At 38.5% G+C, this 72,089-nt stretch overlaps 1 protein-coding gene, 1 long non-coding RNA gene and 1 pseudogene across 10 annotated transcripts; all 3 read left to right on the forward strand.

The window, feature by feature from the left end:
- The first annotated feature begins 16,697 nt into the window (after positions 1–16,697).
- On the forward strand, positions 16,698–24,377 carry LOC133800546 (uncharacterized). Of its 9 annotated transcripts, XR_009876524.1 has the most exons (11): positions 16,698–16,889; positions 16,982–17,179; positions 17,264–17,491; positions 17,590–17,765; positions 18,629–18,780; positions 19,228–19,583; positions 20,037–20,155; positions 20,249–20,269; positions 20,604–20,926; positions 21,834–23,324; positions 24,232–24,377. It is a non-coding gene; the product is annotated as an uncharacterized LOC133800546 (long non-coding RNA). The 9 variants fall into 9 exon arrangements; XR_009876519.1 differs by having other exon boundaries at positions 20,037–20,926; positions 21,834–22,202; positions 23,118–23,324; XR_009876517.1 differs by having other exon boundaries at positions 20,037–20,408.
- A 7,115-nt stretch (positions 24,378–31,492) lies between these two features.
- On the forward strand, positions 31,493–33,236 carry LOC133800548 (UDP-glycosyltransferase 79B6-like; annotated as a pseudogene).
- A 9,549-nt stretch (positions 33,237–42,785) lies between these two features.
- LOC133800152 (uncharacterized) lies at positions 42,786–46,469 on the forward strand. The gene is made up of 5 exons (XM_062238114.1): positions 42,786–43,086; positions 43,169–44,633; positions 44,838–45,465; positions 45,831–46,031; positions 46,158–46,469. Exons 1-5 carry the CDS (start codon positions 42,786–42,788, stop codon positions 46,467–46,469), a joined length of 2,907 nt encoding a protein of 968 aa, XP_062094098.1.
- The last annotated feature ends 25,620 nt before the right edge of the window (positions 46,470–72,089 follow it).

A 72,089-nucleotide genomic window follows, 5' to 3' on the forward strand; every position in this document is an offset into this window, starting at 1 on the left:
CGTTTTTCTTTCTTTTAGAAGGGTTATCCCTGAGGGGTTTTGAAGTCGATGGGATCGTCGAGGTCAAGGTAGAGTTTACATTTTTCGTTGTAGGTATGGGTTGAGAGGTCATGTTCCGTGCTAACCTTGCCTCTTCTACATTGACAAACCTCTGGGCCCTTCGATTGAACTCGGTTAGTGACCTAATAGGTTTCCTTTGTAGATCTTCCCAAAGAGGATTTCCTGGCAGAATACCCACTCTAACGGCCATCAGGTGACCACTGTCATCGACATCCCGAACTCGAGCCACTTCTAGGTTAAACCTCGTGAGGTAACTCTTTATTGACTCATTTTGCTGTTGTCGGACATTGGTTAAGGCCGAGGCCGAGGGCCTGATGTCAATCATAGCCTTAAATTGTTTCTTAAAGTCTCTAGATAATTGATCCTAGGATGAGATCGAATGTCTTTTAAACTTTTCAAACCAGTTTTTTTCTAGTGCTGTAAGTGTGGCTGGGAACAACATACATCTGAGTTCGTAATCAACATTGTTGGCTCGCATGATGGTGTTGAAGGTACTCAGATGACTATACGGGTCTGAGTTTCCATCGAATGGCGGGACATGGGGTATTCTGAATACCTAAGGAAATAGAGTGCTAGAGATATGCATGGCAAAAGGCTTGAGCTCCTCATCGGACTCTTCTACCATGTCCCTGTTACACTCATTTTATAGGAGCCTGAATGCTCTTTCTAACTGGTCAATCCTTTCCTGGACTAAATCCACTTTTGTCGAGCCTGGAACTAGGGGGATGGTTATCGTTAATAAAAACTCTAGCTCCCTGTCTCAGTATAGGGTTATATGCTGACTGTTTGCAGCCATTTAGATGGTCGCGCAGATCAGGGTTCGCGAGATTATCTCACCCTCGATTATGGTTTAGATGATCCCATAGATCAGGGTGATTCCCTCGATTCCCTGTATGCCTTGGGTCGGTGTTATAAATGCTTACAGACCGAGTGTAGTCCGAGCTTTCACTTATTTTACTTGTACCCTCTCTGGGTGTGTGGCTCGGTGATTACGAGGTGGGTCGCCTGCTGGTCTCCTTGTTCCAGTAGTTTGTGACCTTGATATTTAGCTTCTTGAGGGATGAGGAGCCCTGCGATCTCGGGTAGCCTCTCTTTCATTCCCCTGTCCATGCCTAGTCTATCGGTCTCCATCTTGACTGCCACTACGAGATGGCCTCCGTGGTGCAGATTGTGGAACCTCTCAGACTGGCGAGGGGTGTCTTATTGGTGATGGTGGATGCCTTATAGGTGACGGCGGCTGTCTCCCATTGTTGGGCTTGGATGGTCTAGAGTTTGCCTAGTCAAGCTCCGGGTTATTTCATGTAGTATCAGGATTTGGGTTCCGAGCCACTGGAGGGGCTCAGTTATTACCCGTTCCTGTTGGTACTTTTGTTGCCAAGTTGGTAGTAGCCTCAGCCCGGTTACTCCTCTGGGGCCTTGGCTGATTTGGCTGCGACGCCAGCTGCGGCGCTTGCTCCTCCCTCCTGGCGGTCGTGCTCCCACGGGGACGTCCCCTAGGCCTCCGGGGAGGTGCCTGGGCATCAACAACCTGTCTGGCTAATTCTTCGTTGTGTTTTATTGCCTCTGCCAACTGTTTGCGCAGTTGGTGATTTTCAAGTTCCACAATAGGAACATATCTTTAAAGATTGTAATACAAATCATCGTCAGGCCTTGGGGTAGGTTGCCCCCGAGAATTGGACGAGTCACTCCTTTCTTCAGGATTTGGATCCACCAAGGGCTTCTTTCCAAGCTTTCGGGGGTAGTCCTCAGCATGAGGAGTCTGCTTCTTAGGTATCTAGGGCAATGGTCACTCACCAGTACTGGGGTTACTTGCAGCGGCCATTGATGATTCAGGAGGGGTTTTCTGATTAAACAAGCTCACGTCTTGTTTAATGACTCTCAATGAAAGCACCAAAATGTTGACGTTGTTTTTTGTCAACTTAGAAATGAAGAGCAATTAAAAAAAATACCAGAGGAAAAAATGATAAAAGACACGATTTTTACGTGGTTCGACAATTAAAATTTGCATAGTTCACGAGTCTGTGTTATTCACTTTATGAAATTCTCTCAAAGCTTGCTGGAAGCAATTATATAGAGTCTTCCCAATACAAATTTCTCTCCACCTACAAATGAATGATTCCACTCTATTTATATAGTGGTTTACCGAATATCTCCCCTCAGATTTCGGGGAGATATGATACAAATCAATTAAATAAATGCAAATAAACACGTATGGTTATCATGTACGTGTATAAATCCCATGATTTTGGATTTAATAACAGATTACATCTGATCCCTTAAACATAGGGATTTTATAACAATAAACATGTTCACACACAGCTTACGAGCTTGAACATTAGACTCACACGCCTTCAAGACCGTTCAACCATCACGAGCTCGATACCTTGGTTCGCCTATGTTCTTAACAAGTAACATTGTCAAGATCATCCTTTTCGAGCTCACAATCCTCGAGCTCGAACCGTCTTGTCTGGTGGTAGGAAATAAAGATTTATACAAGTGTTGAACTATTTCCATTGTGGCTTCGAGCTTGACTTATAACCTCAGAACTCCTCCGAGACCACATAGTTTCCAAGCTCACCAATTCCGATGTTGTCGCATTTACTGCTTAGCCAATTACGATGAATTTGCTTATTTCAAGCTTGCACCTTACGAGCCTAACTTTCGAGATCAATAACTTCTATTCTCGAAATTTGGGTGTAACACTTTTCTCCATACTTCTTGCTTTTGAACGGCTTCAAACCTTTCTAGCTCCATAAGCATTAAGTTGCAAGTCTCTTAGATATCTACTAAGGGTCTCATTCGCCTTAGTGGTGATTCTGGAGGAGATTTCGTGTCTTGTACTGGTTCTTGCATAGTTGGTTGAGTTAAAGATCTAATTTGATCATGGTCTTCATTAATTTATTGTCTTGGCAGTAGAGGAATGTTGATAGTCTTCCTTTCTACTTCTTCTGTCTCCCAATTGTATGCAGCATCTTCGTCGAATCTTACGTCCCTACTGATTATGAGTTTCTTTGTTCCTAAGCTATAGACTCGATAACCTTTTGATTGGGTGCTATAGTCTAAGAAAATTCCTTTCTCAGTCTTCTCATCTAGTTTGCCTCTTTTCTCTTTTGGAATATGTGTGTAGCATATGCAGTCGAATACGTTGAGATGCTTTGCTGATGGCTTTCGTCCACTCCAAGCTTCAATAAGTGTCTTATCTTGCACAACTTTGGTTGGACATCTGTTGAGCAAATAGATTGCAGTGCTTACTGCCTCTGCCCAAAATTATTTTGGAAGACCCTTCTCCATGAGCATAGCTCTTGCTGTCTCCATAACAGTTCTATTTTTTTTTTCTCTTAGACACATAATTTTGTTTTGGTGCGTATCCAACTGTGAGTTGATGCTCCATGCCTTCATCTTCATAGAACTTAGTGAACTCGTTAGAAGTGTATTCTTTGCCTCTGTCACTTCTTATTGTCTTGATGTTGCAACCACTTTACTTTTCGACACAGGTTTTGAATTTCTTGAAAATATCAAAAACTTGCGATTTTTGTCGCAAAAAATAAACCCATGTCATTCTAGTAAAGTCGTCGATAATGAGAATGAAGTATCTGTTTTGATCATTTGACGGAGTATGCATAGGCCCGCAAACGCCTATGTGGATTAACTCGAGTGGCTCTTTGGCTCTCCAAGCTTTGTTGGATGGAAAAGGTTGTCGATGTTGCTTTCTGAGCATGCACGCTTCGCAGAGAGTGTTGAGCTCCTTGATTGTTGGGAGGTCTCGCATCATATTCTTTTGCTGAAGGATCTTTAGCCAGTGGAAATTGAACTGTCCGAACCTTCTATGCCATAGCCACAATTCATCTCCTTGCGCTTGCATTGCGACATTGCTTCCGTATCTCCATTGTAAAGGAAAGCATATGTATTCTTTCATTTTTAGTTTTGCAATTTCAAAGGATATGTCTTGCTTGTCATAGATTATGCAAGAATCTGTTGGGGTTTTATGCCCTAATTAAAACCCAAATTCTTTGTAATCTCATTTTATTATCAATAAAAGAATAGAAATCATTTTTTGACTTGGTCAATCACTTTGCTCACATGTTTTATTTTCATGATTTTTTTTTTAATATAAACTTCTATTAAATCCTGAGCATATAGCTAATCTTATTTATAGTGACGTAATCACAGTGGAATATAAATATGATTATATGTTCAAAATAAGTTAGTCCTAAGATTAGTCAGTGCACAGGATTTACTTTGACTTGCCAATCTACGATATGATATACTTGCACATTACAGTGTCATGTTCTTTCCAGAACATTCGTAAAGTAGATAAGATCGGATGTATTTGTTACATTGGACTGGACCGATATTGACAGTTGATAAGATAAGTAAACATACCATTATTATCTATTCTAGTCATATCATATAGTTGACCATAGGTCAATTCAATCTCAATGTTGAGTGGTTAGTATTCTAACTGATCGTATTATTTGAGTTCTTTGACTTATTCATTACCAGCTTACCCTACAGACTAGCCCATACTTACATCTTGGGAACTCGGTAGTATAATTGAGTGGGAGTGTTAATCATAGATATGAACATCTATAGCTTTTGATGAAGAAGTAAAACGATGGTTTCCTTTTAGTTTGGTTCAAGGTGTTAAATGATAGAGATCTCATTTCAGTAATTAAATTAGTTTACTAAAATATCATTTACAAGGAACTAAGTGTTTTAAGGATAAAATACAATGAGGGGTAAAACGATATTTTAGTCCTATCTCATTGTAGACTCAGTGACAATTATGGTTGTAACAATGGATAATTAATAGCGTATCTATATTTGTTATAGAGTGTTCTATGAATTCAAGAGTGCAATTCCGAGTCTATAGTGGAATCACGAGGAATTAATAAGTTAGTAGATTTATTTGTTAGATTTATGATAACTTATTGGAGCTTGATTTCATAGGCCCATGGTCCCCATTTACCTAAGATAAAATCATCTAGATAGTCTCAATTAATTGATTTAACTATCAATTAGAATTATCAAAGTTGACCAGGTCAATTTTGGATAGTTTCACAGAGTTGTGTAATTTTGAGAAGAAAAGATAAATTATGGCAGATTTATTAATTAAGATAAATTGGTATCTAAATTAATAAATAAGTTTAAATCAAGGTTCAAATTATAAATAACTAATTTGATAAAGGATTTAAATAATTATTTAATTAATTAAATCAATATAAAATAATGCAGGCCTTGATTTTAAGTCCAATGGGCTTATAATCAAATGAGAAATTTCACGGGCCTAAAGCCCATGATAATTTCGACCTAGGGCTTCAAATTGACTATTATTTTATTGATTTTTTAATTAAATTAAATGGCCTAATTGAGTCTATAAAAGGAGTGCTTAGAGTGAAGATTTCTGAGACGACAAATAAGTTTAATCACTGGTTATCTGATAGTTTTAGATTATCTCTAAACACAAGTCATTTTCTAAGCCTCTTTGTTATTTTCTCTTCTTCTCTCTGTATCTATCTCATGTGTTGAGAATCGCCCACACTAGTCTAGGTGATTCTAAGGATACATTGGAAGACTGTGAAGAAAATAAATGATCGGTTCAGTTTCTTGATAATACTCTGCGACAGAGAGGATACAAGAGTTAGAGAAACTGAAGGAATGACTATTTCATTCCGATGTGTATACTGTAAGTATTCTTGTCTTTGTTTCTCTTTTAATTCAATTTTAGAAACATGTTCTAGGATATCTCATATTAATTTGTTTAATATTAGATCTACATGAAAATAAATAAAGATCAAGATCTTGTATAAGTTTTCCCAACAACTGGCCTTAGAGCCTTTGGTAATCTTTGTTTTCATACATGAACATGTTTAAAATTGGATTATTTGATATGTTTGAAAAATTGGATGGTTTTCATGTTTTTATGAAGCATATTGATTTTATGTAAATTTTAGCAATTTTTCAGGTTATTTTGTTGTGTTTTCTATGCTATTAATTTTTATATATGCTTTATTTTGTGTAAAACATGTTAAAAATTAATTAGAAAATGGTTTTGGTTTAAAATATTGCTCAAAAATTTTTTTTGAAAAATGCGCACCAACTCACGCGCAGCCGCACGCCAGCCTAGCAAATTTTTTTTTTTTTAATTTTAAAGAAAAATAAAATTTGTGGAAATAATTCTTTATAATCAAAGCCAAAAATATCAGATTTTTTTTATATTTAAAAATATATTTTTTTAAATTAGATATTTTTGTTTGTTGAGATTTAAATAATTAGATATTTTTACAAAGATTCAAATTCAAATTTAAAAATAGACTAACAACTTAATTTTAAATCTTTTAATATATTAAAATATTATAATTAAGATATCAGATTAATATATTTTCTTTTAAATTCTTGATATTTTTATTAAATCTTTATTTGAAAATATAAATTTCTATTTATTCTATAATTTTTAATATTTACATTATTTGAAATTTGAATATTGTTTGTTAGATATTTTTATGGATATTTGAATTTGTTAACTATTTTGAGATATTTTAGGGTTGTTATAATTATTTATATATATATTTTTTTTAAATGGTTAAAATATTAGCTAATAGTTGTAACAACACAAGATATTTTTTAAAAACAGTTTGGATATTGATTTTAAAATTTAAAATTGGTTAAATTTTGAAAAATATCATTTTTTTTCAACCAATTAATAAAATATTTTTTAATAAATGGGATTTAAATTAACTTTGGTTAATGTTGATAAATCATATTTAAATTAAATTAATATTTTTTTCAAATTAACCTAAAACCAAGTTGAATGTTGATAAATGAAATTTAAATTAACTATCGTTAATTGTTGATAAATGAAATTTAAATTGACTTATTTTTTGTAAAAAATTAATTAATTTGAATTTTTTGAAAAATTCTAGATAATTAATTGTGGTATTTTTGCATAAATTCATAGAATTGCTCATATAGTAACATGATTAGGCCCATCCAATTATAACATATATGTTTGCACTATATGTGGCTTTTTTGCAATTAGGCTTAGATGCATATAGTGGCCCATATATTTGTTAGATATATGGTATTTTGCCAAATAAAATATTCATAAAATGATAGGTTTTATTTGGGCCCATTAGAAAATGTAAAGTTTAAATTCCTCTCTTGTGGGTGATTCCACTTGTGAAGGCTCATTTTCTTTGCATGACTATAATGGGCCTAATCAATTAATAACAATTAATAAAATGAATGTTTAAATTCCTGTCTTTTGGACTTTGTATGGAAGATACGGGGCCTTTGTAGTGGGAACGACATACTAGACCCAGCCCTCCTCCATACAAGCTCAATTGTTAAGACCCATTTACCTGCGTTGGACTTAACTGTATAGGTTCATTATATTAGTTAAACCTAAATATTGATTAGCAACAAATTAATTCTAAATTAATTGGATTTGTTTCAATGTGACACTTTAGAATTAATAGGAAATTATAGGACTTTGGTTTTAAAAAATTTAATCTGTTTAATTTTTTTTGGAAAAATCATAGTCATTAATTTTATAAAAAATAAATTATAAAAATACTATTTTTAATTTAATAATGAGCTTATTTTAAGAATTTTATTCGATCTCCACCGTTATTTTAACATAGTCAATAGCTTAATGGGGCCTCGAGGCGCTTTGATTCGCCCCCCTACGGAAGGTGTTCATTAGTTATTTTGACAATGTTAGATTTTGAAAGATAGATAATTATAGGTCAAATTCTACTAGACTCACCCCTACGGTGACTACTAGGACTAAATCTATGATTATTGAAACCGTGGGTCTAGCTCATAAAATAAGAGATTTTGTTTTCTTATTTTGATCGAATAGTAGGTTGGTAATAGTGGTGTCCATTATGAAATGAGTTTACAACTCTATTTAACTAGTGGTATTTTTTACTCTCGCCAACCGGGACAAGGATATCATAGATTAGTTAAAAATCTAAAGAAATAGAGATATGATTGTTTTTGGTATTTTTTTCTCATATCTTACATATTTTTGGTATATGTTGTGCTATTTCTATTGAGCAAATGTGATTGATTTCTATTTTATTGGTAATTTGTAGTTTTAAGTTATGGATGTGTCTACTCCCATCCTTTCTCAACTTTCGATGGAGAAACTCATTGGAGAAAACTTCCTTAAATGGAAGCAGAACATCAACATTGTGTTGATTGGTGACAACTCCAAGTTCGTCATGACTAAGGAATCCCCGGAAGTTCCAGCTAAAGGAGCTACCAAGTCTGTGAGGGACAAGTATGAGCATTGGCAGGCGGCTAACAACAAGGCGCGGTACTACATGCTGACTAGTATGGTCGACACTCTCAAGACAAAGATGGAGAATGTCGAGACAGCCTACGAAATCATGGATTAGCTCCAAGACATGTTTGGTGCCAAGTTAGCGCAGACTTGTTTTGAGCCCACCAAGAAATATGCCAATGCTCGAATGGCACCTTCTCAACATGTTCGTGATCACCTGATCAAGATGAAAAACTACTTTCAGGAAGCTTAACTGCATGGAGCCATAATAGATGAGGAAACTTAAGTTGGCTTAATCCTCAACAGTCTCTCTCCAGCTTTCCTACCATTCACCACCAACTATGTGTTGAATAAACTCAACTATGGTCTGATGCAGCTCATGAACGAGCTTCAGACTTTTGAGTCTATCATGGGTGGACCTAGTCAGGGAGGAGAAAAGAAGACAATTATTACTACTGATGATGATCCAGCTAAGGCTGAAGCTAACCAAGCTTCGTCTTCGAAAGCTGGAAATAAGAGGAAAGGTGGACAAAACAACAACCCCAAGCCTGCAAAGGTGAGTGCACAACCAAGTGCACAAACGCCTAAGGGGAAGAACAAGAAAAATAAGAAAGGTAAAGGTAAGTGTTTTCACTGCAAAGAGAAGGGGCATTGGAAACATGATTTCCCCAAGTTTCTAGCAGCTAAAAACAAAGGTAATTATTATAGTTCATTTATCTTGGAAACATGTGTTTTAGAGAATGATAACTCTGTTTGGATTATTGATTCTAGATCTACTAACCATGTTTGTAACTATTTACAGCTTCTTGAATCATGGGAGGAAGTGGACGAAGGCAGCTTAAAGCTTAGAGTTGGGAACGAAGCGTTCGTTACGGTCCAAGCTAGAGGAAGAGCTCGTCTAAAGTTCAGAAATAAATTTTTAATTTTAAAAGATGTATTTTTTATTCTGAATTTTAGTAGAAATTTAATTTCAGTTTCCATGTTGCAATTAGAATGATTTGTTATGACTTTCACAAGTTTTAATATATCTATTTTTTTCAATGGATCACAATTGTGTATTGCATGTTTGAAAACGGGCTTTATATTCTGCGACCAAATGAACCCCTAACTCTTAATAATGATTTATTCAAAGTAGTTAAACCTAGGACCAATAAATGTAAAAACACCAATAACGATAATATGACGTATTTATGGCACTTGAGACTAGGTCACATTTGCTATGATAGGATTCAAAGACTTACAAAGGACGGACCTTTGAGGGAACTCACCTTAGGTGAATTACCTGTCTGTGAATATTGTCTAGAAGGCAAACTAACCAAGCGCCCATTCTCTGCAAAGGGTGATAGGGCCAAAGAACCACTTGGTCTTGTGCATTCAGATGGTTGTGGACCTTTTAATATACAATTCAAGGGTATTTTTGAGTATTTTGTCACTTTCATTGACGATTACTCTAGATACTCATGTCTTTACCTAATGCATAGGAAATCAGAAACATTTTCAAAGTTTCAGGGATTCCTAGCAATGGCTCAGAACCAATTAGGTAAAACATTAAATATCTTGCGATCTGATAGGGGTGGAGAATATTTGGATATGCAATTCCAAGATCATTTAACTGAACTTGGGATTTTATGACAACTTATTTCCCCAAGTACTCCGCAACAAAATGGTATAGCCGAACGCCTTAACAGAACTTTATTGGAAATGGTTAGATGCATGCTTAGTTACTCAACTCTACCAACTTCGTTCTGGGGACATGCAATTGAAACCGCAAACGACATTCTCAATGCCGTGCCGTTTAAATCAATCCCCAAAACACCTTTAGAACGCTAGAATGGTCGTGAACCTAGTTTACGCCATTATAGAATCTGGGGGTGTCCCGCTCACGTCCTGGGGAAAAAGGAGGGAAGGCTAGAACCGCAAACTGAAGTTTGCATGTTTGTTGGCTATGCTAAAGGTACTCGGGTGGACTTTTCTATAGTCATTCAGAAAAGAAAGTGTTTACTTCTACAAATGCTACTTTTCTTGAAAATGACTATGTGCAGAACTTTAAACCTTGCGACAAAGTAGTTTTAGAGGAGATGGTTAAAGAATTGACTCCAACCAATGTTCCATCGTCATCAACCCAAGTTGATGGTGAAATTCCCACTCTTCATGTCCAACCGACGCAAGTCGATTTAAATGAAGAAAGTACCACTGTTCCTGAGCAAACAGTTACGGAGCCTTGTCGTAGTGCGAGGGTTTCTAGGAACCCAGTTCGCTATGGTTTGGATGGTGAAACCAATATGGTTGTTGGTGACACTAGTGATGATGATCCGTTGTCTTTCAAACAGGCAATGGCTAACCCTGAAAAGGAACTATGGCTTAAATTCCGTCTAAGATCTTGTGGAAGCACCTAGTGACTTTAGGGCCATTGGGTGCAAGTGGATCTACAAGAAGAAATGAGGTATTGATGGAAATATCGAGACTTATAAAGCTCGATTAGTGGCAAAGGGTTATACCCAAAGAGAAGGCGTGGACTATGAGGAAACTTTTAGTCTGGTAGCCATGCTCAAATCCATTCGCATCCTCCTATCCATAGCAGCCGCTCTCGACTATGAGATCTGGAAAATGGACGCCAAGACATCTTTTCTTAATAGAAAGCTTGACGAAGTCATTATATGGATCAGCCAGAAGGATTTAAGGTAGCTGGACAAGAAGGAAAAGTTTGCAAGTTGAATAGGTCCATCTATGGACTTAAGCAAGCTTCTCGTTCCTGGAATCGTAGGTTTCATGAAATAATCAAAACCTATGGCTTTGAACAAAATATTGATGAGCCCTGTGTTTACCAACTGAAGACAAATCAAATAGTGGTATTCCTAGTTTTTTATGTAGATGATATCTTACTCATTGGAAACAATGTTAAGAAATTATCAGATGTGAAGAATTGGTTGAGCACTCAATTCCAGATGAAGGATTTGGGTGAAGCGAGTTTTGTTCTAGGTATCCAGATCATCGGGGATAGAAAGAACAAACTCTTAGCTCTATCTCAAGCAGCTTACATAAATAAAGTGCTTGAACGTTTCTCAATGACAAATTCCAAGAAAGGGCGTTTACCGTCCCGCCATGGAATTCATCTTTCAAAGAAGCAGTCTCCCTAGACTCCTGAAGAGGAAGATGCAATGAGAAAGTTCCTTATGCATCTGCAGTTGGAAGTCTGATGTATGCCATGTGGTGTACTAGACCAGATATCTGCTATGCAGTGAGAGTAGTGAGCAAGTATCAGTCAAACCCAGGACCGGAACATTGGATAGTACTTAAGCATATCCTGAAGTATTTGAGACGGACTAGGGATTATATGTTAGTCTACAAGGGTGGTTTTCTGAACCCTGTAGGCTACACCGATTCAGATTTTTAGATTGATGTCGATGACAGGAAGTTTACTTCTGGAATGGTGTTTACTCTTGGGTGTGGAGCTGTGATTTGGAGAAGCGTAAAGCAATCTGCAATCTCATATTCCACCGTGGAGGCTGAGTACATAGCCGCGTCAGAAGCAGCTAAGGAAATAGTCTGGCTAAAGAAGTTCTATTCAGATCTTGGTGTTATTCCAGAAATGGATAAACTGCTTATGTTGTTTTGTGACAATACAGGAGTGACAACCAACTCGAAAGAACCTCGAAGTCACAAGAGGAGTAAGCATATAGAAAGGAAGTATCACATTATTCGAGAATATGTGGCCAGGGGAGATGTGAAGGTTATGAAGATTGCAACTGAAGACAATCTTGCAGATCCATTTAAAAATACACTACCTTAAGCTACATTTGATAAGCATATCAAGGAAATGGGATTAGTAGAATTAAGGCATTAGTTTCAATTAGTGCATGTGGGAGTTTGTTGGGGTTTTATGCCCTAATTAAAACCCAAATTCTTTGTAATCTCATTTTATTATCAATAGAAGAATAAAATCATTTTTTGACTTGGCCAATCACTTTGCTCACATGTTTTATTTTCATGATTATTTGTTTAATATAAACTTCTATTAAATCCCGAGCATATAGCTAATCTTATTTATAGTGACGTAATCACAGTGGAATATAAATATGATTATATGTTCAAAATAAGTTAGTCCTAAGATTAGTCAGTGCACAGGTTTTACACTGTCTTGCCAATCTACGATATGATCTACTTGCACATTACAGTGTTATGTTCTTTCCAGAACATTAGCAAAGTAGATAAGATCGGATGTATTTGTACATCGGACTGGACCGATATTGACAGTTGATAAGATAAGTAAACATACTGTTATTATCTATTCTAGTCATATCATATAGTTGACCATAGGTCAATTCAATCTAAATTTTGAGTTGTTAGTATTCTAACTGATTTTATTATTTGAGTTCTTTGACTTGTTCGTTACCATCTTACCCTACGGACTAGCCCATACTTACATCTTGGGAACTCGGTAGTATAATTGAGTGGGAGTGTTAATCATAGATATGAACATCTATAGCTTCTGATGGAGAAGTGAAACGATTGTTTCCTTTTAGTTTGGTTCAAGGTGTTAAATGATAGAGATCTCATTTAAGTAATTAAGTTAGTTTACTGAAATATCATTTACAAGGAACTAAGTGTTTTAAGGATAAAATACAATGAGGAGTAAAATGGTATTTTAGTCCTATCTCATTGTAGATCGTCTATAGAGGATTGAGTGACAATTTTGGTTGTAAAAATGGATAATTAATAGCGTATCTATATTTGTTATAGAGTGTTCTATGAATTCAAGAGTGCAATTCCGAGTCTATAGTGGAGTCACGAAGAATTAATAAGTTAGTAAATTTATTTGTTAGATTTATGATAACTTATTGGAGCTTGATTTCATAGGCCCTTGCTCCCCATTGTACCTTGGATAAAATCATCTAAATAGTCTCAATTAATTGATTTAACTATCAATTAGAATCATCAAAGTTGACCAGGTCAATTTTGGATAGTGTCACAGAGTTATGTAATTTTGAGAAGAAAAGATAAATTAGGGCAGATTTATTAATTAAGATAAATTGGTATCTAAATTAATAAATAAGTTTAAATCAAGGTTCAAATTATAAATAATTAATTTGATAAAGGATTTAAATGCTTATTTAATTAATTAAATCAATAGAAAATAATGCAAGTCTTGATTTTTAAGTCCAATTGGCTTATAATCAAATGGGAAATTTCACGGGCCTAAAGTCCATGATAATTTCGACCAAGGGCTTCAAATTGGCTATTATTTTATTGATATTTTAATTAAATTAAATTTCCTAATTGAGCCTATAAAAGAAGTGCTTTGAGAGAAGTCATAAGTGAAATTTCTGAGACGACAGATAAGTTTAATCACTGGTTTTCTGATAGTTTTAGATTCTCTCTAAACACAAGTCATTTTCTAAGCCTCTTTGTTATTTTCTATTCTTCTCTCTGTATCTATCTCATATGTTGAGAATAGCCCACACTATTCTAAGTGATTCTAACAATACATTGGAAGACTGTGAAGAAAATAGAAGATCGGTTCAGTTTCTTGATAATACTCTGCGACAGAGAGGATACAATAGTTAGAGAAACTGAAGGAATGACTCTTTCATTCCGCTGCATATACTGTAAGTATTCTTGTCTTTGTTTCTCTTTGAATTCAATTTTAGAAACATGTTCTAGGCTATCTCATATTAATTTGTTTAATATTAGATATACATGAAAATAAATAAAGATCATGTATAAGTTTTCCCAACAGAATTTCCTTCAAAATGAAAAGAGTACCATTTTTCACTCATTTTTCTTGCACTGAGTAGGTTTTGGTCGATGTTGGGTACCAAGAGTACATCATTGATGTATCTCTTGCCTTTTTTAGTGTCAATGAAAATGGTGCCTTTGCCAACAACTTCCATAAAGTCACCATTACCAATTTTGACTTTAGTCTTGGATTTATCAAGACTACAAAAGATGCTTTCATTTTTTGCCATGTGGTTACTGCAACCACTGTCTAGATACCAAATATCTTTATTTTAATTTCTTTTGATGCAGCTTGACAGACATAAAAGAGATTACTCTCATCATTTTTCTTCTCTACAAAATTAGCTTGATGGGATTTTCTTAAAGGGCAAGTTTTTTCAGTGTGGCGAAATTTTTTATAATTTTGGCACTGAGGTTTTCCTTTAAATCAACCGTCTTTCTCCAAGTGACTTTTTATTTTACAAGTGATTTTTTCTTTTACAAATGCCACATGGAGAATACTTGTCGTTATTTTTTTTTTCTTGATAACTCTTGCTTTTAAAATTTTCTAATGATTTTCTCCCATCAGTTTTAGATTTTTGAGATCGTGAATTAATTTTAGATTGAAAGGCATTTTTAGTCGAATTTTCACTATGACTTTCTCGCCTACTCTTTGATATGCTTCAAGAGGGCCCATTTAACATACAAGATATATATGTCCCTAATAAAGAAATATAAATACGGTCATAGTAGATATATGGTTCAAAAGAGAAGTGGACAACCATTGATTATTGGTATTTGTGGTAGACATAAAGGAGGATAGACACCACATGCTGCATTCAATGGTAATGACCAGTTTGAAAACACTATTATAAGAATATATAAGGAGGAGAATTTTTTTACGCCTAGCTCAATCAATGCGGGTGACTTCTGGAATTTTAGGATCTAAGTCATCCACATGAGATGTCTCTTCAATAAGATCTGCAATGTCCCTGAGTCCATCAATGATGGCTTGCTGGCCCTCAATCAGTGAACACACCATGGACGCCAACTCAAGAACCAGGCGGTGTGCCTACCCCGAGTTTCGAGTGGTTCTACGAAGGAGTTGGTTCTGCCTTGAGTACAATGATTCCTGCACCACACACTTAGTGCACCCATCCAAGGCGGCTGACCGAAGACTGCAGCAACGAACGGAGCAGGGGTTGATCATTGTCCACTACCTCGAGCACTACCTGATCCATTTGGGCTACTAAATGCCAAGGAACAGATAGGTGTTGTGAATTCATCTGAGGACATGGTTACAATCTTGATAAAATGGTGGTTAAACTGTTTAAAACCAATTTGGAGTGAATATGTTTTTGTTTCTGACTAAGAGATGTGGGGGACTACGGAGAAGCAATGAATCAGGATTAAATCCAACTTATATTAAAATGTGTAGTGATGGAGAAGCAACAAAATATATTTAATGTTTAACGTTACAATTTTTTAAATTGATTGGATGTTCTTATTTTTCTTATAATTTTTTTTTATTATAGGAATGTGCTAATAAATATCTGGATGTACTAGGAAGAAAGCAATTTATCTTTAACGTAATCATTTACTGATGTACCTGATGCGTCTAGAGCTGCATGGTCAAAAATCAATATCTTGTCTTACTCGTTGGTGAGTAAATATTTTAATACTAGGATAGGATTGTAAGTAGAGTGATAAATTGCAATTAAGTTATTGTGGTAGGTATTTTAATTGTGATGAAAAATAGAACTTAGGTTAAATGAATTGCATGCTTAATGAATTTGTTGCCTAGATTAACTTGTTTTTATAGAGTGTAATGCTTTTGCTAGCACTACACCAAATACCCATTTTTATAACACATGAATATAAGACTACTGAAAAAGTATTATGATAAGTGGCAAAGTAAAAAAGAAAAAGGCGGTATAACTATTGGGAGCCCGCTAAATTATAAGGCGGTTTTTTTTTCTTCCTTTTTTAATTACAAAGTAAAATAATTTTCTGGGAAGAATGATCCTGTGCTCATCTCTCTCAAAATGTGATCTCCCTTATCCGGCCCCTAATTACCAGCAGCGGTTCACAAACTCCAATCCCATCGATAACTGAAACCCTAAGGTCTGGGACTGGGACACGGTTAGATTCCTTGCCAAGCCCTTTGACTCTGCGGCCTCCTCCGCCGTCAACGCTGCGGACTACGCCAAGATGGAAGAATTCCCTGCAACTCCTTTTAACTTGAAGAAGAAAACCCCCGAGATAATCGATGCCACTCTCCACCTTAATCTGGGGGGCCACTTCACTTGTGGGGATGACCCCGGATCTAGACCCAATAAGAGGGTTCGCTCTAGCTCTCTCAGTAGCACCACCACCTATCCCATATGCCAGGTCGATAACTATAAGGAAGATCTCTCCACCGCAAAAGACTACCATCGTCGACATAAGGTTTGTGAGCTTCACAGTAAATCTAATAAAGCTCTTGTTGCCAACCAGATGCAGAGATTTTGCCAGCACTGTAGCAGGTTTATGCAAATCTCAAATCTCAATTTTTTTTCTTTTAATTTGTGTTGTAGATTTCTGTTGTTTAGAACGGCGAGGTTCATCATCTTCTTGCTTGCTCTTTGCAGGTTTCATCCCCTTTCTGAGTTTGACGAGGACAAGCGGAGTTCTAGAAGGAGGCTTGCTGGGCATAATCGGCGTAGTAGGAAAACTCAACCAGACTATGTCGGCTCGAGACTTGTGCTCCCTGGAGATCAAGACAATAAAATTAATGGACACTTGGATATCTTTAACTTGTTGGCTGTTGTGGCTCACGCTCAAGGTAAACGATCATGCTCTAAGGGTTTTCCGTGTTTTGTGTTCTAAATTCTCATTGATATTGTGCTGAATTCGTATGCTGCGTTTTTTACATAGAGAAAAGCGGTGGCAAAACTATGAGTTGCTCTCTTTTACTGGACAAAGAACAGCTCCTTCAGATTCTTAGCAAGATAAATTCACTGCCTTTGGGAAGAATTCAGCTGCCAAGGAATATTCAATCATTCGCACGGTCCTATGGTCATTTGTTTAAACCCCGACAACCATTTTTCTGCCTTGGAATTCTTTCACTTTTGGGTAAGCAATCTCTTGTTGTTTTCATTATTTTTTATTTGGGGAATGTATGGGCTTTAATATATTTTCCCAAAATCAACATTTTAGGAAAAGTGAATCTCTATTTCATTGATGATCTGCCCCTACTTTCGTCTCCTCTGATCATCTTCGGCGTGTCCAATCATCTATGGTGTCTCCAAAGTCATTGTTCGGCTCTGCCTTATCGTCTACTACTCCGTTCTTGAATCTTTTTGTACTCTTCTCTTCTACATTGCCTGGGCCTAATTTGCTAGAGAAGTTTTCTGCTATAATTAGTTTTTGAGAAAATTTATAAATGTATGGATTTAAATATAAAAAACTAACAACTTGTGTTTGTGGTATTGTTTCATAAAAGAAAGAAGCCTTAGTTATGCTTTTCCCCTTTCCTTCTTCAGCACCCGAAAGACGAACAACCAAGACCACTTCTCCTCCCTGAAATTGATGTTTCTCCTCGCCACTCCATAGACAGCTCACTGAAGCTCTTTTCCTGAGACACACACAAGCACGCACTCACACCTCTCGGCTTCTCCTCATTAGTCTCCAAACAGTCCAGACTTTAGATCTTTGGATGGTAAGTCTTCTACGCTTATAGTTTCAGTTTATATATATATATTTATATATAAAAATAATCTGTTAGTTCAGTTTTCTAAAGCATGACATTTTTCGAAGCTGATATTTGATAGTTTTAAACACACTTTTATTCTTATTTCGCTAACTACTTTAAACTACATTGGTTATGAGCTATTGGGTTTAATTAATAAATCAATTAGCATAATTATTGATGATTATGATCTTTAGAAAATGGAATCTTATGATTGACAGTTTTGATAAATCTTGTGATATTTTCCCACCAGCTTAACATTGTTTCTAGCTTATTTTGCTTAAATCTCTCATTCTCTCTCTGTTTTCATAAATGTGTTTATTTATTTATTTTGTGTAAAATATTTGTGTCTAGAAAGTTGGCTATAACTATTTTCTTCTTAATGTTTTTATAGTATCATTGCAATTTTAGAAAATTAAGGAGAAACTTTTTGAATTTTGCACGCAAGGTATATATAATTAATATGGATTTTAAGTGTACTATATATGTTGCTCTTTGGCTGTGCTCATTATGTATAATATGATGAATTTAGATTATTTGCTATATGGGCTCTCTCTATAAGATAATAGATGATGCCCTGTAAGTGTTTGTGAAAATGATGCAAAGAAACTATAGATAATGATGTAAAGAAAAGTGTCAGTATTTGATCAATCTTTTTGTAAGTGGCTATTTTGATAATCATTATTGCTTCCTTTGTTTCATTATTGTGTCTGAATAGACTTGAACTGATTAATTTGTTTGATTTTACTGAAATTTTGATAATACAATATATTACTGTCTCTGTCATATTTGTTTTTCTTGATTTTTCATTTTTTTTATTGGTTCTATGACAGGGGCTCGTGGGTCTTGTGAAAATGACGGGCTCAGGGTCGTTTGTGGCTCGTTCTCGCGAAAGGGGTGGGTGGCTCGGTATTGCAGAGAGGTCGTAGGTGGCTCGGTCTCGCAGAGGGGTCCGAGCCCCCTCTTCTTTCTTCTTGAAATTTTGGTAAAATATGAATCTCTCTATTTAATTTCGAATGTAGTATACCTATATGATTCTATAGATATGATTTTTTTTTTCATAAAAGGCATAAATCTTTTACGATATTGAGTTTGTCTCCTTTAAGTTTCTTCCTCCAGTCATGGATGTGAGATTCTAACTGGTCTAGTTTTGGTTATCTGAAAATCTCATCTTCTCAAGCTTCAGTTTTTTTTTTTTTTTAAATTCATTTTGGTATCTTAGTAGTGATCTTATTTCTGCTATGTTTTTTGGTATCTGAAAAGAAACTGCATATGAAAATATTGCATACCAGGCGTTTGATGATAATTCTCAAAGAATCTAAATTATTTTTTGGATTTGGGATTTGATTTTAAATTGGTAAGTACTGTTATTATATTTTCAACTTTGGGTACTCATTACTTTTCTGGTTGAATTTTCATCCCATTTTTGTAGGCCATATCTGTATTCGGTACAGAGTTCTGAACCACAATAAAACTACTATTAACCAGAACATTCATGTTCTTGGTTTTTGTTTCTCAAGCAAGTAAAAAAGCCTTGGATCCAGTTGCTCCAGTTTATAAGTACTGCCTTGTATCAATATCTAACTTATTAACTTCAACATGCCAAAATGAGGTTAGCTGTCTCCATTTTCAGCGTTAAAGTCTAGTTGGTATGAGACGCGTGGTTGCAAAGTTTTTCAATTGTAAGCTTATTTTATATTTATACTGTTGATACATTCAAGTAACTAGCCTTTTTTTTTTTTGCACGCCTTCAAATATGTCAATTTTCCTGTTCAGATACATGTTATGGTAAGATATATTATACCGTTTATTATTTTGATAACCATTTAGTATATGTTTGTTGCTTAAAAAGCCAACCTTGTATATGGTTGTGTAGTTAAGAAGTGTTATTTTGGGTTACAATTCCAGTGATCTTATTTTCAATATATTTTAGATGTATTACACTTTCTGTTTTAGATGTATTTTCATAGTTTTATCATGCTCTCTAGACTTATTCAGCTTGTGTTTTCAAACTCGAGTAGCATGTATCCACAACATGTATACAAATAAACATATATTTATATACTCTGGCAAGCAAACAAGTATGTTAACATTCTCATATTTTAATAATAAATTTGTAGAGGTGCATTCAAATTAAAAATCACATATACATTATTTATCATATATTTACTCTATATCTAATATTGAATCTACTAATTTTTTATGCATTGACAATATTATGTTTTTTTGTTTCTCTTGCAGATTATGGGACTAGTAATGATATGAAAAAGGTTCTCGTTCACATAATTAAATAGTTGGGGATATTGTGTCAATGATCTTTTCTCATACACTTATTATGGCATTTATTGTCAATTGTTCAGGTTCCCTCTCCTCTTACAAAACATTTTCTTTGGTGGAACTTTTGCTTTTTCCTGGTACATAGTCAACTGAGCTATTTCTTTATGTCTTGACAGAACCAATGAAGAGAAACTCATGTAAATTGTCAATTAAGCTATCCTACTACTGTATACTCTGCCTTTTGGAATTGTTTTTTAATCTTTAATCCTTTTTGGGTTCTTTTTGTTAGTGACAGCATATTTGGATAATTAAATTACTAGTACCATATTTGTAAAGGTTAGTTTTCTTTACAGTTGCATATTATAAACCAATCTTTAGAGCGTGACATAGTATGTGCCTATACTGTGGTTGTTGCTGTTGTTGTCAGTGGATTTTGCAGTAAATTTCATAGACCTTCTCTTGTGATTTTTAGTATATATCTAAATAATTAATGTATGATTTGAGGGTTCTAAGTTGAAATGGAATATGCAGGGTCGGTGTGAAATTGCCCACTATCAAGGTGAGGTATAAATATATAAGAGTTGAAGCAGAATGTGAGGTTGTTCATGGGAAGCCTCTGCCAACTCTATGGAATTCTTTTAAAAGCCTGATTTCTATGAGTTATTTCAATTATGGTTAATGACTGAGCATGGTTTATTAAGATCAACCCAACCTGGTTGTCCATATGATCTTGACTAATTATCTTATCTTACAACATTATTATTACAGGGGTTGACAAAGATTCCAGGTTTATGTTTAGGTAAAGCCAAGATCAACTTATTTAAAGATGTTAGCAGTGTCATAAAGCCTGGAAGGTAAGCTATATATCATCAGCCAGCCTTGACTGTTTTGACTTGGGATCAGATATAACTATAAGTACTTACTATTTATCATTGTCTTGTCTATGTCCCGAAGATATGAGTCTATGGATGTAAATATTTATGTGTATATATATTTTTAAGTTAAGTTTCTATTATGATGGGAATTTTATGTAATTACTTTTCATAGCTTCTTATAATGAAACTATGAAAGACATTATATCTAAGTACGCAATAGGTTTCTTATAATTCTTATTTTCTTTTCAATTTTTTTAGTTAAGGGTTATATTTATTTTATTTTATTATATTGCATTATTAGTCGGAAACTTCTATATTGATCTTAATTTTTTTCTGGGGATTTACATACCATATGTTAAAGAATTATGGCTAAGGTTGCAAAAAAAATCTGGAAAAATGAGTAAATCAATTGAACTGAGGTTGAAAAAACTGGAATAAAAGCATTGTGTATGAAAACAATAAAATCAAAACTGATAATTGGATGGTTAGATTTTTTACACTGGTAAAAAATGGATCACTAGTAGGTTTATATGAATAGCCACCATCATGCCATCCAGTTCTGCTGTCAGAACATAGGACAGTTACAAAGCTTTTTCCCATCCTTCTCTCTCTTTCTGTTTCTGTGTGTGTGTCTCTCTCATCCTCAAATATCTGCAACTAGTGGCATTTTCATCAATTCCATCGTTTTGGAAGAGGAAAAATAGAGTTGTTATCTTAAAAACAAATGTCATCTGAACACAGCAAGACAATATAGAAAATTGATATGGTTTAATTTTAAAAACAACAATTATGACAAAAATGAGTCTCCCAAATGGTTTTAGTTGTTCCTCTATGCCAGTACAATATATTACATATTTATGACAAGTACATTTATGTATAATGGCAGGTGAGGGATGAAATCGAACATCTTTTGGATGACAATGAAGATATGGCACATTTGTACTTAACAAGGAAGTGGATCCAGAATCAACAATCTGAAGCTTTGTTGGGAGGTTCTGGTTCAAATAACATCAACACCATTGCTACTCATCTTCCTCGGATTAGTTCTAGGAGAAGTGGGTGTTTGGTGAGCAACCACTTGGATGATAATGATGTTGAAGATCTGGAGATGTTGCTTGAGGCATAATTTATGCAGCTGGATAGAACACGAAACAAGATATTGTCTGTGAGTGCTATTTCTGATCCTAGCAATTTAAACATGATATTTCTGCCAAGTTTTATTTAAAGTACATGGAAGTGTAACACTAAGTTTCATGTAAGCTGTAATTCTGCAAGCATTTAGCATTTTGTGCTTTATGTTACATGAAATTTTGATTGTTTGTCTACTTCTGGGATGACATGACTATGAGAATTTTAAATCTGTGGGAAGTACAAGTTGGAGCTAACTAAACCCTTAGGTGAATCAACAAATTCGAGGGTTTGATTCTCATTTTAGTTGTTCTGTAACTTTTTTCTGAACTCAAGGGGTTGTCAACTCATGACAAGTCACTATGTATATTTTCCTGTTCATTTATTATTATATATGTTTTGATTCACTTATATGTATTTGTAGGTTTGAATGTTGAATTTGATTCACTATAACATATATGTTGTGTATGTCTCGCAATGTGGTTATCTAGGCTATCAAAAAGTGGTTAAAACAGCTAGTGACCATGACTGTTTTAACAAGATTCCTCAAGTTCACTTACTTTGGTTCAGCTGCAGAGTTAGTTAAGTTGATTTTTTAGTTTTGTTTTCGGGTTGGTTCTTTTGTATTTTTGTGCACGTATATAAGTGAACCTTGCATCATTATTTATTTACACAAATTTAGAGAGCACTAAGAGAAAAAGAAGAGAGAAAGAGAGAGTTCAGTGAGTTATAGAGGTTGGAGTTCTTGTGAAAAGCTTGTTCAAAGAAAGCTAAAACTGAGAACTTTTCTCTTTGTACTGAAGCCTTGTAATTATTCTAGATTGATCATAGTGAAAACTCACATAGGCCAATTCCAATGAACCATGTATATTGTGGTGTTCTTTTGACTACTGTTTCTATCATTCATTAAAGTTTGTGATTTGTTTCTGTTTCTAGCATTATTTCTTGTTTGTGTTTGTTCTTTTTTCGGGTTTGTTTTGTTGGTGTTCTTGGCATGTTATTAAAGGGTTCAATCACTTTCAATATCATCCTATTATACTAGGTACACTGACTATGATTTCAAGCTAGATTTCTCGAACGTAAACATCTTAAAAAACCATGGTGAAAACAGAAAAGAGTTGGGATTTCAGAAACTCAGATGCTATAATCGTCACTGGTATGCTATAATCGTCACTCAGAAACCAGGGAAACACCATCAGTTGCTGTAATCGTCAATGGTATTCCATTTTCCACAATGACAGGTCATAAGGTTTGATATCCTATTTTCCTCCAAAGTCTTTTGGTACTTGCATATAATGTGTGTCATCGGAAGTTGAGTTCTTGTTTATTTTTGCTTTAAAAGCTGCTGTTGGAACTTTAATCGGTTTTGGCAATAAAAATAGATCATTTTGATTTCTTGATAGACACAACACCATGCTATATCTACTTTCCTTTCTGAATGGCTGGACTTAAGATGATGCTTGCATTCATGTAGGCATTGTTGGATGATATTTTATATTGGAGAAGATGTTTTCAACAGCATGACATGCTTAAATTTTAATTTTTCTTGAGTTATGTTGATAAAGAGTGAATTGATAATAATTTAGGATCAAAATATTGTATTATTTTGTGATTCTATAGTAGTTTATAATAGTTCACGAGGTCTGTTGATTTATTGTTATGCACTCTACAATCAAATTCTTTATTTCACAATCTCTTGTATAGATTATGGCAAACTTTGACTCATGAAGGGTGATTTTGGTGCCTTCAATTTGTACAGTAGCATGTTAATGATTTTTGTTTTCAATATTTATCACTATTATCTCTCTTTTATTGTTGCTAGGTCCCAAAAGCTGATCTCAACAATTTTATTACTGTTGTTATGGTTGGATTAGTATGGTACATATATAAATTTTCTTTAACTTCTCTATCGTTTTCTTCCTCTCTTTCTCTCTCACACATATACATGAACACATGATTTCATACTAAAAAAAGAACCAATGTCTTATAATTTAGTGTTTGGTTTCTTTGGTTTCTTTGTTTTCTTTGGTGTAGTTGTGAATTCATTATTTTGTATGTGGTGTCCTCTCTTGGAAATAATTTCCATAGCATTTTTCTTGAAGTAATTTGTGATGCTAGATAATAACAATAAAATATTTCTTTGTTTATTTTTGCAGATGTGACAAGCGAAATAGAAAAGGATACTTAATTTTGAAGGTTTTGTGTTGGGCAGCTGCAGAATATTTTGTGCTGAAAGTAGTAGAATATGTTGAATATTTAAGACTATTTGAATACTTAAAGAACATTTTGTTGTTGATGACAATGTTGAATGTTTTAAACTAATTTGTGGATTGTTAATACAATGTTGAATGTTTTAAATTAATTTGTGGATTTAATACAATGTTGAGTGTTTTTACTTTTTGTTATTTGAAAATCAAGTTCATTTGATGATGCCAGTATATATTAGAAAGTTAATTTTAATTATATAAATAAAAAATAAAAATATAATAGAATAAATTAGTGTTATATAAATGAATATATAATGATAATTTAAATTTATCTAAATATTAAAATAATTCAAAAAATGTGTTATAATATCTATTACAATAACACTTTTTATAAGTAAAGAATTTTGTTATGCAAACTTCATTATATAACACAAAAAATGTGTTATACTAAAGTGTAGTATAACACACAAAATGTGTTATACTAAAGTGTAGTATAACACAAATTTATAAGTATTGAAATGTGTTATATAATCGACTATAAATAATATAATTAAACACTTATCTATTTATTAAAATAACACAGAAAGTGTGTTATCGTTGACAGTATAATAACAGATCTGTATAACAATGATAAAGTGTTATGTAAAGTACCCTGACCTACGATAACATAGTCGGTCTTAACACATCAAAAAGTGTTATGGTATGTTTTGATAACACATTTTTGGTGTTATTAAAAGCATTTTTTTCTTGTAGTGTAGGTTAAATAGATCACATGCTTAATGAGGTTATTGTGGGGTAAAAAATATTAATTAAGAGCACTTAGCTTTAATTAAGTATATTAGGGAAACTGGGATAATTGACTGCTTAATTGTTATCTGCATGATTAATAGTTTAATTGAGAATATGGAATATTATTCGTCATTGTTGATAGATTGATTTTTGAAGGTGGAGAGTAATTCTTGACTATTTCTTTAATATCGTTCTATCCTTAGTTATTTGATCTTTGATATTTATTTCATTTTATGTTTTCAGTTTTTAAAACTATAATCCTTTTCTAATTTCAGTTTAGTTCTTATTTTGAATAATAATTTGATCATAATCCTCGTGGGCTCGACCTTTATTTACCGCTATACTGAAGTAGCTGGTATAAGTGAATAAAAAAATATTTTTAAATTTGATACAACATACGACACCCATCAGTGATAAAATAAATTACTAACCAAGTCTACCACATTTGTCTTTTCCAAGGCCAAACGATTCCATATCAAAGGGACATCCCCCAATGTAATGACTCAACTATTTCTAAGACCTTGGACCATTAAAACTACTAGACATAGCTACTATTTTGATATGATCATAAGAAATAACATATCTTTATTGAAAACCAAAAATATTGTACTAATACAAAATAGAGTAAAAATATAAAATAAAATGTGACATGGTATGTGATCCCATTGTTTACAACACATAAAACATAACTTTAAAAAAAACTAGTTGTGGAATTACATCAAAACAAATTTTAAAAGACTAAAATAAACGTCATCCTCGATTGACACGCAGCCCATCCATTCCATTCATCCTCAACACACAAGCCAAGATGCTAAGAATCCTTCCGCCTTCCATATTCATTCTCCTGCATCAAGCTAAAAATAAAGGAGTGAGCCTAATGCCAAGTAAGGAAAATCTACTGTCAAACATACAACATATATCATAAACATAAGACTACATCATATTCATATAGTATAAAATATGACTATAAACATATATCACATATGACTACAACATTAATGGCCAATATAAACTATTGGGGCTTGTTAGCTAAACAAGTCATATTCCCAATATAACTTCTTGGGGCTTCCTTATTTAAGCAAGTCATATGCCCAATCATCCATTCTTGGGGCTTGTTATCTTAACAAGTCATATGCCCAATCATAAATTCTCAGGGTTTGCTTGTCTAAGCAAATCATGTGCCAAAGCGACTGAAAAATATACTAATCATATACTTACCATAACATAAACATATCATAACATATAAACACATAAAATTTATCCAATTTTCCTTACCAACACCGGGATATTTGAGAACAAGGATGGGATTTGAAACACTCCTAAAACCAACATAAAAACATATGAGTATCTATAGAAAAGAAGATGAAAGAAAACTAAACCATCAAAGAGGGAAACTTACCGAGAACCTTAATGTTTAAGAACTTAAACACCTAACCACGAAACCATAAACAGAAGTTGGGATCTGAAAGAAACTTAAGGAAAGCTAAGGAATCAAAAAGAATAGAACTTATGAATAATATTACCTTGGATGAACTAGAACCGATCTACACCTCAGTATCGAAAACACACTTTATCTCACTACCCAAGTGTTTATAAAGCTTAAGATGATAAAGCTTTTATTCCCCAAAAACCCAAGTGTATCACTCTATGGAAATCCTAACAGCTTGAAGGCTCTGAACACAGCTTGAAGAATGAAGAAAATGACTGAGCACTAGGTCTTATTTATAGAGTTTGAGAAGTGAAACTATCCTATTGAAAAAAATACTTAAATCCTTAAATAAGCATGATTATGAAAAGTGTCATGCTCTTAGTGGTTCTGGAAGATTCTAGAGTTTCTAGAACTTTCTTTTATAATTAAATACTTAAATAAACATGATTATGACAAGTGTCATGCTCTTAGTGGTTCTGGAAGATTCTAGAGTTTCTAGAACTTTCTTTTATAATTAAATCCTTAAATAAATATGATTATGACAAGTGCCATGCTCTTAGTGGTTCTGGAAGGTTCTAGAGTTTCTAGATCTTTCTTTTATTTAAAAAAAAAATACTTAATTTCATTCTAACTATAATCCAAATTTAAATTTAAATAAAATAGAATCCTAACTTCTAACTTCCTAAATCTCGTAACTCTAAACTCACCTGTAGTAAAATCAACATAACTGGAGTTGTATGATTTCGATTTAGACCACCTTTATACTGATAGAAAGCTAATTCAATTATCTACAACTTTCTAGAAATACTATTTTTCTAAATTCATAATATAACTAAGTCAAAAATAGGTCGGAAGTTACAGTACCCTAAAGTTACGGAAAATCTATTTAATTATCTAAATAACAACCTAATCCACAAATATATTAACTAACCATAAAATAACAAACTCTAATTCCCTAGGCTGATTTTGAATTTACTAAGCCCAAAATCTTATTGGCTTTTGGACTTTATGCAGGCTCGATCCATAACACTTTTTAATAATATCATAATTAATTTCTTACACAATCACCCCTTTTCCACAAACAAGGCTACTAATATTATCAACCTATACTATACTATAATAATCATAACTACTAAAAAAAATTAAACCTTATGTTATAATTTATATTCTTAAACTATAGGTTAAACTTATAAAATTCATAAATGTTGCTACGAGTTTCCAACTAAGTCCCGACTTGAACCAAAATCCACAAAATCTAACATACTACTACTACTACTGCTGCTGCTACTACCAGAACAAACGGTTATCTTGATTCATTAGAAATTGGACAGGTAAGGAAATTTCTTCTTGAGTTACAAAATTATTAAAAAACGAATAAACCTCAATTCCAAGAAATCATATCTTCTACCAAGACATTTACTAAAGAAGCAGAAGCCCTTTTGAAACAAGCTATTCAAGAACAGATGGAGCGTTTTCTCCTTCAAGAACTAGTCTAAATAAATTGATCTTTTTAAATCCGTAAATCTATATATATTGAATAAGAAGTGTATATAAGAAGCAGATCTTTTATTTAAGCCATTCAAAACATCTTTCTTGATATAGAAATATCAAATAGAAAATACATATGGAAATAAATTGCGTCCAATAGGATTTGAACCTATACTTAGAAGACCTCTGTCCTATCCATTAGACAATGGACGCTTTTCATTTCAATTTGATTTTTTATTTTTAATATTCATAAAAAATGAATATAGGAGAGGGCCGGGAGTTGGGTATTCAATTTGCATTTTAATAATGCAAATGAATTACATTAATTATATTCGAATTATTAAATAAGATTATTTTCTAAATTTTCGAATAATATATAATACTTTAATTTGAAATTTTTTATTCAAATGAAAAAATGTACTACTACTAAGTAAATATTCTGGGACTCTACACCCACGTTTAGAATACAACATCCTCTCATCATCAAAGTGTAATAATATTACTTCATCAGCATAGACACTGTTATTTCTAATACTATTTCCTAACCCCCTTATCATCGTAAAAGGTGCATCCAACTTTTCTGAAATCTCATTCAAACCAGCATTAACATTGCTTAACTCCTTCACAACACTAGACTCTACTTCAAAACTTTCTTCATTATTCAATTTGTCTACTTTTACAACACTCTCTTTCTCAAACAAAAAACCTCAATCGACATCAGTATCAATACCTACACGACTTGAGTTTGTACCACTAGCCATTTTTTATTCAATTATATTTGCCACACTTTTCTCTTTCTTTGTTTCCACAGAACCCACAAAATTCCTTGCAATTGTAACAGCAAACCACTCATTCACATTCAAATTACATCGTTTTGGTTCACATTCTTCATACATTAAATGTTCCTCTTTATCACATTCAATTACAGGGTTGCCATCCATGCAATCTCCCCTGTCACTCATATCATTCACTCCACTATATTTATTTCTAAAACTTCCACTTGTGTCAGAATTCTTCAACAAGCGGCAACCTTCCTCAATTATAACATCAAAAAACTTTTCATCCTCCACACGCCTAGCATCCTTCTCACGTAATTGAGCTGCCTCGTCTCGCATAGCCGCAACATCGCCTCAATTCATGAAACTCTTCTGAAAGGCAAATGAATGCCTTAACAACTTTGCCTAAACATTTTTTATCCATATAAGTCCACAAATTGATATGGATACCTGTACAGAAAACTTTCATTAAAATTTAAAAAATTACAAAAATAAACAAACATACAAGTTTTAAAAAAATAAAAAAATTAAATAAATACAATGTAATAAAAATATCAAAATAAAAACAATTTTTCATGAATAAAAAAAATACATCGAACAACCACATTGCCAACACACTTACTATCGATCAAGCAAAAAAATATATCAATAATAAGTGCATCTCCAATGGAGTGCCAAATTAGTGATGCATTGCTAAAATATAGATCACTTTACAAATAACTTGCTCCAATGGTGTGCCAAAAGTTGTGCAAAATCTAGCACACAATATATAGCACAGTGCATATTTTACATCACCATAAATGCTACACTTTTTTATTTACTTTTATGTCATTTATATTATTTTAGTATTATTTTTATCTATTTACATTAAATGTTATACATTTTACCTTATTATTTTATTATTATCTTATACTATCCACAATAAAATATAAAGCAAAATTATTATTTTTTGTATATTTTCGTAAATATCAAATTAGCATTAATGAGATGTTAAATTTTACAACAGTTTTTATAATTGTGCATTGGAGTATAATACTAAAAATTGTGCTAAATATATAATATATTGATTTTTTGTGCCAAATATAGCACACTATATTCATATCCAACGGGAGATGGTCTAAAAGAAGAATCTCTATTAGAATTTAAAAAGGGCAACACCGCGTCAACAACTCAAAGCAACACCTTACCACCAATAAAATGCACATTATTAGTTTTTTTAAAAAAAAAAGCGTAATCTTAGTACATCTAAAAACCATACCAATTCAAAGTGTCATTCTATACACATATCTCTTCATGTGTTTTAATTAATTATATCATCCATTCAAACTGATCTTTTGCAGTCACCAACAATAAAGTATACATTTTAAATCAGCCTATAAATCATCAACAATACATAACACAATTCTCTAATGACCCATAAAACATATCAATAGATGCTAATAAATAAATCATCTTGATAACTATAAAGGAGATAAATCATCTTGATAATTTTTATCAAGTGCCTTCGTGTATTATATCACTAATAGAGTGATTTGAGAACTCCAAAACGATGCTCAATCATGGTAAATAATGCTACTAAGTCATTGTATTCTATTGCAAATCCAAATTACAATATGCAAACAACAAGAATATAACAACATGAAATCATTGGTTAAGACTTCTCAAAGTCCTCGTAAGGAAGTAAAAGACTTATTTACATTGCCTACTTCCTTGACTTAATCCACCACTCATTAAGGTTGCTTTACAAACGTAGTGTCTTGTGTTATAAGATTAACACATATTGTCTCTTTCCTCTATTGCTTTATACAATTTTAAATTAATTTTAATCATTTGAGTTATTGCCCTCCACAACAAAAATTCATTAACAAAATGATTTTGCTTTATTATTATTATTTGTTTATTTGAAATGATATAGTCTTGCATTACTGAACAAAATAATTCATATAAAAAATTGACAGCCAATCCATACATATATTCAAGCAACATAAAAGAAATAAACTTTAGTAAAATCACAAATCAAACAAATACAAACAATAAAATGAGTTTTAATTGGATATTAACTCAAAAAACTTTCTAATATTGTGAAACCGAGTAGTTATAATTGAATTATGAAGACTAAATTAATTTCACAACATACTCATATTAATAAGATTTACTACCATTCAAAATTAATTTGACTACATTCTATTTCAGAAAAACTCAAGAATATAAACTATGATAATAATAATAGAATCTTCCAACTTAAATAATGCACAGGAAAATAATTATCTTCTAATATATTATAAGCAAAAAGATTAATCTTAAAAATTTATAGAAGGGCAAAATTTCATCAAAAACAATGATCGGATCATTCACATTTCTCAAATGGTATATATGTAATAAAATCAATTTCGAACTTGTGACTCAATATTCCACGCAATGAGTCATCTGCAAGTCTTTGGAGAAGGGAGAGGTATTTAGAAGATAGAAAAAACCAGAAAAATTCATCATTAACTTCAAAGATAGACAAGAATTTGTTTCATTAGAAAATATCCACCTACCACGTGGACCTGCAGAAAAATGCAAAATAAAATATCTTATGCTCTTTTCTAGGGTATTCGGTATTAGGGAAAAAACAAAATAAAATAGCATTAAAGCAACTATTAAGCTGCGACCTAACCCATTTTAACCCCATACACGCTACCCATTCAACCAATCAAAATCTATTAAATTACCCTCATGGTAGGGGCAAAAGGGTGCCTGAGAAAAATCCTATATATATATTTACTTGGCTATGTTCGTTGAGAAAAATCCTATATATATTTACATGTTCGTTACTTGTGCTAAATGTTAATAACACGAAGGAGGAGTGCTAAAATAGCGACACTCCAGCTATATATAATTACAAAAACACATATCTCAACTCTACAGTACGTAGTCGAGATCATCATCATGACCAAGTTCCAAATAGTAATGTTTCCATGGCTCGCCAGCGGCCACGTTACCCCGTTCATCCATCTTGCCAACGAGTTCGCCACCAAAGGCCACAATCACAATCCTTGTCCCAAAAAAGATTCAGCTGCAACACCAACATCTCAGCCTCCACCCGCCGAACCTCATCGCCTTCAGCACCATCACCGTTCCCCACGTCGAAGGCCTTCCCGACGGAGCTCAGTCTGCCTCCGACATCCACATCTCCCTCAACCACCTCCTCGCCACAGCCATGGACCTCACACGTAGCCAAGTAGAAACCTTTCTCCGTTCATCCAAGCCCCACCTTGTCTTCTACGATTTCGCTCATTGGATCCCGGAGATCACATCCCAGATGGGAGTAAAGTCGGTTTATCTCAGCGTTGTCTCGGCGGCTTCTTTGTCTATCGCTCTTGTCCCGGCTCGAAACCTCCCGGTCGACCGACCTTTAATGGTGGAGGACGTTAGGGATCCTCCGCCAGGGTACCCTTCTTCCACCGTGGTGCTTAGTGGCAACGAGGCTAGTTCTTTGCTCTTCCTGTCGTCACCGTTCGGTGACGGAATAACTTTCTTCGAGAGATCCATAGCCGCCATGAAAAACTGTGACGCGCTATGTATACGTACATGTACAGAGTTGGAAGGTCCTTTGTGTGACTACATGGGATCTCAGTTCCAAAAACAGATCCTCCTAACAGGCCCGCTCTTGCCAACTAATGCTGCTTCGACTACGTGTTTGGAGGACTGTTGGGCCAGGTGGCTTGGCCGGTTCGAGCCCGGCTCGGTCGTGTTCTGCGCGTTCGGAAGTCAGATCATGCTCGACAAGGATCAGTTCCAAGAACTTGTACTGGGATTTGAGCTGACAGGGTTGCCGTTTCTGGTGGCGTTGAAAGCTCCATTGGGGTGTGAGACGGTGGTGGAGGCTTTGCCGGAGGGGTTTGAAGAGAGAGTGAAAGGAAGAGGAGTGGTTTACGGTGGTTGGACTCAGCAGCCATTGATACTCAGCCACCCAAGTGTTGGGTGTTTTGTTAACCACTGTGGTTTCGGGTCGATGTGGGAGTCTTTGATGAGTGATAATCAGATTGTTTTGGTGCCACATTTGGGTGACCAGATATTGAACACTAAGCTTCTGACCGGAGAGTTGAAGGTGGCGGTGGAGGTGGAGAGGGAAAGTAAGAATCGGTGGTTTTCGAAGGAGAGTTTAAGCAAAGCTGTAAACTCAGTTATGGAGAAAGATAGTAAGGTGGGGATTATGGTGAGGAGTAGCCATGCAAAGTGGAGAGAGTTGTTGAGTGAACCTGGTTTCATCAGTGGTTATATCGACGGGTTTATCAAGAATCTTGAAGATATCTCATAATTATTATTATTATTGCTTAATTATTAAATAGCATTGCAATAGTTAATAAGCTGTTTTTGCTTATTCAAATCAGATCTGTGTTTTGATAATGGATTTCTTCCTTATTGGCGACAGATTTAATGTTGTGATATATACCTTTAAGTTTTGGATTCAGCTTTTTGCTGTCAAACTTCATGTCTCAAATGGGTGTCTAACCTATAAGGATGCGACACCTGTCGTTACACTCAAATCAGCTCACTTATATCACGCATGACGCATGTGTAGTTCTTTTTAGAAAATCACATTTTATATCTCCACTTTATCGAAACTATTTGTTTATTCTATTTTTTATATTTAATATATTTTATTTATTATTAAAATGCATGCACCCATACTCACTTGGTCTTCTCTACAAACTAAAAATAGACTCTACTAATGTATTGATCAAAACACAGAGAGACTCCATCACTTATTCAACCAAAAAAAATGCCATTACTTCTTCAGCTAAAAAAAAAAATGAAGAAAACCCCTTGCACTCTTATCTCCCCGTTGCCATTACATATTTTTATTTTCATCTTTATTCTTTTTTTTTTCTTTCTCTCATTGTTGCTGTAATTGTTCGATCAACTTTTATTTTAGTATATTTTGGAACATCTTTTAAAATTTGAATTCAACCTTAAAGATGTTTTGGAATGTTGGTGTGGGAAATTTGAACTAAACATAACCAAATTAACAACTAAAACACAACAAACTAATTAGTAAGAACACAATCGGATGCAAGATTAAAATTGAGAATTGAACAATGCAGAAAACAATAAACAACACCAAGGATTATACTGGTTCAAGACCAATAGATCGATGTGATCTATGGCTCTAATCCAGTTCTGAAACACCACCAACTTCCTCTTTATTGATAAGAACAATTTCTTGGTATACTACAGTCAAGTAGATTCAACTCTCTTGGATCCTCTCAAAGTATTTTTTCTTCCTCACAAAACACTCAGGCCCGAGCTTGCATATTCATCAACATATGCAGCTCAATACAAAACCCAAGAACCCCAATCTCACTCTTTACTCTGTACTCTCTTTCTCTCTCTTATTGCTCTTTATCTGTATATCAGAAATGAGGATAATGAATCAGTATTTTTAGGCAGCTAGGATGGAAAAAACACGAGTGGCATTGATTGATTTCTAGCTGAGATTGTTAAGTTAGTTACAACTAGAAACTAACTGTCATAACTGATTTACTAGTGCTTATAATTTATAGGAACTATTCCACAAATTCCACCTGTTCCTTTAAAACATAAGCTATAAAGATGATGAATAATGACAGCCATCATAGGTGGTGTTCTAGGGATCTCAGATACTTAATTTCTGAGATTGAGTAAGTTTAGACAATGCCTAAACTTACTAACTGTCAAGACTTTAGACCCAACATCAGTTGGGTTATCTTCTGATCTGACCTTCTCTAGTTCGACCACTCCTTCCTCTATCTTCTCTCTAATCCAATAGAGCCTTATATCCATGTGCTTACTCTTTTCATGATACACAGGGTTCTTGCATAGATGAATAGAAGATTGGTTGTCTGAGTACACTGTTACTCTGTCTTTCATCTGTTTCAGTTCCTTCAGAATGCCTTGGAGCCACAATGCTTCCTTAAAAGCTTTAGTGGTGGCCATAAATTCTGCCTCTGTTGTTGAAAGAGCAACCACAGATTGTAATTGAGCCTTCCAATAGATACAGTTTTGATTTGTCATAAACATATAGGCTGTGGTTGACCTTCTTGTGTCTTTATTAGATGCATAATCTGCATCTACAAACCCTTTCAGCTCAAGATCACCTTTGGCTTTCTCATAGGCCAGACCATAATCCCAAGTGCCCTTCAAGTATCTTAGTAACCACTTGAGAGCCTTCCAATGTTCAATGCCAGGATTGGACATGAACCTGCTTAGGATGCTAAGAGCATGTGCAAGATCAGGTCTTGTACTCACCATCACATACATTAGGCATCCTAACACCATAGCATAGGGTACATCCCTCATTTCTTCCAATTCTTCTGCATTGGTGGGGCATTGTTCTCTTGACAACATGAACTGTCCTCCTAGAGGGATAGATGTACTCTTAGTTTCTTCCATGTTGAACTTCTGAATTATCTTCTTGATGTAGCTAGATTGCTTCAAACTCAGTTTTCCTTCCTTTTTGTTTCTGGATACTTCAATACCAAGGATTTTCTGAACTGGTCCGAGCTCTTTCATTTCAAATTCTCTCTTAAGTTTGGCTTTAATGCTTTTGATCATTGCTTGATCTTTACTCATAATGAGCATGTCATCCACATAGAGTAGTAGAAATACTGCTATGGATAACTCAAGGTTCTTGTAGTATAGGCAATGATCATAAGCTGATCTCTTGAACCCAATTTGTTGCATGTATGTGTCAAACCTCTTGTTCCATTGCCTTGGGGACTGTTTCAGTCCATATAAGGACCTGTTTAGCTTACATACTAGCTCAACTCCCTTCTGTTCCACCTGAAAACCAGGTGGTTGCTTCATGTAGATATCTTCATCCAAGAATCCATTTAGAAAAGTTGTTTTCACATCAAGTTGTTCAACTTCAAACTCTAGTTGGGCTGCCAGGGATAGCATCAACCTTATAGTCTTGTATTTCACTACAGGTGAGAAGATTTCAGTGTAGTCAACACCTTCCACCTGAGTGAAACCCTTAGCCACTAATCTGGCTTTGAACCTCACTGGTTCCTTCTCATTGATTCCCTCTTTCACCTTGAGAATCCATTTGCACTCTATGACCTTCTTGTCGTCTGGTTTAGGCACTACCACCCAAGTCTTGTTCTTCCTAAGAGAATCCATCTCCTCATTCATTGCCTGCAACCATTGAGACTTGTGTCCACCTGAGATTGCCTCTTCATAACTATGTGGCTCTGTAATTTCAGTCTGCTGTACCACTGCTAGTGCAAATGCTGTCAGATCTGCTTCAGCAAACCTTGCTGGAGGATGAATTTCTCTCCTTGTTCTATCTCTTGCTAGTTGGTAATCTACTAGATCTTCCTGACCATGTTCATCTGGTGCATCTATTTGATCAGCAGCATCTGTTTGCTGTTCTATTGCATCTCCATCTGTTAGCTCTCCATTTATCTCAATAATTGTAGTATTCTTGGTTTCTAATGGACTTGTATCATTAAAGCAACTACCTTTCTTGGCTATTAATTGGGGAATTTCATGCTCATTAAAAACAACAACCCTAGCAATTACTACTTTTGGCCTACCCTTTTTAGAAATGCAAATTCTATATCCCTTAGTACCTAAAGCATAGCCAAGGAAGGTTCCCTTAACTGATCTAGGCTCTAGTTTGTCAATAGATTGGTGTACATATGTTGTAAAACCAAATGTCTTTAGGTGCATTAAGTTTGGGATTCTGTTATACCACATTTCATAAGGAGTTTTCAAGCCTATGGATCTGTTAGGACTTCTATTTACTAAGTAGGTAGCAGTTGCTAAAGCGGTCCCCCCAAAATGGTTTTTCTAACCCTGAACTGAACAGTAAACATCTCACTTTATTTAACAAAGTTCTATTCATTCTTTCAGCTACACCATTTTGTTTTGGTGTTTTCACTACAGTTCTATGCCTAGTGATTCCATTTTCTTCACACAGTTTATTAAACTCTGAGTTAATGAATTCTAAGCCATTATCAGTCCATGGTTCTTAACCTTAAGATCGGCTTGGTTTTCCACTTGAGTTTTCCATATCTTAAACTGTTCTAAGCATTCATTCTTAGTTGTCAATAGATAGGTCCATACACTCCTACTATAATCATCAACTATAGAAAGAAAGTATTGCTTACCTGAGTGTGTAGGCACTTTGTATGGCCCCCAAAGATCAGCATGCACATATTCAAGAATTTTCTTTGTAGTGTGTCTTGCTGGTGTAAATTTCAGCTTGTGTTGTTTCCCTAAAACACATGCTTCACAAAATAGTAAGGTACAAGAATTAAAATTTTCAATGATACCTTGTTTGTGCAATTATTTGAGGCCTTGTTCACTGAAATGTCCAAGTCGGTGATGCCAGAGCTGCATATCAGATTCTTGCCCTTTCACTAAGCTTGCTTCTGCAGTAGGTACAGTTTCTCCTTGCAGAACATACAGACCATTGATCTTATCCCCTTTCATTACTATCAAAGAACCTTTAGTAATCCTTAGACTACCATTCATGGATTTGTATCCATATCCCTCATCTTCAAGTGCTCCAAGAGATATGAGATTTCTTCTCAATTCTGGAATGTCTCTGACATTCTTCAGCACCTTGATTCCTCCATCATATTGTCTGATGGCAATCTTTCCAGTTCCAATGACCCTGCAAGAAAATTCATTTCCCATTAGAACTTTGCCTCCATCAACAGATATATAATCAAAAAATGATTCCTGATTTGGACACATGTGATATGTGCATCCAGAATCGAGAATCCACTCCCTGTTCATTGAGGATTCTGAGATGGAAAACAATTCTCCATCTGTTGAGCAGTCATCACTGTCTTCTGCTACAGCAGCTGAATCTCTCTTCTTGTAGTAAGACTTGTTGTCTTTCCTATCTCCATTCTGAGACTTGTTTAGGCCTTGTTGTTCTTTATACTTATTGCAATATCTCTGCAAATGTCCAGGTCTACCACAGAAGTAACATTTTCTGGTTTCTTTCTCCCTGGATTTCGATCTTGGTTGAGAGTTGTGATGTTTACTCTTTGAACTTCCTCTCTTTGTTGTTCTTCCTCTTGCTAGGTACACTTCTTCCTTCTTAGATTCCTTCTCCAATTGCAATTCGAAATCTTTAGACTTGCGTGCTCCATGAACATCTGCCAAAGAGATAACATCCCTGCCATACTTGATGGCAGCCTTAACTTCTTGATATGCTATAGGAAGAGACCTTAACAGAATGATGGCTTGGCTCTCTTCATCAACCTTATGATTTATGTTAGCCAAACCTACAATAATCTCATTAAATCTGTCAATATTATCATCTAAAGAAATTGAAAAATTCATACGAAATCCATATAACCTTTCCAGCAAATTTATCTTGCTAGCAATAGATGGCTTCATGTAGAGTTCTTCCAACTTGTCCCAGATTCCCTTTGCTGTCTTTTCTGTGACAAGCTTCCTTCGAACACTATTGGATAGGTACATTATGATTGTGTAATAGGTCATTTCCTCCATTTCTGCCTTCTCTTCTGGTTTCTTTTCAGCCAGTAATTTCTCATCTCCAAGAACCTTGGAGACCTTCTGATGTACAAGGATACCTTTCAAACTTTCCCTCCACAATGCAAAGTGTCCAGTCCCATCGAATTTCTCCAATTCGAATCTTGCCATTGATGACATTGGTTCTTGCTTCAAGTTGCAGCGGATTGAATCTTGATTCTGTTTTCTTGATCGACAAACTTGACTATGATTTGTGGGAAATTTGAACTAAACAGAACCAAATTAACAAATAAAACACAACAAACTAATTAGTAAGAACACAATCGGATGCAAGATTAAAATTGAGAATTGAACAATGCAGAAAACAATAAACAACACCAAGGATTATACTTGTTCAAGACCAATAGATCGATGTGATCTATGGCTCTAATCCAGTTCTGAAACACCACCAACTTCCTCTTTATTGATAAGAACAATTTCTTAGTACACTACAGTCAAGTAGATTCAACTCTCTTGGATCCTCTCAAAGTGTTTTTTCTTCCTCACAAAACACTCAGGCCCGAGCTTGCATATTCATCAACATATGCAGCTCAATACAAAACCCAAGAACCTCAATCTCACTCTTTACTATGTACTCTCTTTCTCTCTCTTATTGCTCTTTATCTGTATATCAGAAATGGGGAGAATGAATTAGTATTTATAGGCAGCTAGGATGGAAAAAACACGAGTGGCCTTGATTGATTTCCAGCTGAGATTGTTAAGTTAGTTACAACTAGAAACTAACTGTCATAACTGATTTACTGGTGCTTATAATTTATAGGAACTATTCCACAGTTGGTTTTCTGAATATTTCAAAATTTAGAAAGAGAAATATCAATCAATAAATATATATCTATAATTTTGAGAGACAAAAATTTAAAGTTGATTAAATTAAGGGTTTATACGGTTTTAGATTTTGTGTTTTACCTCATTATCTGTTTGGACCCTGTGTTTTGACAAATTATTTTTTGGACCTTGTGTTTTGTAAAATGGTTCAAATAGGCCCATAAACCTGATTTTTATTAACAAAAAATTGAATATAACAACACAATTCTTAGGCAAAATGACTGTATTTTTGTTCTGAATTGTCAGTTTGATAAATTATTTGTGATTTTAGTTCAAAAAAAAAATTTGATTATCTTGATTTTTAAAAAAATATAAAGTTGAAATATAAATTCACGATTTAAAAAAAACAAATACAAAAATGACAAAATAACAATATATTATAGCTTACAAAATTACTTGAGAAGCCCCCATATTGTAAGTTGTGATATATTATTATTATTATTACAAATTTACTTCAGAAGCCCCTCTATGGTTGAATAAGTGATGGAGTCTCTTTGTTTTTTGATCAGTAATGGAGTCTATTTTTAGTTTGTAGAGAAGACCAAGTGATAAGAAATAGTATGGGTGCATGCATTTTAATAAGAAATAAAATATAGAAAATATAGAAAATAGAATAAACGTGATTTTCTAAAAGGAACTACACATGCGCGTGATATAAGTGAGCTGCTTTGAGTGTAAGGACAGGTGTTGCATCTTTATAGGTTAGATACCCATTTAAGACATAGAGTTTGACAGCAAATCTAAATACTTAAGTTTTTATATCTTTGTGGTTAATTTTTTTTTGAAGATTTACTACAATTTAAGGTGTGGAAGTTGAGGAAGTCTATTGCAAAATTTATAATATGCCATATATTTTTTTAGAAAAACTTTTGGTCTGGATTGAATTATTAGCTCGAGAAATGTGTCAAATTTTTACAATTTTATTTAAATATTTTGTCTTGTAAATTGTGATGTATTGATTATTTCCATGTGCATGAACAGTCTACTAAAAATGTGGTTGAATAGCTTTGTTCTATATTAAAGAATAAAAAAGCTTTATTAATTTACATCAACTCATATAATAATTTTATTTAACCAACGGTGTTATATTATGGTGCATATATCATTATTCCACAATAGTTATATTGTCGTTTTTCTATCCATAATAGTACTTAAACTTGGTCCATCAGGTGAGTCTACGAAGTCGTCTATGCCCGTATGGCTACAAAACTATTACCTTTGTTTGGTCATGTTTGTTTTGCATGACTCAAGGATGGGAATGGATCTTGACTCGGAATGTACAGAGAGAGATTGCTTTCAAGGACTTCTCTATGTCGTGGTCCTACGTGACTTTTTCTCTCTAGGTGGTCTTTGTGTGACCTTTCAGTTTTGTTTGTCTTTCTGAAGTTACTGCTGTTTCTCTTTTCGGATGGAGTCGCTTGAGGGTTCACAGGTGGATCTGGAAGATATTCTCAATAAAACAGCGTCTTTGTCGGTCGAGGATAATGAGGAGGAATGGGAGACTATTGAACCCGGGGATCTCATGGAGAATATGTCAGTGGTGGGAAGAGTGATAGCCAGGAAAAAATGTAAGGAAAGTTTCTTAAGAACTAATTTCGGAAGAATTTGGGAGACTAAGGTGGGTTGGAATGTGAAAATTATTGAACAGGTGGAAGGGAGCTCGATCGTGGGTTTCACTTTTGAGAAGGAACGACTACAGAAGAGGGTCATGAGTAGATCTCCATGGTCCTTTAAAGGAGGTATCCTGATTGTTGAAGCATGGCCAGCATCAGGCAATTGGAAAGACGCACTACTTGAGCACATTAGTGCTGGGTTAGAATGACAAGCATTCATCCGAAGGCCTTAACAAAAAATAATATAGTCAGACTGGGAGGTATGGCTGGGACTGTGTCAGATATAAAATGGGATGATCCCCAGATTATTATGATGAAACAGGAAGTGAGAGTGAAGATTAAATACCCCATTAACAAGGAAGCTTTTGTGGGGAGATACCTGCCAGTGGAAGGTGGGAAACACTGGGTGCAATTTAAGTTTGATTATCTTCCTCTCCTATGCTTCAACTGCGGTCGATGGGGCCATCATAAAAATACATGCATTAAGGAGCAAGTTTTGGTGCAAGACCCAAGTGGAAATATGGTGGCTCTGTATGGTGGTTGGCTAAACATAGATGATGAACGGAAGAATTGTTTCAGTAGCACAAAGGGAAAAATGTTAGCTAATGGAAAAGGGAGGGCGGCATCAACGACGGCCGGAGGAGTTAGGCAAGAAAAGGAAAACCAGGGGATGAAGGAAGCTGATGGGAAAGCAAATGGTACTATCGTGCATGGAGCTTCTCAATGTGCATTGGGGGAAGAGAAATTTCAGGCCCAGACGGCTGCTCTGGATAGGGACCAATGGTTAGAAAAGAGAAATGATGGGAAATTTGGAACTGAAAATAATGATAATCCCATCAAGGGACAATTTCCCTTTACAGAGAGTCATAGTGGAGTTCGGCTGACGAGACAGCAGGATGGACAGGTGGCGATTGGGAAAGTGTATATTGGGTCAACTGGTATTGATCAGGAAGACAATAACAAAGGATTGATTGGGTTGGGCCTAAGGCCTTCTACGCTTCGGGCAAGTGAAGAGAAGGAGATGGGCCATCAATCAGATGGACCGATCCAAGGTCAAAAACTGTTAAGCGAGAAGGGAAGGGGGCACGTGCCGCTTTATGAGATGGCTATTGAAAAAAGTCAAAAGAAAGGACGGAAAAGAGTCAATAGACAAAAAAGCTCTGGTAAGTCTACAATCCAGGGAAGGTACGAGACTACGACAATTAACAGAAAAAGAAGAGGTGAGAAGGATGGGAGTGCTGAGAGGTTGGGGCGAAAATGCAAAAAACAAGATTTGGAAGAGACGAAGATCGAAGGGATCAACTTCAACCCCCCACCCCCACTTATGATGGTTCCAGGGACGTTCTCTGTTGGAAGCTCAACTCTTCCTTCTGTTCAAATTCAAGGAAAAGGAAAAAAGAAGAGGTCGATCAAGGAAGAGGCCGCAACAAAGACACAAGGTTCGGAGTCATCAATCCAAATGAAAAGCTGGTGGCTAATGGAGAGGGGGCAAGATTGATGATGGAAGGAGGAGAGGCAACATCGGGGGAGAGGTTTCTTATTTAAGAGGATTCCTCGTCTCCCATTACTGAAGATGAATCGGCGCGCCTTGTGGATCAAGGCCGCCAGACACAATGAAACTCTTTTGCTGGAATGTGCAGGGGTTGGGGAACCCTTGTACATTCAATATTCTAAAATCCCATTATGTTCGACTAAAACCGGATATCATGTTCATCATGGAAAGTAAGCTAGCCCGTAGCCAAGCTGAAAGTGTTACTCTTAGATGTGGGTTTGACAATTTTTTTACCGTGGATAGAGCTGGGTTAAGCGGAGGATTGTTGCTGATGTCGAAATCTACCCTGAAGGTTAGTATCCATAGTTATTCAAAATCTCACAATTGATACTGTGATCTATAGAGAAAAGGAGGTGGGTTTCCATTTTACAAGAGTGTATGGCAACCCAGTAGCTGGAGATCGCATTCATACTTGGGAATTATTGTGTCGTCTTGCTGACTCTATCCAGGGGCCGTGAATCCTTGGAGTTGATTTCAACGAAATTTTGTCGATGGAGGAAAAGAGTGGAGGTAGTACCCAGAGTGGGGAGGCTATGAGTAGATTCAGAGAGCCCTGGATTACTGCGCTCTGGATGACATTACTAGACAGGAAAAAATCTTCACTTGGTGTAATGGCCAGAATGCTAACTTTATCATGGAAAAACTGGATTGAATTCTTGCCAATGTGGAGTGGAAGGACATGTTTAAGGACTTTAGGATCCAGTATCTTGACTGGATGGGTTCTGACCATAAGGCCATTGTCACTGTTTTTGGTGAGGAGTGGCCCTTTATGGAGAAAAGAGGAAAATTCAGGTCTCGCTTCCATTCAAGGAGGCCTGGTGTGAAGAGGCGGAGTGTAAACAAACTATCGAGGACAAGTGGAATAATGGTGTAGTTTGGAACAACCCTTCCAAGCTCAAAGTGAAGACGAAGGAGTGTAAGGAGGAGTTAAGGCGATGGACCCATGAGATGAGGAAGCAAATGAATTCTAGTATTGTTGAAACTAATCAAAGAATTAATGATTTGTCTCTCTCAATGGACCCCAGTAACTGGCAACGACTTAAAAGGGAGGAAAAATACTTGAACTGTTTGTTGGAGAAGAAAGAAGTCTACTGGAGACAGAGGAGTAGAGCGGTTTGGTTAAAATGTGGAGATCGTAATTCTCGGTATTTCCACCATAAAGACTCTTTGAGAAAGAAGAAAAACAATATTGGTGGGCTGTTTAACAATAAAGGGACCTTTCAAAGCGAAGTTGAGAATATTGAGAAAACTTTTGTTGATTATTTCCAAACCTTGTTCAGGTCAACTAGTCCTTCTAATGAAATCATAGATAGTGCTATAAGAGGGATCCAACCAAAAATAACGGAGGCTATGAATGAGAGCTTGCTGGGTATGTTCACTGAGGAGGATGTCTTTTCGGCAGTGAGGGGTATGAACCCTATCAAAGCCCCGGGGATTGATGGGCTCCCCGCCCTCTTTTTCCAGAAATTTTGGAGCTCGATTAGGTGTGATGTTGTGAGCGTATGCCTGAAAGTTTTAAATGAAAACAACCCTCTCCATCAACTCAATGAAACTCTGATTATGTTAATACCGAAGGTTCCTAAAGCAAAGAAGGTTGAGGAGTATCGTCCTATTAGTTTGTGCAATGTGGTGTATAAAATTGTGTCAAAATGCTTGGTTGAGCGCATGAAAAGCTCCTTGACGGTGGCTGTCTCGAATTCTCAAAGTGCGTTTGTGACGGGTAGAATGATACATGATAACGCAATTATTGGATATGAAGGGTTGCACTGCATGAGAAAGGATTGCTTCGGGAATGGAAAGAAAATGGCCTTAAAACTTGATATGTCCAAGGCATATGATAGGATTGAATGGAGATTTGTGGAGCGTTTGATGTTAAAGATGGGCTATCATGAAGTGTGGGTGAAGAAAATCATGGGGTGCATTACTTCAGTCTCCTTTTCCTTCCTGCTTAATAAGGAAGTTAGAGGCAATGTGTCTCCAGAGCGTGGTCTCCGCCAAGGCGACCCCCTCTCTCCTTTCATTTTTGTTCTTTGTGCTGAAGCTCTTTCTTGCTTGATATTGGGAGCTGAACAGAGAAATCTTTTAGAGGGCCTATGCTTTGGAAGGAAGGGTGTTAGAGTATCCCACTTGTTTTTTGCTGATGACAGTATCATGTTTCTAAATGTGGATACTGATGAGTGTAGGGCGCTGAAAGATATTCTCCTTTGTTACACTACCGCTTCGGGACAAATGATTAATTTCAGCAAGTCTGAAGTTTGCTTTGGCAGCAAAGTTGATGATGGTGCTAAGAAAGAGATAGCTGATATTTTTGAGGTTAAAATTACGGATCATTTTGAGAGGTATTTGGACCTTCCGGGGTTGGTTGGCATATCAAAGCAGGAGACCTTTAAATATATCAAAGCCTGAATTTGGAATAAGATTAAGGGTTGGAAGAGATATTTGTTCTCAGCGGCTGGAAAAGAGGTTTTGATCAAGGCAGTGGTGCAGGTAATGCCGAATTATGCTATGAAATGTTTTAGACTCCCTTTGAATCTGATAAATAGTATTCATAGCATTGCCGCTAAGTTCTGGTGGGGTTCATCTGAGAAGAGAAGGAGAATTCATTGGTGTAAGTGGGAAGTGCTGTGTAAAAGAAAGTTCAGAGGAGGTTTAGGCTTCAAAGACATGGAACTCTTCAATAAAGCTATGCTCGCTAAACAATGTTGGAGGTTAGAAAGATCTCCTGATTCCCTTGTTGCTAAAGTCCTCAAATATAGTTACCATAGTAATTGTGAATTTTTGCATGCGAAGATGGGATCTGCTCCATCCTTTATATGGCGAAGTCTCCTCTGGGGGCGGCAAATAATCGAAGCAGGGGCGCGTTGGAGAATCGGCTCGGGAGAGGAGGTTCGAATAGTTGAGGATAAATGGCTGCCAAGACCTGTGCAGTTCACCTTTCTGGAAAAACTCGAGCTGCCTCCGGGTCTCAAAGTGATTGACCTTAGGGGAGCTGAGGGGGATTGGGATGAGAACTTTGTCCGAAATATCTTCACTAAGGAAGATGCGAATAATATTATGAGTATTATTCCAGGGCCCCTGGACTCTAGAGATAAAAGGATATGGCATTTTAACCAAAATGGTGAGTATTCTGTGCGCAGTGGCTACCAAGTTGCTATCCGTGAAAGAGAAAGGGTAGAAGGTTCGACATGAGGGAAACTGAAAGTTGGTAAAAAAAAGTGTGGAGTATGAGTGTCCCTCCTAAAATTAAACAATTTTTATGGAAGCTAAGCAACAGGCGGCTTCCCACTAACAGTGTTTTGCTTTGCAGGAAACTTAGAAAAGACCATGGTTGCTGCAGGTGTGGGGATTCTAGCCAGAGAGAGGACTGGTATCATGCAATATGTCACTGCCCAAAGAATAAACATGTTTGGAAGGTGGCAGGGTTCAACAAGATCATTAAAAGAAGGAATTTGGAAGACCCGATATCCTTCCTATCCGGAATCTCTCTTCAGCTTCCCAAAGACAGATTTGGGTTCTTTATTGTTTTGGCATGGCAGTGTTGGAATAGTCGTAACAATGCTTTTTTCAAGAAATGGAATCTGGAGGCTACCGCTGTGGTGGACTGGGCGACCAACTATCATAATGAGTTTGTTCAAAGCCGAGTTGCCACTTCCTACAAAACTAATTCTACCCATAAAGCGTGGACTGCTCCTGCTATGGGAGACCTCATGATTAACGTGGATGCTGCAGCGAACAAGGTTTAAGGCTGCTGTAGTAGTGGCGTGGTGATCAGGGACAGTGTGGGAAAGGTTATCGTGTCCAAAAGTACTTTCATAAACTGTCCTTATGATCCACTTGTGGTTGAGCTGCTGGCCATTCAACAGGGCATTAAACTTTGTAAGAGGTTAAATCTGAAGGGTGGTCTGATAGTTTCAGATTGTAGCTTAGCAGTAGGTATGCTTAACAGACCACCGGAAGAGAGTGGTGATCTGGATTTACTTGTGGCTGATATTAAGAGGGAGGCAGAGGACCATAGAATTTTGTCTGTTTGGTTTGGTCCCAGATCGTCGAACGTTGTTGCTCATTTGATAGCCAAGTTTGCTATTCGGTATCAAGCATCTGGCTTTTGGGAAGGAGGGGTTCCTCCTATGGCGTCTTTGGCTCTTGCTGAAGATATGGCTCTCCTGGGTGTCTGAGTCTGGGCTGTTTTTCTCCTGTATTTCATCTAAAAAAAAAAAGGATGGGAATGGACAATTGTATTCAGTCCCATGTTTGGGTGCTTTTATGGGATTGGACTATTATATCTAGTTCCCATATTTAACTTAAACTAAAATGATAGATGATTTTAAAAAAAATATATATAAACATAATAATATTTTAATTATTTAAAAAAAAATAGTAATACCTTATGTTGAAATGTTAATATAAATTATTTCTTAATATATGTTACATTAGAATATTATTTAACATTATTGTTTATTATTTAAGTATATTTCTTTTATAAATTTATTATTGTATGAAAAAAGTTTATATTTCATTTATTCATATACTACACCAAACAAACTATAGTACTTATATAATCTAATTTAGTTTAATTCAATCTAGTCCAACATGTCAAATCAGCTCCAAGTTCACCAACCCTAACTATACAACACTTGTTTCACCTCCTAATCTCCTCCACAAAATATAACAATTTGTCGTAATTTTCAAAATCTAAATATGTTTAGCTAATGTGCAACAACTTCTTTTTTAGAAAATTCTCTTTTTAATACAGATTATTATACATTAAAGTAATTGGTGACGAAAATACATAAGTTTATCACATTATAACACTTAAATACCTGTTGACCCTCGATTTGGCCAACGACACGGAGTCAAAAATACGATAAGAAATGAGATGATAATTAAGAATGGAATATAATGGAAAAGAATCAACACAAACGATTTATAGTGGTTCGGTCCCAATGAATGGTAATGACCTACGTCCATTTAGTGCTATTATTAATATTGAATCCTAATGCCGTGATCAAATAACTAGGGTTCTTGAGTTTCACAAGCCTTAGGGGAAATACAACTATTTGGAGGATAATCGCATTGTATGCTCTTTATCTCAGTATTCAGAAAAAGATTCGAAAGTCAAAAGTCCCTTCCTTGAGCTCTCTCATGCATATTTATAGGCTCAAGGGGGTTTACATGGGCCAATGGGCCTTAACTATCCTTAATATCTGTGTATCAAGGCAATAAAGAGGAAATAATCAACGTAGTTATTATTAGATTACAATCTTTAAGGAAATAAACCGAAGCATCCGACCAGCCTGGTCGTATCTAATCGTGAGGTTTGACAAAGCAACGGGTAGCTGGTCGATAATCGAACAACACCTCTTTATTTCAACTCTGCCACGTGTCAACCACGTGTGAGAAATCCTTGTCACGTCATCAACAACCGTTTTTGGGTAAACATTTGCCCCCAAGTTTATTTTACTGCGACCAGCATAAAGTAAACTTAGGAAACCGACTCTTCGCGTACCCCACCAAATCTGTCAGAGCCACCCATGCCTTCTCAAAAAAGGTAACTAATCATGTCGAATCAAGTCTTTTCAGTTTCCCAAAAAATTGTCTGATGGCTATTGCACTTCCCCATGCTTTGAAAAAAGTAATTCCATGATTACCTCTTTTACGGTGCCACGATCACAATAAACAATACCCCAAGATCACATTTTTACTTTTTACTTTTCGTTTGTCTTCTCTTCTTCAAGAACTCTAAAGAACTTCGACCATCAGAGCCCAGAAAACCCAGAATTTTTCATCGATGATCTAAGGAACTTTCGTTCAGACGTTCAAAACGTCTGTGTTCGTACTCTAACTTTCATCCAAGTAAGTTTCCCGAATCTTTCAGTCGTTTGAGATGCCATGCAAAACCATTTTATGTGTGTTTCGTATCTGAGCTCTTGAATGTTCTTGGCTGAAACTGTTTTGGGGTAAATGGGCATATTGACCGATGTTTGATAGGGTAGTAAAATAATGTTTTATAGGAGTTAGGAGTCAGTTTGGTAGTTGAGATTGTAAATTTAGGGAGTAAAATCAAATTTTAAGCTAGCTGGAAAACTGGGTTTTTCCCGTCCTTTCAGAGTCGAAAAGTTTTTCCTGAAAAAATTTTCACTTCTGCTTTTTAATCTATTTTTCAAACTGTTTTCTTGAAATACAGTGTTTTTTATCAGAATACTGCTGGTCGTATTGTTGACCCTCGATTTGGTCAACTGACGCAGAGTCAAATGCTTGATGTGATGTAAAGTGTTGAAATAGATCTAATGGAAAAAACAATAAACGACACACAAAGTTATAGTGGTTCGGCCCCAAGAACTGGTAATGACCTACGTCCACTTAAGCTAATATTGATATCAGTTCTCAAAGGGTGATCAAAGAACTAGGGTTCTCTGAGTTTCACAGACCTAAGAGAGATGAATAATACAATCGTAAGATAATTCCCTTAATTCTCTTGTAAAGCGTAAACTTAAATCAGTCAAAAGTCCCTTCCTTGAGCTATTTCTATCTATTTATAGGCTCAAAGAGGATTACATGAATCAGTTACAAATATTCTTTCCTAAATAATCGGATCGGCATGGACCATGGGCGATAATCTCGGATATGATTACAATTGTACAAAATTATTTCTAAATATATGGAGTATACGACCAGGATGGTCATATATAAGCTTCAAATGTTTCGTCAGGGGAATCTCACTAGTCGATGGTCGAACAGACTTCTGCCAGGTGTCAGCCACGTGTTAAAAAGTCTGTTGCGTCACCCATGCTTGCTTTTTGGATAACATTTGCCCCCCAAGTTCATTTATTACTACCAGTAATAAATGAACTTTAAGGAAAACGACTCTTCGATTACCCCACCAAATCTGTCAGAGTAGTTCGTGCCTTCTTGGAAAAAGTGACCTACCCCTGTCTAATCATGGCTTTTCGGTTCCCAAGCAATCCATTGATGGCTATCACTCTTCCCCACGCTTCGAAAAGAGGAAACTGATGATTACCTCTTTTTTCATGCCACAGACAAGATATATATAGCCTCCCCAGAGCTTCCTTTTTCTTTTTACGCAAGCTATTTCTCTATCAAGAAACCCTAAATTAGAACCTTCAGTTTCTCTGAAGATCACCTTTCGACGTTCCAAGAACCGCCAGCCTTTCGCTCGCCTACACTTAGAATTTCTCCAAACCTCCATAATCTTGGCTCCGATAAGTTTCAGAACTTTTCTACTCTTTATTTTTATTGTGCATGTCGTTGTGAGTTAGGCTTTAGGTTCTGATATTGCCTGTGTTCTTGGGTTAAGATGCATGAAAATAGAGGATTTATCGAGTGATGCTAGATAGGATGATGTATCTTTGCCATTTAGGAGTTGTAAACCAGTTTGATAGTCGAGATCATAAATTTAGGATGTAAAATCGAAGTAAAAATTCGATTTTTATGCTAGTTGAAAAACTGAGTTTTTCCCGCCCTAACTGGAGTTGAAAAAGCTTTTTCAAAAATCTTTTTGCTTTCACTTTTTGATCTGTTTTTCAAAATGTTTGTGTGGAAAATTTTGTTTTCGTTAGAATGCTGTTGTATAAAAGTTTGACTTTTATACACGAACAACGTTATTCTAACCAACTTTTTAAGCTCTTCATCCTAACCTCCCCATTTTTCTGTTCGCAGATTTTAATGCCAGATTTGTGGGGAGGTGAAAGACCGATCGAGGACAATCTTCTTGCACAACTGCTTGAAGGTGAAGAACAACCTGCCCAGCGCATTCACGAGACTCCGTTCTCTAGATTCTCTTCTTCCAGACCCCAACCATCTCCAGCCAGAATGGCTCGTTCCAAAACCACTGGCCAAAAGAAACAAAAGTCTGACCACACTTCAAATTCTCCAGCTCAGCTTGATTCGCAGCCGGGGTTCCCTCGACCAGTGATCGAGAAAACATTGTCCCAGACCCTCGCATCCAGGTCAGGGCTTGCCCTCGGCATTCAATTCTTCCTGATGTTGAGTGGTATCTTTCTCCCCTTAGCCAAGTAACCCCCAGGATGCTTGCCAATTATCTTAGGAAGTATCCTCTCACTGGGGTAAATCTCAAGATCCCTACCACGGATCAAAGGGCTAACTTTCCTGGAGGCGCTTACAGCGCCTGGTCGAGGTATCACATAGAGGCGGGGGCTACCCTTCCTCTTCATCCATTCTATTAGGGGGTGGTGAACTACTTCGTTGTCGCCCCCTTCCAAATTACTCCCAATGGATATAGAATGCTTGCTACACTCTATATCCTTTATAAACTTAGAAAATGGCCAGAGCCCACTCCTCACGAGGTCAATTACCTTTTTGACCTTAAGTCCAACCCCCAACAGTCTGGGACAGGGTTTTTTCACTTTTGTCACCAGGAGACGAACCGCACATTCCTGATTGACACCACCCATATGTCCAACGTGGGGAAATACAGTCAGGAGTATTTCCTCATGCCTGACATGACTGCAAATAACCTGGCCTTCACTCGAGGAGGTAAATTCCCTTTCCCACTGGTCGTTATTTTTACTCAGTAATTTTCCTTATACTTTTCTGAAGCATATTGTGACTTTCAGGCCCATGGTTGCGACCAGACCCGACACCTGACATGGTGTTGAGGTCCAACACGCTGGCCAGAATGACAGATGCTGAGAAGAGCATCAAGTCTCTGGTCATCGAAGAGAACTTAAGGCTGTCTGACCTCCTGACCCCTCATCAGGATATGAGGGAACCCGCGGCGATTAGTGCCACTGCCGAGGGGACTCCCGAGTAGCAACCCCCAGCGTCTCCTCCTCGACGGAGACCGACTGGGGTTACAATCAGGGAAACCACTGGCACTCCCTCAGCAGAAAGGCCTTCTGCCCCTCTAGGGAAGGGAAAACAAAAGGCACTCGAGACTGTAATAGACTTAGACGAGTCTTCAGACGAAAATGGTATTGTTATTTCACTCTTAGATAACTTGCCAATTCCCTGTCATTTATTTGACGGGGATGGAAATTTTACATATACTCCAAATCTAGGGCCAGACTTCTTCGTGCCAGAGAGTGAGTGTATGACTAGTAGAGTCAATAGTGTAGCGACAAGTAGTAATAGGTCGGGTATTGGTCTTTGTAATTTTCTTTATCTTTTTTCTGATGTGCATAACTTGTCATCTACTTTTTGCTTACTGTATGCATATTTATCTCTTTATGCAGAAATGGCCTCCGCAAACATTTTTGACTTGTACAACACTCAGGAGGAGGAAGAGGTTCCTCTGGTCCGAAGGAGGAAATCGTCCAGGAAACACGATGGTGAGTCCAGCCAAGTACCCCCGACCAAGAAGAATCGAGCAGCTGATCCTCCAAAGGATGGGCCCTCTGGCCAAACGTCTACCCAACCTTCCGCTCCTGCTGAGAAGGAAATCCCTCTTCCTGCTGCCACGAATCCTTCACCAGCGGCTCCAATCGAACAGGCCCAGCAAGCTGATCTTCCTGGGGCCAAACTCTCGAGCCGCTCCCTGCGATCAGCTAAGGATCACCTCGCCCATATCCTTAAGCATGACCATTGCAGGGAGGCCATGGCTGAGGCTGAAAACATGGGGGTCGACCAGATCCTCAACAGGGCCCTTAATGAAGTGGCCAGTGTAAGAACTCCTTTTCCTCTTTTGTGATCATGGTCTTGATTTTTCCTTCTTTGAAGATGGCCTAACTCTTATTCTTTGATTGTAGGCCATGTTGACAATGACTGTTGCTCGTGCCCGCGCGGGTTCAAGCATCAAGCAGTCCCGAGCAAAGCTTACTGAGGAGCTTCAAGTCACAGAGGCTAGGCACGCTGGGGAGCTGGAGGTGGTGACCCAGCAGAAGGATTCGTTGGCTGCGGAGCTGGCAGAAAAGCAAGCCTCTCTGGAAAATGTCAGAAAGCAGAGAGATGATTACCAAGATGCTAGCCGAACCCAACGGCGTGAAGTAAAAAGGCTTCAGGAGGAGAATCGTGCTAAGGATAAGAACATTGCCGTCCTTAAGAGCCAAGTGGAGCCGCTCAAGCTTACAAATGCCAGGGACCTGGAAAAGTACAAGAACGTGACACTTCGGTGTTTCTATGACTTCTGGAAACACAATCAAAGTGCCAACTTCGGCTACCTTCCAGAGGACGCCAGGAAGGCTGAGCTAGCCCATTGCACTGCTCGGTTGGCTGCTGAAGAGAGAGCCAGGATTCCTGCCTCCCCAGACATTTCACTGGTCGTCGGAGTGGAGGGAAGTGAGGCTGCAGGAGACATGGTCGATCAGAATGCTCCTCAGGATCTTCCTGCTTCTCAAGCTTTAAATTTTTTTCTTTTATATTTCTTTTACCATATGGCCTGCGGGTCGTGATGTAAAGACAATGATTTTTTTTTCTTTAATTTTGCTGCACGGGCAGCTTATTTTACTTTTACTTTAAGACAATTACATCCAACCAGTACTGCTTGCAGTGTAAAGGAATTCCCTTTGATATTATAATATTTCTGCTTCATTATAACATCTGTTCGCTTGACTGAACTTAGCATAGTACTTTGGCTTGATTTAACAAAATATAAATTTTGAAAAATACTCTAAGTACCGTAGCATGCTTTCACTTATTTTGTTCATGTGTTTACATACCTCTTGGCATGCTTTGCTATCGATGTACCTTATATGCCCCCAAGTGATTGAGGAGCTTTAGGTTCTTGGTCACTTGCCTTGACCACGACCTGTACGAACATTGCTACTTGCTATAAAATGTAAAACTTATAATACAGCAAAACAACACACGTAATGAACAAATACTTGTAAAAAAATTTACAAAAGTTGGCAAGAATGACTGGCTGAGCACAGTCCCTTATAATTCTCGTATGTAAATGGACTAAACATGTCTTTACGAGTGATCTTTAAAAGATCTTACACTTATAAGCGATTAGCCATATAACATGACCAACCCTTTTTCAAAACTTGTAAAAAGTAACAATTAATACAAGCCAGTCCTTTAAGAAGAATTGTTTATTGATAATACTTGCGCAAGTGTTCTCCATTCCAATAGCGCGGAACGAGATCTCCATTTAAGCGTGCAAGTTTGTATGTGCCTGGATGAAGGACTTCTTCAATCTGGTAAGGTCCTTCCCAGTTTGGTCCGAGTACTCCAGCAGCCGGGTCGCGGGTGTTTAAGAAAACTCTTTGAAGTACTAAGTCTCCGATGCTGAACTTTCTTTCTTTTACTTTAGAGTTAGAATACCAGGCGACTTTTTGCTGGTACGCAGCTACTCGGAGTTGGGCTTTTTCTCTTTTCTCCTCAACCAAGTCTAGGGACTCCATCAACAGTTGGCTATTTTGGTCTTGGTCGTATGTGATTCTTCAATGTGAGGGCGGATCTAACTCGACTGGCAACATAGCTTCATATCCGTATGCCAAGGAAAATGGGATATGACCTGTTGCTGTTCGATGAGAAGTTCTATACGACCAGAGTACTTCAGGCAGCTATTCTGGCCATGCTCCTTTAGCTTCCTCGAGCCTTTTCTCCAGGGTCTCCTTTAGTGTCTTATTTACCGCTTCGACTTGCCCATTTGCTTGTGGATGTGCAACTGAAGAAAAGCTCTTGATGATTCCATGCCTCTCGCAGAAGTCTGTGAATAGGTCGCTGTCGAACTGGGTGCCGTTGTCTGAGACAATCTTCCGAGGCAATCCATATCGGCAAACAATGTTCTTGATGACAAAGTCAAGAAATTTCTTTGTCGTTATGGTAGCAAGTGGCTCAGCTTCGGCCCATTTGGTGAAGTAGTCGACTGCTACAACTGCGTATTTTACTCCACCTTTTCCTGTTGGCAATGACCCGATTAAATCTATACCCCATACTGCGAAGGGCCATGGAATTTGCATCTGCTTTAACTCATTGGGAGCTGTGCGTGGGATCTTGGAAAACCTCTGACACTTATCACACTTTCGCACAAACTCCATCGAGTCTTCGTTCATAGTCGGCCAGAAATAACCTTACCTCAGAATCTTCTTCGATAAGCTCTGCCCCCCAGCATGACCTCCACAAAAGCCTTCATGTACCTCCTTCATCAGTTCTTTAGCCTTTTCTGGTGTAATACATCTGAGCAGTGGCATGGAGTATCCTCTTCGGTATAGAACACCATCGACCAGTATGTACCTAATAGCCTGTCTTTGAAGAGTCCTGGCTTTGTTTCTATCTGCTGGTAGTACACCACTCGTGAGATACTCCAAGTACGGTGCCATCCATGTATCTTCTAACCGTACCTCCATACTGGCTTCATCTGCTCGGCTCGCGTAGCCACTCTACTGGCACTATATTTAAAGTGTTAGCATCTTTCGCACTTGCGAGTTTGGCTAAGGCATCTGCGTTTGAATTCTGATCTCGAGGTATTTGCTGGAGGGTATATTTCTCAAATTGCGCCAACAGATCTTTGGTTTTGTTTAGATAGGCCACCATTTTCAGACCTCGTGCTTGATACTCCCCGAAGACTTGATTCACTACCAACTGTGAATCACTGTAAATATCCAGCACCTTTATGCTCATGTCTTTGGCCAACCTTAGCCCAGCGAGTAGGGCTTCATACTCGGCTTCGTTGTTTGAAGTAGTGAAATCGAACCTAATCGTGCAGTGAAATCGATGCCCTTCTAGCGTTATCAATATCACTCCTGCTCCTGCGTGAGATTCGCTGGACGATCCGTCCATGAATAACTTCCACGAAGGAGCTTCAACTTGGGGCTCAGGCGCACTAGGTTTTTTGCTCTGTTTGCTATCTGGGAGTTCAGTAAATTCGGCGATGAAGTCAGCCAAGACTTGTCCTTTTACTGCTCACGATGAATACGTTATATCGAACTGCTCGAGTTCGACTGCCCATTTCAACAGACGTCCAGCAGCCTCTGGTTTTTGTAGAACTTGTCGAAGGGGCTGGTCAGTTAAGACTGTGATGGGATGGGCTTGGAAGTAACGACGTAACTTCCTTGAGGCCAAAATTAAGCAATAGGCTAATCTTTTGATGGGAGGATACCTCAACTCGGCCCCGATTAACCTCTTGCTTACATAATACACTACCTTTTGTACGCCTTCTTCTTCTCTTACTAGCACCGCACTAGCAGCATATTCGATGATCGCCAGGTAAATGAACAAAGTTTCTCCATCTATAGGCTTTGATAAGCAGGAGGCTATGCCATGTGGGCTTTTAAGGCCTGGAAAGCCTGTTCGCAGTCTCCAGTCCACTCGAACTTCTTGTTGCCTCTAAGTAGATTAAAGAATGGGACGCATTTATCCGTCGATTTTGGAATAAATCTACTGAGTGCGGCAATCCTTCCAGTCAAAATTTGCACATATTTGATTCTCACCAGCGATTTCATATCGATCAGGGCTTTGATCTTTTCGGGGTTGGCTTCGATTCCCCTCGAGTTGACAATGAACCCCAAATTTTTCCTGATCCTACTCCGAAGGAACACTTGAGAGGATTTAGCTTCATTGATACTTATTCAAAACATTGAAACACTCCTGTAAATCCTTCACATGTCCTTCTGCCTTTTTCGACTTTACCAGCATGTCGTCCACGTATACCTCCATGTTTACTCTGATCAACTCCTTAAACATGTGGTTGACTAGTCGCTGGTAAGTCGCACCAGCGTTTTTCAGTTCGAAGGGCATTACTTTATAACAGTATAACCCTGTATCGGTCCGAAAGGTAGTGTGATCCTCCTCAGGGGGATGCATACTGATCTGATTGTATCCTGAGTATTCATCCATGAAAGAGAGGATCTCATGTCCTGCAGTTGCATCGACCAGCTGGTCGATCCTTGGGAGTGGGAAGCAATCCTGTGGGTAGGCTTTATTAAGGTCTGTGAAATCCACACAGGTTCGCTATTTGCAGTTAGGCTTGGGAACCAGTACTGAATTAGAGATCCACGACGGATAAAATGCCACCCTGATGAACCCATTCTCCTTCAGTTTTTCAACTTCTTCTTTTAAGGCTTTCGATCTGTCTTTATCGAGCAGCCTTCTTTTCTGTTGCACGGGTGGAAAGCTTTTGTCGAAGTTCAGGACATGGCTAATGACTGCAGGATCTATCCCAGCCATGTCTTTATGTGACCAAGCGAAAACTTCCTGGTTCTTCCTTAAAAATTCCACCAGTGCGTGCTTTGTTGTTGCTTCCAAATTTTTGCCGACCTTTACTACTCTGGCCGGAAACTCTTCGTCAAGCTGGACCTCCTCTAGGTCCTCGATAGGTCCAACATCTTCCTCAAAATCCCCAAAGTGAGGATCTAAGTCTCTATCCTCACTTTGGGCAACACCCTATTTGGTGACTTCATCACCTGATTGGGCTTGTGTATCAATGGCCATCTGCAACCTCTCTGGGGGAGTGCTTCTTGACGTTCCCTTCTTGGCCTTAGTTATTGAGGCATTATAACACTCCCTTGCTTCCCTCTGATTTCCCAACATGCATCCTACCCCTGCGTCTGTTGGGAATTTCATGGTCAGGTGCCATATTGAGGTGACGGCCCGAAGGTCAACCAGTATGGGCCTTCCGATTACAGCATTGTAACTGAAGGACAATCGACTACTATGAAAGTAGTGAGTAATGTTCTGGTAGCGAGCGCTGTACCTGCTGTTTCCGGAAGTCTAATTGACCTTGTTGGAGTGAGTCTCTCACCAGAAAAGCCATAAATTGTTTGGTTGCAGGGCTCCAAGTCCTTGACGGACAACTTCATCTGTTCCAGCGAAGATTTATATAGGATGTTAATTGAACTTCCTGTATCGACCAACACTCTCTTTACCATCATGTAGGAAATTTGAACATCCACGACCAGCGAATCGGAATGCGGGAATCGGACATGCTGGGCGTCGCTATCAGAGAAGGTTATTTCACCGTCCTCTGACCGAGCCTTCTTTGATGACCAGTTCACCACAGTCATCATCTCGATGTCCTGGTTATGGCGTAGGGTCCGAGCATATCGTTCCCTTGCCTTTCCGCTGTTTCCCGCAAGGTGCGGGCCGCCGCAGATGGTGAGTAAAGTGCCAGCTACGGGATCAGGCTGCAAAGGTGGCGAGCGTTGACATGCAGGCGCCTGCTCGTTTCCACCTGGAGCCTCTCGTTGGGAAGTTCCCGAGGCCCATACATATCTCCTTAAGTGTCCTTGTCTGATAAGGAACTCGATTTCATCTTTCAGCTGGTTTCACTCGTTCGTATCGTGTCCATAGTCATTATGAAAACGACAGAACTTGGTGGTATCTCTTTTCGAAATATCCTTTCGAATGGCAGCGAGTCTCTTATAAGGCACATTGGAACTTGTGGCCTGGTACACCTCTGCTCGAGACTCGACAAGGGCAGTGTAGTTAGTGAACTGTGGCTCATAACAGTTGCCCTTAGCGCGTTTACTCTCGGAGGTGGAAGGTTCATTATGGGGTCTCTTCCCCCCATTTTTGCCGTTGCCATTGCCGTTCCTGTTACCTTTACCGTTGCCGTTGGGTTTTGACCCATTGGCAGCTTTGGTAAGGTCTTCAGTCCCCTTATCTTTGTATGGGGGCTTTCCCTCGCTGGCAATGGCATCTTCGAGTTTGATGTATCGATCAGCTCGATCCAAGAATTCTTGGGTAGTCTTAACCCCATGCTTCTTGAGGCTACTCCACAGAGGCGTACGATGCCTAACTCCTGTAGTTAGGGCCATCATTTTGCCTTCATCTCCCACTGTTTTGGCTCCAGCGGCTGCCCGAAAAAAATGCTGGATGTAATCCTTCAGTGGCTCTCCTTCTTGCTGGCGTATCTCAACCAGCTGGTTGGCCTCAGTTGGGTGCACACGACCCGCATAGAATTTTCCATAAAACTCCTTTACGAACATCTCCCAAGATAAAATACTTGCAGGAGGGAATTTAAAAAACCACTCCTGTGCAGCATCAGAAAGTGTTGCAGGAAAGATCCTGCACCGAGCGTCTTTGGACACTTTCTGAATGTCCATCTGTATCTCAAACTTGTTGACATGAGATACCGGGTCACCATACCCGTCAAAGTTCAGAAGTGTGGGCATTTTAAACTTGCTGGGAGTTTTTGCCACAGCTATCCTCTGAACGAAAGGAGTGCCCCTTCTCCTATCGTACTCGATGTGAGACGTCCTTCCCCTGACTAGCTGTTGTACTGCTTGGTTCAGGGTATCTATCTGGGCTTGCACGGCTTCAGGAATTGCCGAGGCCTCAGCTGCTGGGGGGATGTATTCATCGTGCCGTTCCCGGCGATCGTTGAGTACATCCCTTAAGTCTTCGTCTCTTTGCCGCTGCTCGCTTACTCTGAGTCGGTTAAAGACGTTGTTTTGTCTGGGCTGCCCCCCAGCATTACGTCTCTCTTTTTGGTCTTCTCTAGGTGGTGGGCTTCTGCCTCCACCTCTCTCTTCATTTCTCCGACCGACATTACCTCTACCTGAATCGACCTCATTGTAACCATGGCCATCTCTGAACCTAGATTGGCTATGGTGGGATCGACTGCCCCCTCGGTTGCCTCCTCGGGCTGGAACTTCCCAAGCGTTAGGGGGAGGCCTGCGTTGGTCAGTAGGTCCCCGTGCATTATCATGCCGTGGGGGGCCCCTGACCACAGAGCTTATCTTTGAGTTCCTTCTGTTGCCAGAAGGACGTTGTCCCCTGCTTTGTGGGTTCTGCTCTTTACCCTCATGGCGTCTAGGACTACAGGGCTGCTGCTCGGCCCTATTCTGCCTTGGCTGCAGGGGATTTCCTCGACCAGCCTGGGATAGAGGTTGCATCTCAGGATCCCTTGGCGGGACATCATCCTGAGGCATTGGTGGCTGCTCGGGCCTTTGAGGGCTCGTCAGCTGGATCAAAGGGCTAGGATTGGGACCCCTTTGGGGTGGCCCATTCGAGGGTTAATCAGGCTGTGAGGCAGGTGCAGCCTAATTCCTAGCCAACTGCAGGGCTACTTCGAGGGTTGCCATGGCCTCCCTCTGACGACGGTCCATCTCTGCCTGTCTTTCACTTAGCTCTTGGCGCTGACGCTCTATCTCTTGCTGCTGCCGCGCCATTATCTCCGTAGCACTTTCTTGACTGGCCCTCAGATTGGCCAATTCATCTTGCAATACCCCCAGGGTATTTCTCAGCATCTCGGAGTCTAGTTCCTCCTCATCAAATTCCAAGTGTGGCTCATTTTCAGCCATGTTTGGGGGAGGAGGCGGTTGAGATGGTGCAGCGCCAGCTTCCTGCCCAGTCTTCTTTGTTATTTTCGCCATTAATGCTTCAAAAATCTCGTATCAAGCTCTCAATGAAAGCACCAGAATGCTGACCCTCGATTTGGTCAACTGACACGGAGTCAAATGCTTGATGTGATGTAAAGTGTTGAAATAGATCTAATGGAAAAAACAATAAATGACACACAAAGTTATAGTGGTTCGGCCCCAAGAATTGATAATGACCTATGTCCACTTAAGCTATTATTGATATCAGTTCTCAAAGGAGTGATCAAAGAACTAGGGTTCTCTGAGTTTCACAGACCTGAGAGAGATGAATAATACAATCGTAAGATAATTCCTTTAATTCTCTTGTAAAGCATAAACTTAAATCAGTCAAAAGTCCCTTCCTTAAGCTATTTCTATCTATTTATAGGCTCAAGGAGGATTACATGAATCAGTTTCAGATATTCTTTCCTAAATAATCGGATCATCATGGATCATGGGAGATAATCTCGGATATGATTACAATTTTACAAAATTATCTCTAAATATATGGAGTATACGACCAGGCTGGTCGTATATAAGCTTCAAATGTTTCGTCAGGGGAATCTCACTAGTCGATGGTCGAACAGACTTCTGCCAGGTGTCAGCCACGTGTTAAAAAGTCTGCCGCGTCACCCATGCCTGCTTTTTGGATAACACGTATAAAAGCTTAACTTTTATACACGAGCAGCGTTTTAGGCCTTAAATTCTCATCTCCCCCTTTTCTGTTCGCAGATTTTCATGCAAGATCTGTGGGGAGGTGAGAGGCCTATCGACGACAACTTGCTGGCCCAATTGCTTGAGGACGAGGAGCAACCGTCGCTGTTGATACCAGAAACCCCTTTTTCTCGAGCCACCCAAAACATTTCATCATCCCCACTTCAAAATATGGGTCGAGTAAAGTCCAAAGCCCAGAAAAAGAAACCATCCGCTTCCCTTTCAAATCAGCCTGCTCCTTAGGCTGAAATTCCTTCAACCCGTGGTCGGGAAGAAAACACCCTCGACCCTGAAATCCAAACTCAAGCCCAACTCTGAAATGCCATTTCAACCAGATGTTGAACGGTACATTTCCCCTCCTAGTCGAGTAACAGTTAGGATGATTGCAAATTACATTAAGAAGTACGGGCTTCCTGGGGTGACCCTAGTCCAACCTACTAGAGACCAACGGGAAAATTTTCCTGGAGGCGCCTTTAGTGCCTGGTCAAGGTATCACATCAAGGCAGGAGCGATCCTGCCTCTCCATTCTTTCTTCCAAGGAGTGGCCAACTATTTTGGGGTCGCTCCTTTCCAAATAACCCCAAACGGGTATAGAATTCTCTCTGCACTCTATATCCTTTATAGCCATAAAAAATGGCCTGTCCCTACACCACATGAGGTCAACTATCTGTTCGACCTAAAATCCAACCCCAATCAAGAAAACACGGGGTTCTTCCATTTCTGTCACCAGGAAACGATCCGCACTTTCCTGAGTGATACCACCTTTATATCCAATGTGGGGAAGTACAATCAAGAGTACTTTTTGACTACAGACATGGTCGCCAACAACCTGGCCTTCACCCAAGGAGGTCATATTTTTACTCCCTTGGTCGTTTATTTTCCTTTAATTCTTCCTGCATTTCCCTTAGAGATTTAGTGCATTTCAGGCCCATGGCTGCAACCGGCTCCCACTCCAAACATGGAAGTCCAATAAGCATTCTTGGCTAGCATGAATGATGTAGAGAAGAGCATCAAACAGCTAGTCACAGAGGCTAACCTGAGGCTGGTCGGGCTTTTCGCACCTCACCAGGATGTGAGGGAGTCAACAGTGGGGAGTGCCACCAGTGAGGAGAACCCTGAGCAGCACCCAGACATGTCACAACCTCAAAGGAGGAGGATGACTGGAGTGTCAATCAGGGAGCCCTCCAGCACCCCGCGAGCTGCTGCTCCCTCCGCCCCACTGGGAAAGGGAAAGAAGAAAGCCACCGAACCCTCTGCTCCCATCGACGAGTCCTCAGCTGAGAACGGTACTGTTTTCTCATTCTTAGATAGTTTGCTAATTCCCTGTCACTTATTTGACTGGGACGACAACTTTGAGTATATTCTGAACTTAAATTCAGATTTCTTCCAGGCAGTAAGTGAGGGTAGAAGTAGTTCAGTAAGTAATGTAGTGACCAATAGTTGCAGTACAGGTACTTTACTTATAATCTCCTTACTTTCCTTTTTAGTCCCATCTATGTATTTTGTCTCACTGCTCATATTGTTTCCTTTTATGCAGATATGGCATCTGATAACATGTTCGATATGTACAGTGCGCCTAAAACCCCTGCTGCTCCTACGAGCAAGAAAAAGGCGAGCAAGCGGCATCGAGGGGAATGCAGCAAGGAACCCCCGGCAAAGAAGACCCGAACTGCAGACCCTCTAGAAACTGGTCCTTCAACTAACACAACACCACCCCCTTCTCCCCTCGAGCAGAAGACTCCACCTGCACCAGTAGGGTCAACACCTACTCCATCGACTCCCCCCGAGTAGACTCAGTTAGCCGCCACTAAGCCAACAGGGGGCGACATATCGAGCCGCGCTTTAAGAACGGCCAAAGATAGGATGGCAAAGATCTTGAAACACGAACGTTGCCGAGAGGCCATGGCCGGGACAGAGTCGATGGGTGTCGACCAGATCCTGACCCGCGCATTAAACGAGCTTGCAAGTGTAAGTTATCTCTTCCTGTTGAGACTCAACCTTTTATATATTACAATCAATTTTAATTTTTGTGCTGATCGCAGGCAATGCTGACCGTTACTGCTTGTTGGCTCCGCTCGGGAGTTATCACCGAACAGTCCAAGGCGTCCGAGAAACTGCACGTTGAGGAGCTCAAGGCTACCGAAGAAAAACATGCCGAGCAGCTTGAGGTGACTGAAGACAAACGCGACATTGCTTGAGGAGAAAAAAAAGCTGGCTGAGGAGTTGAAGGAGAAACAGACTGCTCTGGACAAGGCCATCGAGTCAAGGGACTAGTATAAGGAGTCTAACCGCATCAACTACTGTGGGACTAAAAAGCTCGAGGAGGACCTGATTGCGAGCAGGCAAGAGGATGCAACATTGGAGGGCCGGATCGAGGAACTTGAAAAGGCCAACACCAGTAATCTAGAGAGATACAAGGGCGCCACAGTTAAGTGTTTCTATGACTTCTGGAAACACAACCAGGAGGCCAAATTCAGTTGTCTTCCCGAGTGCATGAGGCATTCCGAGATAGCCCGATGCATTGCTCGCTTGGCAGAAGAGGAGAGAGCAAAGATACCTGCCTCACCCGAAATCTCCTTGGCCACTGGCGTTGAAGGGGCGGACAATGAAACTGCAGCTGTCGTCGACCAGGACACCCCTCAAGATCCTCCTGCCTCGTAGTCTGTTATTTTTCTTTTATTCTTTTCTCTTAAATACACGATCTACGGGTCATGATGTAAAGACAATTTAATTTTTATTGCTGTGCGGGCAGCTTTTTCCCTTTTAACAAACGATTACATCCTAGCAGTTACTGCTCGCGGTGTAAAGGGATTTCTTTTGATATTATAATATTTGCCTTTTATTATAAAATTTGTTCGCATGACCGAACTTAGCATAGTACTTTGGTTTGATTTAACAAAATACAAAATTTTTGAAAAATACTCTAAGTACCGTAGCATGCTTTCACTTCTTTTGCTCGTGTGTTTACATACCTATCGATATGCTTTGCTTACTAGATGCCTTATATGGCCCCCAAGTGATTGAGGAGCTTTAGGTCCTTGGTCACTTGCCTTGACCAAAACCTGTTCAAACATTACTGCTCGGAGCAAAGAATTTAAAACGATAAAACAGCAAAACAACACACGTAATGAGCAAATACTTGTAATAAATACAATAATTGGCAAGAATGACTGGCTGTGCACAGTCCCTTATATTTCTCATAATAAATGGACAAAACATGTCTATACGAGTGATCAATAAGATCTTACACTTATAAGCGATCAGTCACGTAAAATGACCAACCCTTTTTCACAACTTGTAAAAAGTAAAATTAATACAAGCCAATTCTTTAATAAGAATTGTTTATTGATAGTACTTGCACAGGTTTTCTCCATTCCAATAGCAAGGAATGAGGTCTCCAGTTAAGTGAGCAAGTTTATAGGTGCCTAAATGGAGGACTTCTTCAATCTGGTATGGTCCTTCCCAATTAGGTCCGAGTATTCCAGCAGCCTGGTCACGGGTGTTAAGGAAAACTCTTTGAAGTACTAGATCTCTGACATTGAATTTCCTTTCATGCACTTTAGAATTGAAATACTGGGTGACTTTTTCTTAGTAAGTAGCTACTCGGAGTTGGGCTTGCTCTCGCCTTTCATCGATCAAATCCAGGGACTCCATTAATAGCTGGCTATTAGTGCCTTGATCATACGTTATTCTTCGATGTGACAGTGGATCTAACTCAACATGCAACATAGCCTCATATCCATAAGCCAAGGAAAATGGAGTATGGTCAGCTGCCGTTCGATGAGAAGTTCTGTACGACCAAAGGACTTCAGGTAGTTGTTCTAGCCATGCTCCATTGGCTTCCTCAAGTCTTTTCTTCATAGTATCCTTTAGCGTTTTATTGGCTGCTTTGACTTGTCCATTTGCTTGAGGATGAGCGACTGAAGAAAAGCTCTTGATAATTCCATGTTGTTTGCAAAAATCTGTGAACAAATCACTATCAAACTGGGTGCCGTTGTCTGAGACAATCTTCCTTGGCAATCCATAGCAACATACAATGTTTTTTACCACGAAATCCAGCATTTTCTTTGTCGTTATGGTTGTGAGTGGCTCATCTTCGGCCCATTTAGTGAAGTAATCAACAGCAACCACAGCGTACTTGACGCTGCCCTTTCTTGTTGGGAGAGATCCGATTAAATCTATACCCCAGACTGTGAACGAACACAGACTTTGCAACTGTTTCAGCTCATTAGGGGCTGCTCGTGGAATTTTGGAGAACCTCTGGCACTTGTCGCACCTCCGCACAAATTCCATCGAGTCTTCATTCATTATTGGCTAGAAGTATCCTTGCCTTAGGATCTTTTTTGATAAGCTTTGCCCCTAAGCATGGTCCCCACAAAAGCCTTTGTGCACCTCTTTCATCAATTCCTTGGCATTCTCTTTCAAAATACATCTGAGGAGTGGCATTGAGTATCCCCTTCGGTACAAGATTCCATCGACCATGATATATCTAGCAGCCTGCCGCTGAAGGGTCTTGGCTTTGTTTCTGTCCGTCGGTAACACGCCTTGCGTTAGATACTCTATGTAAGGTGCCATCCATGTATCTGCTGCCTGGATCACCAAAGAGGTTTCCTCTGCCTGGATGCTTGGTGCAGTTAGTCGCTCGACTGGCACTATGTTCAGAGTATCAGTATCCTTCGCACTTGCTAATTTGGCCAAAGCATCAACGTTTGAATTCTGATCGCGAGGTACTTGCTGAAGGGTGTACTTGTCAAACTGTGCTAATAGATCCTTTGTTTTGAATAAGTAAGCAACCATTTTTAACCCTCGGGCCTGGTATTCTCCCATGATCTGATTCACTACCAGATGAGAGTCGCTGTAAATGTCAAGTGCCTTTATGTTCATGTCTCTGGCTAATCATAACCCAGCGAGCAGTGCTTCATACTCGGCCTCATTGTTAGAAGCAGTGAAGTCAAACCTGATTGCACAGTGAAATCGATGCCCTTCAGGCGTTATCAAAATCACTCCTGTGCCTGCGTGGTGCTTATTAGAAGAACCATCTGTAAAAAACTTCCATGAGGGAGCTTATTTTTGAGGCTCAGGCTTTTAAGGTGCTTCTGGCTGCTCAGTATCTGGAAGCCCAGTAAGTTCTACAACGAAGTCTGCCAGGGCTTATCCTTTTATCACTGCTCGTGGCAAGTAAGAGATATCGAACTGCCCAAGTTCGACCACCCATTTTAATAATCTACCTGCGGCTTCTGGCTTCTGTAGAACTTGCCGTAGAGGCTGGTCGGTCAAAACTGTGATTGGGTGAGCTTGAAAGTAAGGCCGCAGCTTCCTGTAGGTTAAAATTAAGCAATAGGCTAACTTTTCGATAGGAGGATATCGCAGCTCCGCTCCAATTAGCCTCTTTCTTACATAATAAGCAACCTTCTGTACGCCTTCTTCTTCTTCTCTTACTAAGACAACACTAGTAGCGTATTCTGTGATCGCCAAGTAGATGAACAAAGTTTCTTTATCAACCGACTTTGATAGGACCGGTGGTTGCGACATGTGTGTCTTCAATTCTTGAAAAGCCGACTCGCACTCCTCTTTCCATTCAAATTTTTTCCTCTGAGTAGATTAAAGAATGGGACACATTTGTCTGTTGATTTGGAAAAAAATCTACTGAGAGCAGCAATCCTTCTAGTTAAGCTTTGAACATCCTTGATCTTTGCTGGCGATTTCATATCGACTAGGGCTTTGATCTTCTCGAGGTTGGCCTCAATTCCTCATGAGTTTACTATAAATACCAAGAACTTCCCTGATCCTACTCCGAAGGAGCATTTGAGGGGATTCAACTTCATCTGATATTTGTTCAAGACATTGAAGCATTCTTGCAAATCCCCTATATGTCCGTTTGCCTTCTTTGACTTAACCAGCATGTCATCGACATATACCTCCATGTTTGTGCCGATCAGCTCCTTAAACATGTGGTTGACTAGTCGCTAGTAAGTTGCACCAGCATTTTTCAAACCGAAGGGCATTACTTTGTAACAATAAAGCCCTGTGTCAGCCTGAAAGCTAGTGTGATCCTCATCAGGTGGGTGCATACTGATTTGATTATACCCAGAGTATGCATCCATGAATGAGAGAATCTTGTGCCCTGCAGTGGCATCAACCAGTTGGTTGATTCTAGGGAGTGGGAAACAATCTTTAGGGCAAGCTTTATTAAGGTCTGTGAAATCCACGCATGTTTGCCATTTGCCATTCGGCTTGGGAACTAGCACGGGATTAGAGACCCTGATGGATAAAACGCTACCCCTGATGAATCCATTCTCCTTCAACTTCTTGACTTCTTATTTTAGGGCCTTTGATCTATCTTTGTCGAGCAGCCTCATTTTCTGTTGTATCGGTGGAAAACTTTTGTCTATGTTCAGGACATGTCTAATGATTGCAGGGTCTATTCTGACCATGTCTTTGTGCGACCAGGCAAAGACTTCCTGGTTTTCCTTAAAAAATTCCACCAATGCTTGTTTTGTTGTTGTTTTTACTGACTTTCACAACCCTGGTCAGATTTTCTTCACCGAGTTGGACCTCTTGAAGGTCCTCGATGTGTCCTATCTCTTCATCAAAATCCCCAAAGTGAGGATCTAAATCTCTGTCCTCACTTTGAGCAACACCCTATTTGGTGACATCATCACCTGATTGGGCTTGTACATCAGCCGCCATTTGCAACTCTTTTCTGGAAATTTTCCTCGATATACCTTTCTTTTCCTTAGTTATCGAGGCGTTGTAGCACTCCCTCGCTTCTCGTTGATTTCCCAATACGCATCCTATCCCTGCGTCGATTGGGAATTTCATGGCTAGGTGCCATATTGAGGTGACGGCTCATAGGTCGACCAAAATTAGCCTCCCAATTACAACATTATATGCTGAAGGACAATCAACTACTATGAAAGTAGTGAGTAATGTCCTGTTTGCAGGTACAGGACCTGCCGTAACTGGGAGCCTAATCGACCCAGTTGGGGCGAGCCCTTCGCCAAAAAAACCATAAATGGTTTGGTTGCATGGCTCCAGGTCCTTGACGGACAACTTCATTCTTTCCAGTGAAGACTTGTATAGGATGTTGACTAAGCTTCCTGTGTCAACCAACACCCTCTTTACCATCATGTTGGCAATTTGAACATCAACGACCAAGGGATTGGAGTGTGGGAATCGTACGTGCTGGGCATCATCCTTAGAGAAGGTTATTAATTCCTCCTCTACTCGAGCCTTCTTTGGTGCTCGATCCTCCACACTCATCATCTCGATGTCCTGGTCGCAGCGTAGGGTTTGAGCGTATCGTTCCCTTGCCTTCCAACTGTCCCCTGCAAGGTGCGGGCCGCCACAGATGGTGAGAATGTGCCTGCCACATGAGCTGGCTGTAAAGGGGGTGAGCGTTGGCGTGCATGCGCCTGCTCGTTGCCACCTTAAGCCTCTCGCTGAGACCCTCTTGCGGCTCGCACATATCTCCTTAGATGTCCCTGCCTGATCAGGAACTCAATTTCGTCCTTCAACTAGTTGCATTCATTAGTGTCATGCCCGTAGTCATTGTGAAAACGACAGAATTTCATTGTATCTCTCTTGGAGATATCCTTCCTTATAGGTGCGGGTCGCTTATAAGGCACGCTAGAGCTGGTCGCTTGGTAGACTTCTGCTCGACTTTCGACAAGGGCCGAATAGTTGGTGAATCTCGGATCATATCGATTGCCTTTGGGGCGTTTATTGTCAGATGCCGAAGGCTCATTGTTCGCCCGTTTTCCACCATTTCTTCCATTTCCGTTCTCATTGCCCTTGCCATTGCCATTGGGTTTCTCCGACCCGTTGGCGGCCGTGGCAGGTTCTTCCTTTGGCCCCTTGTCCTTTGTGGGAGATTTCCCCTCATTGGCAATTATGACCTCGAGCTTGATTTATCGATCAACTCGATCAAAAAACTCCTGGGTACTTCTTACCCCATTCTTTCTTAGGCTACTCCAGAGGGGAGAATGGCATCTAACCCCAGCAGTTAGGGCCATCATTTTTCCTTCGTCACCCACTGTCTTGGCTCCAGCCGCTGCTCGCATAAAGCGCTGGACATACTCCTTCAAGGGTTCTCCTTCCTTCTGGCGTATCTCGACTAGATGGTTGGCCTCAGTGGGGTGTACGTGACCCGCATAGAATTGTCCATAGAATTCCTTCACGAACATCTCTCAGGATACTATACTAGCAGAAGGGAACTTAAAGAACCACTCGTGGGCGGTGTCAGATAATGTTGCGGGGAAGATCTTGCAGCGGGCATCTTTTGACATTTTCTGTATATCCATTTGTATCTCAAATTTGTTTACATGAGATACTGGGTCTCCGTACCCATCAAAGTTCGGCAGTACTGGCATTTTGAATTTGCTGGGGGTTTCTGCCACAACAATCCTTTGTACAAACAGAGTGACCCTCCTCCGATCGTACTCTATGTGGGATGTTCGATTCCCAACTAGCTGTTGCACTGCTCGGTTCAGGGTATCAATCTGTGCTTGCATTGCTTCTGGGATTGCTGGGGCGACCGGTGCCGGAAGAGTGTACTCATCGTGCCTCTCACGACGGTCGTTGAGTACGCCCCTCAAATCATCATTCCTGCGCTTCTGCTCGCTAACTCTTAATTGATCAAAGACGTTATGCTGCCTGGGTTGCCCCCCAGCGTTATGGCTTGCTAGCCTATTTTCTCTAGGTGGGGGGCTTCTGTCTCCACCTCTTTCCTCATTCCTCCGACCAGCGTTTCCTCTGCTAGAATCGGCTTCATTATAGTCATGGCCATCTCTAAACTGTGGCTGACTATGGCGTGACCGGCTGTTCACGCTATTTCCTCCTTGGGCTGGAATTTCCTGAGCGTCAGGGGGAGGCCTGTGCTGGTTGTTGGGTCCCCGTGCATTATTATGCCGTGGGGGGCCTCTGACCGCATAGCCTAACTCATTTTTCCTTCTGTTGGCAGAAGGACGCTGCCCCTTGCTCGGTGGATTTGGCTCTTCGTCCCCTGGGCGTCTAGGGCTGCGGGGCGGTTGCCCAGCCCTATTCTGCCTCTAGCGCTGGGGATTGCTTCGACCAACTTGAGATGGAGGCTGTTGCTTAGGATCCCAAATTGAGACATCATCCTGAGCCACAGGTGGCTGCTCCGGCCTTTGGGGGCTTACTGGCTGGAGCGGAGGACTTGGATTGGGAGCCCGCTGTGGTGGCTAGCTCGGTGGCTGATCCGGCTGAGAGGCCGGCGTAGCCTGTCCTCGAGCCAATTGAATGGCTACTTCGAGAGTGGCCATGGCATCCCTCTGCCGACGGTCCATGTCCGCCTGCCACTCACTCAGCTCCTGGCGCTGACGTTCAATTTCTCTCTGCTGCAGCGCCATTGTCTCCGCTGCGTTCTCCTGATTGGCCCTCAGATTGGCCAACTCATCCTGCAACACCCCAAGTGTTGCCCTCAGTTTTTTCGTATCCAACTCCTCCTCTTCAAACTCTAAATGTGGTTCATTCTCCGCCACATTTGGAGGAGGAGGTTGAGATGGTACAGCGCCAGCAGCTGGTCCAACTTTCTTAGATGTCTTTGCCATTCGATTTTTTTACAGCTTCTTGATTAAAGCTCTCAATGAAAGCACCAGAATGTTGACCCTCGATTTGGCCAATAACACAGAGTCAAAAATACGACAAGAAATGAGATGATAATTAAGAATGGAATCTAATGGTAAAGAATCGACACAAACGATTTATAGTGGTTTGGCCCCAATGAATGGTAATGACCTACGTCCACTTAGTGCTATAATTAATATTGAATCCTAATGCCGTGATCAAAGAACTAGGGTTCTTGAGTTTCACAAGCCTTAGGGGAAATACAACTGTTTGGAGGATAATTGCACTGTATGCTCTTTATCTCAGTATTCAAAAAAAAGATTCAAAAGTAAAAAGTCCTTTCCTTGAGCTCTCTCATGCATATTTATAGGTTCAAGGGGGTTTACATGGGCCTTAACTATCCTTAATATCCGTGTATGAAGGCAATAAAGAGGAAATAATCAACGTAGTTATTATAAGATTACAATCTTTTAAGGAAATAAACCGAAGCATACGATCAGCCTGGTCGCATCTAATCGTGAGGTTTGACAAAGCAACGGGCAACTGGTCGATAATCGAACAACACCTCTTTATTTCGACTTTGCCACGTGTCAACCACGTGTGAGAAATCTTTGCCACGTCATTAGCAGCCGTTTTTGGGTAAACAATACCCAATATTTTTTTTACAGCTAACATACTTTCGTCGCACTTTCTTGCCAATTATATATACTTCGTCGTTACGTGCTGACGTGACAATCTCTGATTTGTCCAAGTAAATTTTATTTTTTATATAAAAAATTTCATTCAAATATTTAAAAATTAAATAAAAATATAATTAAAAAATTTTGTACTTAAACCCTAAAACTAATGAATGTAATGTATTAATAAAATTAATAAGAAACTAAATTTGCTCGACCATCTTCCTTCAAAAAACAAATTGGCTTAACTCTTCTTAAAAAGATAACATAAAACTCAAATGTGTTTATTAAGTTCATGTTCACACCAATTTCTACCAAGATTCAAAGTTTGAGATTTAATGAATCTAAACCAAACAACAAATCATATTAACTTGATGATTTCAAAATCAATATCAAAGAAAACAAAATCAAAATCCTAATAAATCACTTCTTCAGACATTGATTTTCTTGTCAAGTTGATTCTCAAGTTCATTTTTATAGAGAATGAAGTTCACTATACCTTCATCTTTGCTTTTAAACAAATATACATAGCAATATTTCTTTCTATTGTCAATAAAGGTAATGAAATACTTATTACCACCTCTTGTTTGAACTATTTTTAAATCACATAGATCACTATGAATTAATTCAAGTGGTTTCGTGTTTCTTTCAACGCAATGAAATGATAATTGTGTTAGTCTTGCCTCTACACAAGTTTCACATTTATGTTTAGTGTCTATTTGGAATGTTGGTATATGGTTCATGTTAATTAGTTAGCGCAAAGAATCATAGTTAATATGTCCTAGCTTTACCATGCCATAAATTGGAAGACTCAATCAAATAAGTGGAAGAGATAGCTTTATTCATATCATTATTGACTATAGTCATTACTAGCTTTGTGGAAGGAGAACACAAATCTCATTATTTCCCCTTATCATTTAGCCTATTTTAGGTGACAATTTCTCATTCACCCCATTACCATTTTGAGCATATTAATACTAGATTTTTATGTACTCATTGAGGATAATGCAAATCTCCAAAGACATATCATTAATAATAAGTGAGTCTCAATAAAAATCATTTCTCGAAATATTACTTTAAAATCGCAACAGCTACATGGGCACTCATTTCCGAAAACAGATCCTCCTAACAAGCCTGTTCTTACCAACTAATGCTGCTTTGAATCCGTGTTTGGAGGACTGTTGGGACAGGTGACTCGGCTATTTCGAGCCCATCTCGATCATGTTCTCCACATTCGGAAGTCAGATCATGCTTAACATGGATCGATTCCAAGAACTGGTGCTGGGGTTTAAGTTGACTTGGTTGCTATTTCTAGTGGCCTTGAAGGGTCCAGTGGGGTGTGAGATGGTGGAGGAAGCTTTGTCAGAAGAGTTTGAAGAGAGAGTGAAGGGAAGAGGAGTGGTTTATGATGGTTGGGTTCAACATCCATTGATACTGAGCCACCCTAGTGTTGGGTGTTTTGTTAACCACTGTGGTTTCAGGTTGATGCGAGAATCTTTGATGAGTGATGTTACACCCAAATTTTGAGAATGAATAACTAGCCTTGAAATGTAGGCTCGAAATGGTTAAGCTCGAAAATAACAAGTGTTGGTTG

This window comes from Humulus lupulus, chromosome 9 (genome assembly GCF_963169125.1).
Source record: "Humulus lupulus chromosome 9, drHumLupu1.1, whole genome shotgun sequence".
In the NCBI taxonomy this organism is placed as follows: Eukaryota; Viridiplantae; Streptophyta; class Magnoliopsida; order Rosales; family Cannabaceae; genus Humulus; species Humulus lupulus.

Excerpts from the sequence above, each read along its gene's own strand:
- LOC133800152 (XM_062238114.1), top strand. The coding sequence starts at position 42,786 with ATGGAGGAAAAGAGTGGAGGTAGTACCCAGAGTGGGGAGGCTATGAGT. Across the intron at positions 43,087-43,168 it reads GAGAAAAGAGGAAAATTCAG|TTTGGAACAACCCTTCCAAG; the intron begins GTCTCGCTTCCA and ends ATAATGGTGTAG. Across the intron at positions 46,032-46,157 it reads TGGATGCTGCAGCGAACAAG|GGCATTAAACTTTGTAAGAG; the intron begins GTTTAAGGCTGC and ends GCCATTCAACAG.